This window comes from Notamacropus eugenii, chromosome 2 (assembly GCF_028372415.1).
Source record: "Notamacropus eugenii isolate mMacEug1 chromosome 2, mMacEug1.pri_v2, whole genome shotgun sequence".
NCBI classification, from domain to species: domain Eukaryota; kingdom Metazoa; phylum Chordata; class Mammalia; order Diprotodontia; family Macropodidae; genus Notamacropus; species Notamacropus eugenii.
In genome coordinates, this window is record NC_092873.1 from 88,268,642 (window position 1) to 88,340,730 (window position 72,089).

General features: G+C 39.2%; 1 protein-coding gene and 2 pseudogenes across 2 annotated transcripts; 1 reads left to right on the forward strand and 2 right to left on the reverse strand.

The window, feature by feature from the left end:
- Positions 1–14,555: 14,555 nt before the first annotated feature.
- Positions 14,556–32,219, reverse strand: LOC140525908 (antigen peptide transporter 1-like). 2 transcript variants are annotated; one of them, XM_072641681.1, is made up of 11 exons: positions 31,193–32,219; positions 30,584–30,698; positions 30,309–30,439; positions 26,761–26,966; positions 25,380–25,577; positions 24,689–24,817; positions 24,355–24,543; positions 23,667–23,840; positions 23,275–23,437; positions 21,808–21,944; positions 14,556–15,397 (listed from the first exon to the last, which is right to left on the reverse strand). In XM_072641681.1, the coding sequence occupies exons 1-11, from the start codon at positions 31,764–31,766 to the stop codon at positions 15,182–15,184; spliced, it is 2,232 nt and encodes a 743-aa protein (XP_072497782.1). In that variant the 5' UTR covers positions 31,767–32,219; the 3' UTR covers positions 14,556–15,181. The 2 variants fall into 2 exon arrangements, with proteins under 2 accessions (XP_072497782.1, XP_072497783.1); XM_072641682.1 differs by lacking the exons at positions 24,689–24,817; positions 25,380–25,577.
- Positions 31,940–36,549, forward strand: LOC140522749 (proteasome subunit beta type-9-like; annotated as a pseudogene).
- A 16,068-nt stretch (positions 36,550–52,617) lies between these two features.
- Positions 52,618–55,271, reverse strand: LOC140522750 (antigen peptide transporter 2-like; annotated as a pseudogene).
- Positions 55,272–72,089: the final 16,818 nt, after the last annotated feature.

The following is a 72,089-nucleotide window of genomic DNA, read 5'->3' on the forward strand; positions in this document are numbered from 1 at the left end:
ACTTCCTTTTTAAATTTTGAGTTCTAAACTCCTCCATCCCATTCCCTCACCTTCCTACTGAGAATGCAGTTATATATGTGAAATTATGCAGAACATGTTTCTATATAAGTCATATTAGCTATATTTAGAAAACAAGTAAGAAAAAGAAAGTGAGATGCTTCAATTTGTGCTCAGAGATCATCAGTCCTCTCTCTGGAGATGGATAGCATGTTTTTCATAATGAGTCCTTTAGAATTATCTTGAATCATTGTATCAATCAAAGAAGTCAAACTGTTCTCACTTGACCATTGTTACAACATTGCTATTATTGTGTAAATCTTCTGGTTCTTCTAACTTTACTTTGCATCAGTTCCTATAGGTCTTGCTATACGTATTTTTTTCTGAAACTGCTGCACTATTTCTCACTTCACAACCATATCTCACAGATTCAGTCATTCTCCAATTGATGAGCATCGCTTTGATTTCCAGTTCTTTGTTAATACAAAAAGAGCTGCTATAAATGCTTTTATACATATAGCTCCTTTTCCTTTGACCTCTTTCAATAAAGACTGTGTAGTGGTTTTACTGGGTTAAGAGATATGCACAGGTTTGCAGTTGTATAACCTTTTGTATGTACTTACAAATTGTTTCCAGAGTGGTTGGGCCAGTTCCCTACTCCATAAACATTTCATAAGTATACATATTTTTTCCCCTTATCTCTTCCAATATTTGTTATTTATAATTGTGAGGTGGTAGCTCAGAGTTTTTATTTTTTAATTTGCCTTTTCTAATCAATAGCAATATAGAGCATATTTTCATATGATTATAGATAACTTTGGTTTCATTTTCTGAAAGCTGCCTATTTATATCTATATGTCAACTGGGGAATGGCTGTTTTTATATAAAATTAATTCATTTCTATGCTCCATATATATTTGAGAAATGAGTGTTTTATCAGAGAAAATTTCCATAATTTTTTTACAGTATTTCATTTTTATGGTATCTTTTAGCAAAATATAGCTTCTCTGATTATTCCTTTTAATTAGGTTTATTATTTTGCTTTTTCTTAGTCTGAAATCTTTAATTATGTCTATTTTTTTGCTTCTTCTTTGTCTGAAAACATGATTGTTAAGCCTGCCTTTTTTAAAATTCACCTGAAGCATATTGGATGCTGCTCTAGTTCTTTTTTTTTTAATTCTGTGCATCTTTCTGTTTCAGATGAGTCTCTTGTAGGCAAATTATTGTTGGGCTCTGGTTTCTGATCCTTCTCCTATCTGCCTGTATTTTACAGGTGAGCACCGTTCCATTCATATTCACACTTATGGTTTTTTAGTGTTTGCCTCCATTACATCTTCTGCTTCTTTTTCTCTCTCTGTTTTTGCTTTTACTCCTCAGAAGTCTATTTTGCTTCTAACTATTCCTTACCTTTTTATCACCCCACTTTTTCTCCTATCTTCTTCCCTTCCTATTTCACTATTGGGTAAGCCACATTTCTATACTGAATTGAATGTGTGTATGTATATGTAAAACCTTTCTCCTATCGATCAGGATTCATTTGATTTCCCCTGCAATTCCCTAGGGGCTGTTCCTCCTTCTGAGCTTTTGTTGCTAAGGTATTTAGGGACAGTCAAACTAGTATTTGTCTAAGACATGCCCCCTTTATCTTAACTCTTGTTGTTTTTACCTTGGCAAAAGGATCTAGAACTCCATAACTCACATGGATTTTCATTGAGATTACTCCTTCCTGAAAGATTCCTGCCACTGAAAACTTCAGGGGCATCTGAGATGGTCTTTACCTAGAGCATTTCTCCTAACTCTGGGATAGGTGCAGCTCATCAGAGGAGAGTCCCCCTCTCTTAATATTTCATGCTCTGTTTTTCATTTACCTAGGCTTATCTATCTCTGTATCTCCATTGGGATTACAAATATCCTTCAGAAGAGTCCATGGCTGCATGAAGTGGTAGAGGAGTCAACAGATGATACTTATTTCTTGTTAGACTGGTGTGTTTTTAAGTTCAATATGGATATTGGGATGGGGGAAGAAGGACAGGGGACCTAGATTCATCTGGGTCCTAGCAAGTTTCTGTCATTCCATCTTGTAACTAGATTATGCAGGCTATATATATGTGTGTGTCTGTGTATACATATAGACACACAGACACATACATATATGCATGTGTGTGCTTGTGTGTATATATATATATACACATACACATATACACACGCAACAGCCATTACTCAGTAGATAAATGTTCAAAGGATGTGAATGAACAAGTTCTCTGTCATAAAATTATCAAACATCACATGAAAAATAGTTCAGATCACTAATAATTAGATAAACGCGTATTAAAACAAGTCTAATATTCTACCACATACTGATCAGATCAGCAATGATGAAAAAAATGAAAAATGACCAGTGTTGGGAGGACTGTGGAAAGACACCCTAATTTCTGTGTCATGTTTTCTCACTCTTTTTACCCTCTACTCTAGTTTCCAAACGCATCATTCAACCAACCACTCTCTCCAAAGCTGCCAATGATATATTAGCCTAAAATCTAATGCTCTTTTCTCAGTCTTCACTCTTTATGACTTCTATGTAGCCTTTGACACTGTCAGTCACTGACTCTTTTCTTCTTGATATCTTCTCTTCTGTAGGTTTTTTGTGGCACTGTTGTCTTTTGATTCTCTTCTTGTATAAATAAATGTTCCTTCTCAGTATCTTTTGCTGGATCTTCATCATTTTCATGCCCACTATCTGTGGTATCCCACAAGACTGTTTTGGGCCCTTTTCTCTTTCTCTCTACTATTTCACTTGTCAATCTCATCAGCCTATATGGATTCAATTTTCATCTCTAAGCATATGATTTTCCATTTCTAATCTTTCTCTTGATATTTAGTTTTTCATCTCCAACTGCCCATCAGATATTTCAAACTGGATGCCCTGTAGATATCTTAAAGTCAGCATGTCCAAAATTAACCTCATTATTTCCTTCCCTAAATATTACCATCTTTCAAACTTCCCTACTATTGTTGAGGGTACAACCATCCTCCCAATCACCTAGGCTCACTACCTAGATGTCATGCTCAGCTGCTCTCTCCTTTTCACTCAACCCCCATATCCAATCAATGCCAAGTCTTGATGTTTCTATCTTCATAACATCTCTTATATGTGCCTCCTTCTCCCCTCTGACACTACCACCACCCTAGTACAGGCCTTCACATCAAGACTATTTCAAAGGCCTTCAGGTTGGTTTGCCTACCTCAGGTATAACTCTCTACTCCAGATCATCCTCCTCTCAGCTCTCATATGGATCTTCCTAAGGCATAGGTCAATACTGATCGTCACCTTGCCATTAAATAAACTCAAATGGCTCCCTTATAGCTCCAAAATTAAGTGTTCAATCCTCTGTTTTTCTAAACCTTTATAACCTGTCCCCTTCCTACTTTTCCAATCTTCTTGTGCCTTACTCCCCTTCATGTACTCTGTAATCCAGTGACACTAACCTTGCTATTCCTCAAATAAGAAACTCCATCTCTCTACTCCAGGAAGAAGTTTTTCCCAGTCTTCCTTAATCATAGTACCTTCCTCTGAGAGCACTCCCCAGTTGATTTCATACATAATTTATTTAAACATAATTATTTGCATATTATCTCCCTTACTAGAATATGGTAGTCTTGAAAGGGGTGGCTGGGTTTGTCTGTTTTTGTACACAATAGGTGCTTTTTAAACATCTTAGTGACTTGATTTGACTTGATTTATGATCTAATGGAAGGGACAGGAGCATACACAGATATCTGCATCATAAGATGACCTCCACTGCATATAGAGGAGGAAATTCAGTGCAGAAAAAGAAGAAATGGCTTGCCAAATATGTAATATGATTTTCAAAATGAGGGGGTTTTTTACTCCACAACCTCTAAATTTTTCTAATTGTTTTCTCTAAATAACTTCTCCTTTTCTACTTTCACATTTTCATCCTAATGTTATCCTCCTGGTATAGGTAAAGAGGCCATTCTCTGCCTCATTTTTTACCTAGCCTTAATCCCTGAATGAGAACTGACTCAGTCAAACTGAGACCTACTAGAAACCTTAGCCTCAAAAGGCCAAGGTCTCCTACTGCATCCATTACTATCTACAGTAGTCCTGATCTACATCTCACCACTGAATTCAGATGGCTCCAGAGGAGAAAGCAAGGCTAGTGACTTTGCACAGCCCTCCTTCACTTAAAACCAAATCATTCACATGTCATGGCATCCCCTCTCTGGTGCTATGGTCTTTAAGAACTAAGGACAATAGACAACAATCCTCCTAGTATAATGGCCAAGGTTCACATGACACACACATTACTCACTTCCATGTGCTTAGTTTAGTGTCAACATAGTATAAAGTATATTATAATGGACAGGATCTAGTCATAGATCTGTCATTGATTCATTATATATCCTTGAACAAGATACATCAGCTCACTGGACTGCATAGTTTTCTGATATGTAAATGAGCTAAAATCCAATAATCTCTATTTCCCTTTCTCAAAATTATATTGCCTGTGAGCTCCATCTCCTACCCAGTTCAACATTTCAAATAACTTCAGCATCATCCTCTGTTCTCTCCTCTGTTGCTCCATTCTTGGAACAAGAGGTAGCTTGTTTCCTTGCCAATTCTAATTCTTTCGTTTGTGCCTTTGATCATGGAAAGCTTGCCGAGTCAGTCATTCCTGTGCCCTCCCTAATTGTCGCCTCTCTTCATCTACTATTTTACTATATATACACATGTCCTTTCAAAGTCTTCATTTAACCTTACAATCCTGTTTCTCACCCTACCCCAACCCTTTCACGCTTTAATTCACAGGAAAAATTTGTCTCCAATTGATGGCCTCCATTTTCTCTCCTCTTTCATTTCTCATCCCTTTGAAATATTTTGTAGTATTACTCTCTTTAAGTATTCTCTTTATTGATAAATAGAATATCATTTCTCAGTCATCATCTTTGTTGATCTTTCTGCATCATATGACACTATTTACCACTCCATCCTTTTGGGGTGTTCTCTTTTCACTGAGTTTACACTACACTTTTTTCATTCCTTAGTCATAATTCTCTTCCCACCTGTGGAATTGGCCCCTTTCAATATCCTTTTTAAGTTCATCACACATATCCCAGAGTCTTTGCATAGCTTATCCAAGGGCTTGATACTTGGCCCTCTTCTCATCTTACTATACTTTCTTGGTCTCAACAGCTTCAATGAAATCATTTATTATCTTTATGCGTGTGACTTCCATATTTACATTTCCAGTTTTGCTGTGCTCCAGTCATGCATCTCTATTCACCTACTTTATATCTCTACTTGATTGCCCTATAGGCATCTCAAACTCAAAATAGCCAGAACAAAACCCATTATCTTTCCTTCTGAACCCTCTTCCTCCTCCTCTTGACTCTATGATTTCTATTAAAGCTAAAATCATTCTTCAAATTACTCAAGTTTGATGCCTAGGTGTAATCCTTGTTTCTTTTCAAGCATCTTTTCTCTCTTCTCACATCACAACCCTCCCAGTCCAAATCCTTATCCTCTCATTTCTGGATTACTTCAATAATCTTCTAATTAATTAGTCTCCCTGCATCCTGTCTGTTCCCTGTCCAAGTTCTCTATCATGTAGCTGCTAAAATGGCATTACTAAAATTCAGTATGACCATGGCAACTCCTGTATTGAAGAAGATTCAGTGGGTCCCCATTTGTTACAGGTTAAAAACTCCTCTGTTTTACATTTAAAGCAATTCACAATCAATACCCATCCTATTTATCTAGGGCAAGTACAAAGTACTTTGTCTCATGCATTGTATGGGAAAAACAAACTGGTCTTTTCAATTATTTTACACTAGAGATTGCTGTCCACAGCATATACATTATGTTCTACATATTGTCTGCATGTTTTTTCAAAGATTGTCTACCATATAGGGGATTCTCCCACTTCTCTCTTTGAACTTTTAGGATTCCTATTTTTCTTCAAGGCTCAGTTCGAGTGCCACCTCCTTCAAAAGACCTTTCCAATATCCCCAGTTGTTAGTGTTCTCGATGTATTGCAGTTCATTTTTGTATATATCCTATATTTACTTATCTGTGAAGATGTTATTAGAATATCATTCCCTATTACAATGTAAGTTCTTGAGAACAGGAACTGCTTCACTTTTGTATTTGTTACTTCAACATCTAGCATGATATGTGACACAAAGCAAGCATTTAATAAGTGCTTATTGGTTGATTAATTGGTTGGTTTATGTGCTTGATATTCAGGAAAAAAAGGTTGTTGAATGTGTTCATAAAGTTGCAGACAATTTGGAAAGAAACAAGGTATTTTCCAGAGGACACAAGAGGGCTAACAAGGCATAGTCTATTTTATGGGGATTTTCCTTTTCTTTTTTTTTCTTTATTTAGAATTTTATTTTCTCCAAGTTACATATTAAAACAATTTTAAACATTCATTTTTAAAACTTTGAGTTCCAAATTCTCTTTCTTCCTCCTTTCTCATCCCACTCACATTGACAAGGCAAACAGTTTGACATAGGTTATACATGTGTAGTCATGCAAAACATTTCCATAATAGCCATGTTACAGAAGAAAACATAGACAAACAATCCCCAAAATAAAGTAAAAAAACATAAGCTTCAACTCTCCAATCCAAAAGAAAAATAAAGTAAAAAAAAGGATATGCTTCCATCTGTTTTAATTCTGTTATATCTGTAAATGATATACCTAGTATTTCTTTCACTAGACAACATCAGCCCTTTCTCTGCAGATGGATAACATTTTTCATCATAAGTTCTTCAAAGTTGTCTTGTATTGCTGAGAATAATAATAATTCATAACTGATTATCTTACAAAATTGTTATTAATTTGTATGCAGTACATTTTACTTTGCATCTGCTCATGTAATCTTCTCCAGGTTTTTCTGAGAGCATTCTGCTCATCATTTCTTATAGCATAATAGCATTCTATCACAATCACATGCCACAATTTGTTCATTGATGGGCATCCCCTCAATTTCCAATTTTTGCCGCCATAAAAGACCTGTTATAAATATTTCTGTACATATAGGTAATTTTCCTTTTTCTTTTTTATCTTTGTTGGGATACAGACCTAGTGGTGATATTGCTAAGTCAAAGGGTTTCAGAGCTCTTTGGGCATAATTCCACATTGCACTACAGAATGGTTGAATCAGTTCACAACTTCACTAATAGCTCATTAATGTCTCATTTTTCCCACATCCCCTCCAACAATGCTCATTTTCCTTTTCTGTCCTATTAGACAATCTAATAGGTATGAGGTAGCACCTCAGAATTGTTTTAATTTGCATTTCTCCAATTACTAGTGGGTTAGAGAATTTTTCTCATATAGCTATAGATAACTTTGATTACTTCATCTGAAAATTGGTCATATCATTTCATTATTTAAAATTGGGAAATGGCTCTTATTTTTATAAATTTGATTCAATTCTCTATTTGCTTGAGTAATGAAACCTTTATCAGATAAAATTGCTTCAATATTTTTTCCACAGTTACTATTGTTAATGGCATTTCCTTCTATCCTTTCCCCCCCATTTTATGCTTTTCTTTCTCCTTTCTCCCTTTTCCTCTTCACCAGTGTTTTGCTTCTAACCACAACTTCCCCCAATCTATCCTCCCTTCTGTGACTTCCCCAATCTCTTTTCCTCTTCCTCTCCTACTTTGGTGTAGAGTGACATAGATTTCTACATCCAGTTGAGAGTGTATATTCTCTTTCTGGGCCAATTTTGATGACATTAAAGTTCACTCACTCCCCTTCACCTCTCCCCAAGTTTCTATGTATATCTGTGTCTTTTGTTTATGTTCTTTGGATTGTTTACTGTTTTAATTGTGTTGTAATTGCAAATGATATACCTAGTATTTCTTTCATTTTATATTCTTTTGCAAATTCTCCATGCAATTAAATATGGTCAATTTTTACAAAAGTGGCATGTAGTGCTGAGTAACATGTGTGTTCATTAGCTGTTCCTTTCAAAATGTTTCAAAAGTCTTTTAGCTATATTTCTCCAGCAATTTATTCAATTCAATTATGTCCTTTTTGTGTATTTTTTCAGTTTAATTTGTCCATCTCAGAGAGGAATGTTAAAAGGTACTCATTTCATCACCTCCTGTCCGAACCATTACTATGCCCTGCTGATGGGTATGCCTGTCTTGTACACATTCCAATCTATCTTTCATTCAACTCTGTGTGAATCTGGGCAAGTCATTTAACATTCTTTCCTTATCAGCAAAAGGAGCTATAGAAGGAAATGGCAAACCACTCCAGAATCTTTCCCAAGAAAATCTCAAATGGGGTCACAAAAAGTTGCAAATGACTGAAATGACTGCACAACAACAACTTTGCCAAATATTGGGCTGGGGATGCAAAAAAGGCAAATGATATTCCCAGACCTTAAAGATCTCATGGTCTAATTGGGTAGAAAACAAGTAAATACATACTAACAACCTACGTATAGCAAAAATAGGAAATAATAAGAGGAAAAGGACTAGAATTAAAAGGAATTGGGAAAAGTTTACTGTAGAAGACAGGATTTTAGTGAGAATTTAAAAGAAGCTAAGAAAACCAGTAGGTGGAGATGAAGAGAGAGAGCATACCAAGCAAGGAAGACAGCCAGAGAAAATGACTGGAGCTAAAAGATGGAGTGTCTTGTTTCAAGCAATAGCAAGAATACTATTATTACTGGTTTGAAGAAGCAAAACAAAAATGTGTTGTGGAGTAAGGTGTAAGAAAACTAGAAATATAGGAAGTGGTCTGCTAGAGCTTTGAATGCTAATAAAATATATTGTTTTTTATACTGTAGGAAATAAGAAGTCACTGGAATTTACTGAGTGGGGGCAGAGGCTTGGTATGTTTGGACCTTTGTTTTAGAAAAATTACATTGATCATTTGGCATGAAATGATGAGGGCCTGCACTGGGATTATAACAGTGTCAGAATTTAGAAGTGGTAGGGTATTTGAAAGATGTTACAAGAGTGAAATCAATAATCCTTGGCAATAAATTGGATAAGGAAGGTGAGAGATAATGAGGATTCAAATATGTTAGCCCGACAGATTGGAAGGGTGGTATTGCTCACCATAGTAATAGGGAACATAGAAGGAAGGATTAGGATTTAGAGGGAAAGATGAGTTCAGTTTTGGGCATTTTGTTTTTAAAATGTCTACTGGACATCTAGTTTGAAATGTCTGAAAAATGCCTGGAGATATGGGTAGAGGCAAGCAGAGAGATTAGGGTAACACAGGTAGATTTGGGAATCATCAGTATAGAAATTACAATTGAAATCATGGGAACTGATAAGATTTTCAAAGAAGTTTTAAGGAAGAAAAAGAGAAGTGGATCCAGGGCAGGGTCTTACGAAACACCCCTGGTTCCCCAAATCATGTGGATCCTGCCCTCTCCATGAATGTTCTCCTTCCCATTGGCCATAAAATCTCCGGTATAGATTCATGCCTTTCCTTTATTGATAGTGCTAGTGTTCACTAAAACCAGTCAGTTCTCCTTTCTATCACCTTGCTGTGTCCTTGGATAGCTCATTTCATGACCTCTACCCTCAATATGAAACTTAAGCAAAATTAAGTTGTAATAAGTAGTATCTAAGCTTCCCTTTAATTTTGTCATTTCTACCATATTTATAATATTCTATTACATTTTCCTTCTTTACTCCTACTGGCCTCAGGTACAGAAAGATATCTCTACCTTCCAGAGAAGCAAATCAGGCTTTAGGCACCCTGAGGACTGGGGGTAGAAAAAATAACTGTTTCCTCCTGGCATAAATCAAAGGACTGCTAATCTCTTTTCAATCCATCAGTGGCCCAGTAGTGAACAACACCTTTATCACCTGAGCATTAGGAGGAGAGGGAAGAATTGATTACCATCCCATCTTCCCCCAGCAGCACTCATGGTCCTATTCTCTCCCCATCTACTCATCTTTGAAAGCCTTTGCCACTCCTACCTCTAATTACTCTCACCCAATCTGGCTCCATCCAAGTTCTCCCTAGTTGCAATTTTTCAGGGCCCTCCTTTTCTTCTGTCTCCTCTAGAACCCAATATTATTCATTCTATTTTTCCCTAATAACAACTTTTTTCTCTCCTGTTCCTTCTCAAAAAGAAAAATATTCTTAGATCTCTTCTTCTCACACTCATTCCTTCCTATGGTACTCCCTGAAACTCAGCTTTTTACTAAAAGACATCAATTGTCACTCTCTTCAAGACTGATTACTGCTTCTATTATAGTTCTTAATACACAAAGCCTTTGCACATGCCACTCTCAAATTCACGCTGTGCTACTATCACTCAATAATCTTCACTCTACCCAGATTCTTGGTGCTGCCATCTTTGGCTCACTACAGCCCTATCCCTCCTCCCCAATAAGATTAATACATAGTTCATAGTCTTCTCCATCCTAACCCCTGTCTCCAGCTCTCAAGCTCCTTTACTGAAATAACCTCTGTAACCTGTCCAATTCAGTATCACACAGGATGTCACCTCAGAATGAGGCCCCAACCATGATAAATTTACCCCAATATAATACTCTGCCATTTGCTATTATAGTGACCTCCTCATAGCACCTTGACAATCTTTAGACAAAATGATTTATTGACTGGGATGCCCATATACATGTCTATGCAAAATTATGGATGGAAGCACTTAAAGAACATAGACTTTGGGAAGGGACAACCCTTTGGGTAATTCTTATGTAAAGTTGCGTTATCTCCACAGATATGGCAACTATTGTACAGAAACCTAGTCTTAGGAGTGGGAGGGGGGCCCACAATAAGATTCTGTATACTCGAGAACCTGAAACAAACCCAAACCTCATATAAAAGTTCCCTCCTTCTCCTGTGGATTCAGTCTTCAAGCTATTGATACACCAGATGGTGATAAAGGCCTCTCCAGGACAGGAGCTGAGCATGGGTCCCCTGCTCCACCAGCTTCCCCTGCTTCAGCACTAGGATGTGGTCAGCAGCCTGTACTGTCTGCAGGCAGTGTACAATCACCGACACTGTCCAATTCCCCTGCAGCATATATTTCTGAAACTGGGAGGTGATGAGACAGAGGGTATTAGAGATTCAACTACAGAAAGCTCCATGTCTACCCCAGCACTGCTTCTTGTACAAAAGTTGATGAGGGAAATGTGGCACAGCAGTGGCTAGGATGAGGTGTGAAAGGAAGAAGAAGGGATGGAACCACAGAGACCCGTCGGTAATGCCAGTCTCTGATATCATTCAGAAGACTCCTCTGTTCTTGGAAGTAGAACAATGAGAGGAAATACAAACAAAATTTCCCCATTATCCTTTCCACTCCCAGCGTGAATGCTCATCCCAGTTCCTGGAGATACCTGGACCAGGCATGCTTTCCCTCATCTCCTTGCCCCACAAACTCTTGGTCACCTTTGCTTACCCCTACCACCACTACTATATATGAATCAGGCTCTATCTGCATCTGCCTATAGAATTCTGTCTCTTTCATAACACCTTTCTCTTACCACCTGCTCACACTCCATATCCAAGGCACTGGTGGCCTCATCCAGGATGAGGACACAGGGATTCCACACCAGGGCTCAAATGATGGCCAGGCACTGCTTCTGTCCTGCAGACAACTGGCTCCCCTTCTCCCCAACAACTGAAAAAACATATCCTTTCTCACAGAAAATGCCCTGTGAATATTCCATATATAGGAAACACTATTCTCTATCCTCTCTTACCCTCCACCATGTCCCCTAAGATCAGATTAAGATTCATGAGGGTGAGTTCCCAGTGGTGTCAATCATGGAGAAGTGGCATCACTCCCATATTTCACACAGATGACAACCACCACCAAGTAAAAAGACTGGAGGATTAGGTCCAAAATATTTTTTTAAATATTGATGAGGAGATCCAAGGTAGAAAGAAAGGGAGCATTGTGCAAGGTCACTAGTCTTGCTTTGTCCTCCAGAGCCACTTGCTTCCAGTGCCCAGATATATTCTCAGGATAACTGGAGATGGCCAAGGATGCAATGATAGACCCTGGTCCTTGGACAGCAATAGGTCCCTGCCACCCCAGTTGAGAGTGAATGCAAATAGTAACTTTTTCTCCTTTAGCAAGCAATTCTGAGGGTCTTCACCTCCCAGTTTTATTTTTTTTATTAAAGGGAATATTCCTTGACTCAATTCTTAAAGAGGTCTATTCACTGGAGATGATATGTACTCCCTTTCTTGGCAGAGAGGTGATTGACTTAGAATGAAGAATGAGACATAGTTAATGTAGGAATTTCCTCTGATGAAGAGAGAGAGAGAGAGAGAGAGAGAGAGAGAGAGAGGTTGTTCACTGCTTTTTTGTGTGTGTCAGTCTGGTCAAGTCTATGAACTCTTCAGAATGATGTTTTCAAATGCACAAACTAAAATAAATAGGACCACAAAGGAAATCAATCATATTGATATATTGGAACAAAACTCCTACAATAGTTGCTGTTAAGTCTTTTAGTCACAACTCACTCTTTGTTACCTTCTATTTTTATGGAGGTTTCTTGGAACAGATACAAGAAAAGGTTCAGAGGTTAAATCATTTGCCCAGGGTCAGACAGTTAATGAATAGTCTGAGAGTGGATTTGAACTCAGGTCCTCCTGACTCTAGCTCCCTATCTACTGAACCATCTAGCTACCTAAAGCTATATGGGTACATATATATAGGGCACAGCACAGTCATTAGCAGTAAACATTTTACATCAGTCACTGCAAATATTTTGTATACCACTACACATATTTATCAAAGACCTTCTTGAATATTGTTTTAACCACTAAGCTAGGAAGTAGAGTGTAATGGTACAAAGTGATAAGTGTAGCTATTTGCTCCAAATTTTAGGTAGTAGTAATAAATAGGAACTTTTCCTATTTCTTTTATCTCTTTTGAGTATAGGCCTAACATGGTGTAGCTTCATGGAAGGCTCTTTAGAAACTTTTTCTTTATAATTCCAAATTCTTTTCCAAAATGGTTACACACATTCACAGGTCTGTGAATAGTATATCAGTCTGCTTGTTTTCCCACAGATCCTCCAAATTTGCATTTTTCTTTTTACTTCTCATCTATACATAGTTACATGATCCATTAGCTGAAGCCTAGAGCTCATCTTTTGTTTGTACAAGATATGAGTAACTGAGTAACTCTGAGTAACTGTACCAGCTCCTCTCTGTCTCCTTCCTTTCCAGGTGACACCTAAAGCACTCACTGATTCTGTGTGTGGGAGCAACTGCACTAAAGGACTAAAAGACTTGGAAGATGGAAGGGACCTTAGAAATCCTCTAGTCCCACCTCCACATTTTAAAGATGAGGAAAATGAAGCACAGAGCTTTTAGATGACTTGTCCTAGATCTCACAGATAATGAGGATCAGAATGCTAATTCTAAGCCAGGTCTTTGAATTATGAATCTAGTCAGTCAACAAGCATTTATTAAGCTCCTATTATAAATCAATCAGGAGCAGCTAGGTGTTGCAATGGATAGTGCCCTGGGCTTGGAATCAGGAAGATCTGAAGTCAAACCCAGCCTCAGACACTTACCACCTGTGTGACCTCAGGCAAGTCACAACTCCTGCTTTCCTCAGTTGCTAATCTGTAAAACTGGTACACACTGGAGAAGGAAATAGCAAACCACTCCAGTATCTTTGCCAAGCAATTTCCAGGAACATTGACTGTGGGATCATGAAGAGTTGGATATGATTGAACAACTAAGAAATAACTATATATTATATATATGTACATATATATATATATCAGGCAATGAACGATATTGAGGATATGGAGAAAAGCAAAAACAGATGAGAGTCACTGAGCCTACAAACAGAAAGAAAACGAGTCCAGAACATGCTTAGAGTCAAGAGAAGGTGGAGGACTTAGTAAAGGAAACTCAGAAAAAATGGTCAAATAGATACCAGGAAAAAGCAATGTTATGAAAAGAGAGATGAGTATGTATCTAGGAGGAACCAATCAACACTGTCAAAAACAGAAAATTCAAGAAGAATGAGAACTGAGAAAAATCTATCAGTGTTAGTCATTAAAAGATCTTCATTACCCTTGGAGAGAACAATTTCAGCTGAATGAGGGGGGACAGAAACCAAATGACATATAATTGAGAATGGAGTGGTAGGGGAGAAAATAGAGTCAGTGACTGTAAAAGAATTTTGATGCGAGTTTGGACATGAAATGGAGGAGAGATAGGGGATGACAGGATTTAAGGAATGGGGGAGATCTGGGTTCAAATCTAGATAGTAGCAAAGACATTGATAGTTATAGACTGAAAAAGAAAAAGAGGAATGGGATGTCTAAGTGACTTTCCCACAATTACACAACTGGCAAGTAACAAAAATTAGAACCCCCAGATCTTCTGACTCCAACTGTATTCTTCTAGCCATACTTTTCGAGTAGACCAAGAGTAAGAGGATGAGAAAAGCTGAGTTTGGGGGATTCCTGTACTTAGTTGACATGGCATTTAAAGAAAAAGCTGCAGAGATGCTGAGCTATTGCAAGTGGAAGAAAAAGAAACACAAAACTTAAGAAAATGCCAAGTTTATTCTCAACACCACGCATTTCCACAATAATTCTGTGTCATCTGAATAGAGAGCTGATCCTCCAATGCCCCTATCATTACTGTGTGTATGGAGACACTTCAGTCAACTTCTCTGATAACTTCAACTCACACACCTTGAACTCTGGCTCTAGAAAATATGACTATTAACTACATTGTTATCCATTCTTTACAAGCTCTAGAACTAGACAGTAATAATCTCCTTGGGGACAGGGGCTCTTTTGTTTCTATCTTCATATCTCTAGTATCTAGAACAGTGCTGGTACATAGTTGGTGCTTAATAAATGTTTGTGGAGGGAATGAATGAATGCTCATGAGTTTATTCCCATTAAGGGCTTCTTTGCCTTCTCCTCCACTAGTATTTGCAATTTAAAAGAAGAGCCTGCAGTAGAAAATCTTAAACCAAAGCAATTAATGTTGATGATGGGAATATAATTAGTAGGTATATAATCATGGTTTGGAAAACCTTTCTGGAACTGCCAAATCATATCATGTGGCAAAAGAGTCTGAAATTCTTTCTCTGTACTTCCAGTTTCAGAAGATGAGAGAGGAGCTGTAGTTTTCATTATAATGGAGATTTGAATGTGTTGCTCATTCTTGATGAGCCAAATTTCCTCTTTTGACCTCCACCATGGCCCAGTATCGGCCCCTTTGCTCCATGAGCTGCCTATGGGTCCCACTCTCCTGAATGACCCCCTCCTCTAGGAAGAGTATGTGGTCAGCCCTTTCCACAGAGCTGAGTCGCTGGGTGATGAGTAGCACTGCTTGAGAGACCCTCCTGCGGGCCTCATACAACAGTTGCTCTACCTGGAGGAAAAAGTCACAGATGCAGTTAGTAAGCCTCATGCACAAACCATAGCATCAGTACCATTGGCATTAGCTGTGTCACCTACAGTGACCCCTTCCATCCCAAAGAACTGGTGTAAGAATCCAATGAGTCCCAACAAGGAATATTGTAGTCAAATTCCAAAACTACCAGGTTCAAGAGAAAATACTACAAGCAGTCAGAAAGAAACAATTTAAACATCATGAAACAATGAGGAATATGCAGGACCTTGCAGCTTCTGCATTAAAAGAACAGAAGGTATAAAATACAATATCCCATAAGTCAAAGGATTTTGGATTACAAACAAGGTTCAGATACCCAGTGAAACTGAACGTAATTTCTGGGGAGGAGACAAACATTCAATGAAATGGGGGACTTCTAAACTTTCCTGATGAAAAGACCAGATCTCAACAGAAAATTTGATCTTCTAATGCAAGACTGAAGAGAAACATAAAAATGCAAACAAGAAAGAAAAAACAACAACATGGTATTTATAAGGGCAAACTGTTTACATCCCTACAAGGGAAGATGACACTTCAGACTCTTGGAACTGTATTGTTATTGCACCATTTAGAAGGGATATACATAGACGGAGGGTGTAGGTATAAGTTAGCTTTATATGATGACAAAAATAAAATTAAATGTTGAAAAATCATTGTACTTGTAGAAGAGGAAAGGAGGAGGGAGACAAGGGTAAATTACAGGCACAAAAACCTACTACAATAGAGGGAAAGATGGGAGGGAAATGAGCATTATTTGAACTTTACTCTCATCAGATTTGGCTCAAAGATGGATAACATAATCAGTTAGGTATAGAACTTTAACTTATCCTGCAGGAAGTAGGAGGGGAAAGGGGAAAAACAAGGGAGGAGGTTGATAGAAAGGAGGGCAGAAGGGAGATGGTGGTTGAAAGCAAAACTCTAGTGAGGAGGGAAAGGGAGTAAAGAGAGAGAAAACCATAAAGGGGGCATAGAAATTGGACGGAGAGAAAGACCCACATAATAATCATGATTATGAATGTGAATGGGATGAACACTCCCATAAAATGGAAGTAGAGAGCAGCATGGATTAAGAATCATAATCCTGGGTGAAGCCAGGATGGCAGAGTAGAAAGACACACGTATGCTAACTCTTACCCCACAGCCTATAAAATACCTATAAAAAAGAACTCTCAACAAATTCTAGAGCAGCAGAAGCCACAGAACAATGGAGTGGAGGAGATTTCTAGCCCAGAGTGACCTGAAAGACCAACAGGAAAGGCCTGTCCCACTGGACCCAGAGCAGAGCCAAGCCCAGCCATAGCCACATGGCACCAAAAGGAGAAGATCCAAGCAGGCTTCAGGGACAGGATCTCCAGTGGCATCACAGATCCCTCAACCCACAGATGCCAAAGGTCAGTGAGAGGGTCTTTTTGGTTGGCCAAGAAGGGAGCAAGGTGTCCCCATAACTCAGGCCTCCACAAGTGGCAGCAGTAGAGGCAGCAGGAGGACTGGGGCTCCTAAAGCAGGCAGTAGCCTGCATCCATTGTTGAAGATCTCATAGTAAACCCCCTGAGGGAACTGAGCCCTGTGTGGTGGCTCTGCCTCCACTTGAGCAGCTGATCTTCATCTCACACTAAATAGGAGCCCTGCCCCCATCTAAAGCCCCTGAGGCTTTGGAGCAGCTCATCTGAATCTCAGCCCCCAGTGCTGGCTTTGAAGAACTGGAGGCGAGGTGGTTGTGGAGAGGAAACTTAGAAGTCAAGTAACTGGCTGGGAAAATGTTCAAAAAAAGGGGAAAAAATAAGACCTTAGAAGGTTACTTTCTTGGACAACAAGTGTCTCCCCCCATCCTTTCAGATAAGGAAGAACAAGGCATACTGTCAGAGGAAGTCAAGGCCTCTGTCTCCAGGACCTCCTAAGGGAACTTAAACTGTGCTCAGGCAATAGAAGACCTTAAAAAACAGGTTAGCAGCTTACTAAAGGAGAACCAAAAAAATGATGAGGAAAGTAACAGCTTTAAAAAGAGGCTAACTCAATTGGAAAAAGAGGTCCAAAAAGCCAATGAGGAGAAGGAGGTTTTAAAAAGCAGAATTAGCCAAATGGAGAAGTTTGAAAAGCTCGCTGAACAAAATAATTTGCTGAAAGAGAGAATTGAGTTCAGGAAAATGAATGACTGTGAGTTAAACCAAGCAGTTAGCAAACAAAATCAAAAATTTGAAAAAATAGAAGATAATGTGAAACATCTCATTGGAAAAACAACTGACCTGGAAAATAGATCCAGAAGAAACAATTTAAAAATTATGGGACTGCTTGAAAGCCATGATCAAAAAAAGAGTCTGGACATTATCTTCCATGAAATTATCAAGGAAAACTGCCCTGATGTTCTAGAATCAGAAGGCAAAATAAATATTGAAAAAATCCACTGATCACCTCCTGAAAGAGACTTGAACAGAGAAACTGAGAAATATTGTGGTCAAATTTCAGAGTTCCTAGATCAAGGAGAAAATACTGTAAGCAGCTAGAAAGAAACAATTTGAGTATTGTGGAAATACTGTCAGGATAGCACAGGATCTGACAACTTCAACATTAAGAGATCAAAGGGCTTGGAATGGGATATTTCAGAGATCAAAGGAACTAGAATTGAAACCAAGAATCACCTACCCAGCAAATCTGAGTATAATACTTCAAGGGAATAAATGGTCATTCAATGATATGGAGGACTTTCAATCATTCATATTGAAGAAAAGACCAGATATGTATAGAAAATTTGACTTCCCAAGACAAAAATCAAGAGAAGCATAAAAAGGAAAACAGGAAAGAAAAATCATAAAAGACTCTCTAAAGCTGAACTGTTTATATTACTGCATGGAAAGAAAATATTTATAACTCTTGAACCTTTTCTCAGTATTTGGGTAGATGGAGAGACTGTACATACACACACACACATATATAGATAGAGAGTACAGGGTGTGTTGAATCACAACAGACGATATCCACAGAAAAAAATAAAAGTAAAAATTAAGGGATGAAGGAGGAAAATACTGGGAAGAGAAAGGGAGAAATGGAATGGGGCAGGCTATAACTCATAAAAGAGATAAGAAGAATCTTGTCCAATGGAGGAGAAAAGGGAGAAGGGGAGAGGGGAAAATTGAAGTTACTCTCTCCACATGTGGCTGAAGGAAGGAATAACATGCTCACTAAATTTGGGATGAAAATTTGCATCACACCACAGGAAAGTAGGAGAGGAGGCAACAAGTGGGGTGAGGGGAATGTTAGAAGGGAGGGTAAATGAGAGAAAGGAGTCACTAGAAATAAACACTTTCAACAAGAGACAAGGTCAATTGTGGGGGGAAAAATAAGCAGGTATAGAGTAGGACAGAGGGTAATATAACTAGTATTACACAACATGATTATTATGAAAGTCTTTTGCAAAACAACACATATTTAGTCTGTATTGAATTGTTTACCTTCTCAGTGGGACTGAGGAGGGAGGGGGGAGGGAGAGAAGTTGGAATTCAAAGTATTAGCAACGAATGTTGAGAATTTTTATTACATATAATCAGGAAATAAGAAATACAGGAAATGAGGTATAGAAATTAATCTTGCCCTATAAGAAAAGAGAGAAGATGGGGATAAGGTGGGGTGTGACAGAAGGGAGGGTACATTGAGGGAAGGAGTAATCAGAATGCAAGGTATTAGGAAGTAGGAGCAGGGGAGTGATGGGGAGAAAAATTGGACATGTTACAAAGTGAAGTAAAAGTAATTAGCATTAAAACAATTGACTGAATTAATTACTGAAAATAAATCAATGACATCTTTAGTTTGGGGAAAAGAATTTTAGTCTAAATTTCCCAGAGGAAGGTAACCTCAGATAAAATTTGGCATTTATGGAAAAGTTAAGATTTTAATGGTAAATTTGATTTTGCTATTGCTATTTAATCAGGAACTAGAACATGTGTAGAAAGGCATGTAAGCCACTTAACACTTGTCTCAAAAGATGTTCCTTAGCCAAAGTGAAATTATAATCATATTCGAAATCTGGTTGTTGAAACTTGCCATTTTTAGATGCCATGGGACTATTAAGTGACTGTTCTTCTGAGTCTGACTCCAGATATGGATGGCAAGAAAGGAGGTCTGAGCCTCCTAACCCTAACCCTCGACTATAAATTCATGATACCAGTAAGCCTGTGAGATGCTGGTATGAACTGCAAAAGGTGATTTCATGGGAAGGGTGGGAGAGAGGCTGTTCAGCCTGGGCTCAGATAGGATTCTCCTGACTCAGTTTCCCCACTGACACCTGGCACTTTAAGCCTGACTGAGTGCGAGTTGATAGTCTACTCCTGCCTGGAATTGACATGAAGTTGGGGAGATATTGTTTCCCTGCAATGTCCCTACTCTTGGTGGCAAAAGTCAAAAGGCGTTTAAACTTATTACCAGATCTATTAAATTATAGATTGTTGGCAGGGGAACATCTGAGGTTAAGTCTAAAATTAAGCTACTAAGCATAGGACTTTAGACCAACAACAATAAGTTAGGGTCCTTCATTCTTAGCAATACTGTGGAGATAATTAGGTCAAGAGCTTGTGAAGTTAGCAACATAAATATTATTTGTGTCTCAGTTGGTTAATGTTTAAAAAAAAATTCTTTTGTGGTCCATATTGTAAATTCTTTAAAAAGAAGTATCACCTGGCCAAAAGTTTGAATTGTTATATCTGTTTTTAACTGTGTTAAAAATGAAAAATAAAATTTACAAAAAAAAAAAGCAAAAACAAACAAAAGAATCATAATCCTACAATATGTTATTTATAAGAAACACATTTGAAGCAGAGCATTATACACAGAGTATAGGTAAAAGACTGGAACAGAATATGTTATGCATCAACTGAAGTTAAATAAAACAGGGGTAGCAATCCTAATATTAAACTGAAAAGCTTTTGTAAAAAACAAAGTCAATGCAACCAAGATTAGAAGGGAAGCAGAAAGCTGGGAAAGAAATTTTACAACTAGTGCCTCTGATAAAGATCTCATTTCTAAAATATATGAAGAACTAAGATGAATTTATAAAAATACAATCATTACACAATTGATAAATGGTCAAGGAATATGATGAGACAGTTTTCAGAGGAAGAAATTAAAGCTATCTATAGTCATATAAAAATGCTCTAAATCACTATTGATTAGAGAAATGCAAATCAAAATAATTGTGAAGTACCACATCACACCTATCAGATTGGCTAACATGGTAAAACAAGAAAATTATAAATTTTGGAGAAGGCATAGGAAAACAGGAACACTTATGTATTGTTGGTGCAGTTGTGAACTGATCCAACCGTTCTAGAACTTGAATTTGAAACTATGCCCAAAGGGGTAAAACTTGTGCATACCCTTTGACTCAGCAGTACTATTTCTATGTCTGTATTCCCAAGAGATCATAAAATGAGAAAAGGACACACATGTACAAAAATACTTAAAGTAGCTCTTTTCGCATTGACAAACAATTGGAAATTGAGGGGATATCCATCAATTAGAGAATGACTGAACAAGTTGTGTTATATGAATGCAATGGAATTCTACTGTGCCATAAGAAATATTAAGCAAGTGGATTTCAGAAATTCCTGGAAAGACTTATATGAACTGATGCTGAGTAAAATGCTGATGTTGAGTGAATCAGGAAAACATTGTACACAGCAAGAATCTCATTATGCCATGACCGACCTTGATAGACTTAGCCATTCTCAGCAATGCAAGGATCTAAGATAATTCCAAAAGACTCAAGATGGAGAATTCTATCCATATCCAGAGAAAGAACAGGGAGTGGAAAATGCTATCCACATCCAGAGAGAGAATTGGAGCAGCTGAATGTGTATGGGAGCATACAATTTGCTCTCCTTTTGTTGTTTTGTTTTGTTTCTTCTTTCTCGAGGTTCCTCCCATTACTTTTCATTCTTCTTTATATGACTAATGGGAATATATGCTTAATATGAATGTATATGTAGAGCCTATATCAGATTGCATGCTGTCTCGGGGAGCGGGAAGCAGAGGGTAAGGCACCAAATTCAAAACTCGAAATCTTATGGAAGTGAATGTTGAAAAGTAAATATAAATAAATAGCATATTTTTTAAATTAAAAAAAAAACATTATAAAAATGGGAAAAAAATAATTCAGTAAGCTCTAGGGATAGAAGAATAGACCCAGCATATCCCTAAGGATAATTCTGTGATTAATCAAGATGTTTTGGTGACGATAAAAAAAAAAAGGAAAAGAAGTCAAATTTAAGAATTTTATCTAAAAGATACTTTTTAGGCTTTCTCAAACAGGAAATTCTTTGGGTGTATTGGGAAGGAATTAAGATCACCTTCAAACTTTAAGGATTTGAGAATTAGGAGAATTGAAGAGGTTGCTGTCTCACCCATAACTGGTTGTCTGTGTCCAGGGCACTGGTGGCATCATCTAAGATGAGGACCCGGGGGTTCCGGATTAGAGCCCGAGCCAGAGCCACTGCCTGACGCTGACCACCTGACAGCTGGCTCCCAGACTCTCCTATCTCTGGAGAGAGAACCAGATGCATTGAGAGCAGGTATTATAGACACACAAAAACATACGCTTACTCTTTGGGACTAAAGTGAGTGTAGAAGGCTGAGACCAGTCTCTCAGCACAGTAATATGATGTCAAACATTCTCTGGGAGTCCATGGAAATTGAGAAATGAGATTCCAAAGGCCTTTATCTACCTATCTTTGCAACTCCTGTCCTGGAAGACAGGACTCATCTAGGTCAGGATATCTAATCAGCCCCAAGCCATGTTCCATATGCTATGCAGTCACCCATGTGGCCATGGCCCTGCCACTGCAAGTGTACACTTGCTTTCCCTTTCCACTTCTTGTTTTGCATCTGTAATGGCAATTTAAAAGGAAAGATCTTTCCCATTCATCAATAGGCCCATATGACCTACTTAAATAACCTGGAAGCCTAAGTCATATATGATGGAGGGAGCTTACTGAACATGTAGAACAGAATTAGAAGGAAATGACTGACACTGGTTGGAGTGGAAAAGAGAGGACAACACAGGACAACAGGTATAGCAAGGCTTGTGAGTGTTTGCTTGTGAGAAGGTGGGGGAGGGGCTTGGGAATGCCTGTGTCCCCAGGAGTGCTAATGTGTATTGACTTCTTGACTACTGTGACTGATTTGACTTTCTGGTATTGGGATGTGGCTTTCTGGTGTCTGAATAAATGCTTTTCTTCTGCCTGGAAAACATTTATACAGCACATACTATGTGCCAGGCACTATGCTAAGCTGTTTATATATTTTTCATTTGATCTCCCAGCAATCCTGGGAATGTGGGTGCTGTTATTATTCCCACTTTACAGATAAGGAAGCTGAGAAAAACAGAGGTTAGGTGACTTGCCTAGTGTCACACAGGTAGGATCTGAGACTGGATTTGAACATTTATATTTTTGAGGCAGCTAGGTAGCATAATGGATACAAGCTTGGAACGAAGCCAAAAAGACTCAAGTGCAAATAAGACCTCAAAACCTTAACCAGCTGTGTGACCCTGGAAATTTTACTTAGTTTCCTCAACAGCAAAAACAGACAAAAACAGCACCTACCTCCCACCGCTGTTGTAAAGATCAAATAAGATACAATTTGAAAAGCACGTAGCATAGTGCCTGGCACATACTAGGCACTTAAATGATTGTTCTCTTTTCTTTGTTCCCTTCCTCTAGTACTGATTAAATTATTTTTCACTGATTCATTCATTCTTTGGAATTTGGTATTCTGTCTCTGGTATAGGGTTCAGTTAAACATAAAATGGAATGAACCAGAAATAGGTGGTGGAGGGATGTGTCTACCTAGTGAGTGAATATTCACAGTACCTGTGTAGTAGCCCTGGGGCAACTGAGAGATGAAATTGTGAGCTCCAGCCTCTCTGGCAGCCCCCATGATCTCCTCCAGCTCTGGCTTCCAGACCAACCCATAGGCTATGTTTTCATATAGATTCCGACCAAACAGCTGTGGCTCTTGTGACACTGCAGCCACCTGGGATGAGTCAGGAGTAAGGGAAAGTAAAGGCAGGAAGAGGGAGTTCAGATCAAGGCTTGCACATTTTCATTCCTTGTGATAAACTCCTTATTTCTATCACATCCACCAACAAGGATGCTGCTGGGCTAGGACCAGGAACTCTGCCTGCTGTTCTTTCTCCTCTTCATTTCTTCATTGACCTATTTTCCCAAGGGTGCTCTGACCCAGGTGATCCTCCAATCCTCACCTGAGAGTGCAGGTATCGGTGCTGGTATTGGGCCAGTGGTTTTCCATCCAGCAGCACCTGGCCCTGTGTAGGTTGATACAGATTCTGCAACAATGCAGCCACTGAGCTCTTCCCAGATCCATTGGGCCCCACTAGGGCTGTCACCTTCCCAGGGCGCAGAGTGAATGTCACTCCCTAAAGGAACAAGAAAGAGGGAGTGTCAGGGGAGAGACAGAGAGAACCTATACCCTGATCAGGCACGTACACACACACCACCACACATACATACATACATACATACGTACATACATACATATATTCCTCACATCATGAGACAGGGCTAGTGTAATTCCTGCATAAAGGGGAGAAAAAAAGAGAAGGTAGAATAGAAAAAAGTTGAGAGGAAAAGCAGTATCTCAGCCTCCACTGCCAGAAAAGGGGGAAAGTGGAGACACCTCTGAAAGATTTGGGTTTTTTATACAGCTTCCTTGAGACACCCAAGCTGATTTGTGAGTTGTAGGTGGGTTCTCTTTGAACCTTTCTGTTATTTGTGTGGAGATACTGGGAGATGTTACTATGGTACCTGAAGCAAAAGCATATCATTCAGTCCAGGGAAGAGGAGAGATGGTTTGAGGGAGGTAGCATCCTAGAGAGCATCTGATAGGCTTGGAATTGGAAGGAGTGGAGTGTGAGAGGGAGGAGGTGATACCTGGAGGACCAAGACATCTGGCCGACTGGGGTAAGAAAAGAAGACATCTTGGAACTCTACAAGGCCATGCAAGGTAGGAGGTGCCAGGGGACCACTGGAAGGGCATTGGGGTATCCGATCTAAGTACTCAAAAATCTTCTCTGAGGATCCCACAGCCTTGTGTACATTGGTAATGGTGGAGAGCAATACCTGAAAGAAGAGGGATGAGCTATGAGGAAGGTGAGGGGACACCATGGGATATATGACAGAAGGGATGGAAAAAGGATATAGAAAATGGAAACTGGAAAGTGGAAAGAAAGAAGGAATAAGGAGCAATGGTCAGTGTGGGTCTCACCTCAACAATAGTGGTGAACTGGATCTGATAAAGGAAAAAGGTGACAAGGTCTCCTCTACTCACATCCCCATCAGTCACCATCTTTCCCCCCATGTACAGAATTCCCACCTTCAGCAGGAGTCCTAAGAACTGGGGAGAGATCAGAGAGCACATGTTGGGGGTAGGAGAGGCCTGTAAGCCTAAATATGTCACATTCATGGAAATAATGCCATTGGAGTCTCAAATATATCCAGGGTGACATCATTTGTTATCATACAAAAACAGGAGTGAGGTCTAGGGAAGGAACTAAGAACCCTCTCTGAATTCATGCTATCCATGCCCATTGAACAAAAATTATTTTCCCTTCTCCCCAAGTTCCCCCTCTCCAAGCAACCTGGTGCCTAAGAAGCCTCATGAAAGGGAGATATAAGATGTATGAACATTATGGCACCCCAAGGTGGCTGTGAAAAGGACCTCATAGTAGAAAGACAAGTTATTTCCCTGTAAAGAAGGTAATGCTCTGGATTCCCTTGATGAAGGCAAATATCTAGAACTCCATAAAAGAGAAAAAAAACTATGAGACCAATGATGATAATGGGACTTTTACCTCAGAGGTCTTAAAATCGAAAACTTGGCCCAGTAGTCCCTGGATGGAGACTAATGTCTTTAAGTTCTAGTCTAAGAGGTGGGTACTCTATCCCTAGATACTTACATTGGTAGTCCATATATTGAAAGTATAGATCAATGCCAACTTCTGGTTAAGTTTCTCTGTCTTCTGGAGCTTTTGGGCAAACCTCAGTGCCTCTCCTTCCTCATTGGCAAAGCTTCTGACTGTGGACATAGCAGACAATGCCTCCACAGCCACCTGGCTTGATTCTGCCAGCGATGTCCGCACTTGAACTATCTGGGACTATGGGGACAGAGGGCAGTAACATCGTGTTGCATAGAGAGAATTTTCTCAGTACATTTTCATGATTATATGAAATTGTTGGTGTGAAAGATCAGGGAAGGTGGTCCTGTGGTTCTGAGCACTCTCTGTGTCCCTAGTCCACAGCAAGGGACAATGTCAGGGAGTAATTGGACATTTCTCCAGGACCCTGCTGGAGAATGGAGGCAGTGTAAGAAGACAGTGCCAAGAGCACTGCTTGGGGAGTTAGGAAGTGTGAATTCCAGTGTAAACTTTGCTACCAGCTAATTAGTCATGAGATCTGACAAGTCATTTATTTTCCCTGGTCTTTACCTTATTTATCTGAAAATCAGAAATAGCACTTGCATTAGCTAACTCCTAGTTGGGTAATAAAAGAGCTTCGCAATCTGTAACGTACTCTGTGGATGTGTCATTAAAAATAGTATTACATGACCTGCTAGTTGGTACAGTAGAAAGAGCATTGAATTGGAGTCAAGGAGACCTTAGTTTAAATCATCCCTCAGATACTAGTTGTGTGGCACTGGGAAAATCATTTAACCTTTCCCACCATTCTCAGTTTCCTCATCTATAAATTGGAGATAAAAATAGCCCCTGTCTCTCAGGGATGTTGTGAGCATCAAATAGGATAATCTATGTATGCAAACGTTAGAAAATATTATTATCATTATATTCCTTTCCATTACTACTGTTGTTATTCTCTGATGTCAGGACCCTGAGACAACAGTACCAGAATCAAGAAATACAAAGACACAAGGAAAGAGTGAAAGCAGAAGGAAGGAATTATCAGTCCCCTTAGAAACTAGAGGAACATAGGGATTCCAGAATTTGGGTATCAAGAGAAGAGAGAAGAATAGAGGGAAAGAGAAAGTATCCTAGAAAGGACTGTAGAAAATTGGTATAATAAGGAGACATAGTGTAGAAAAATGGCTAGAGAATGAGCTGGGAACAGAGGCTATGATAGAAAAGGGTCAGAGTTCAGTCAAGACAACCATCAGGGCCACAGTGCAAAGATTATACATCTTATAGTCTTCTTCAGTAGAGGGGACAAAGGGGGGCCAGGAGAACTAAGCCTGTCAAAGCTAAGTGTAAAATACAGATTGCTACACATGAAAGTAAAGCCACAGTTGGGGAGAAATGCTGGAGAAGAGAGGTTTCCTGGACTTACCTGTTGCCACTTGCCCAGTTCCTTGGGCACAAAGAAGAGCACAGGCAAAGCAGTCAGTGTGACCACAGTGAGAGTTGGGGACCCCCAGAGCATAAGTCCCAGCAGACACAGTCCTCGAAACAAGTACCACAGGAGCAGGCTTAGCATAGAACTCAGGGAGTCACTCAGCATGGCTGTGTCATCTGACACCCGAGAAGTTATAGCACCTAAGGAGGAGGAAGGAAAGTTGAGGGTCTGGCAAGAGTTGGGCATCTGGAGCAGTTGCAAGGGGAAATAAGAATATGAAGAGAGTATGTGTCAGATAGGAAAGTGTCTGGAAAAATTTTGGAATGAGGGTAGGCGCACATGAGTTCAGCCACTGTCCTAGGGCTACTGAAGGGCTTATGGGAGACCAAGAAGATTGGAGAAGGGTGTGTGAGGTTGGCTGATGCAGCAGGATCACAGATACAAGTTCTCCTTGGGGATCTAGTGATACCTATTGTGTAGTCATGGAGTCAGAGGACCAAGCATTCAAATTCTAAATGCGGCAAATCATTGGGATTGCATGGGGTCAGATCAAGAGCAATAGGAGGCAATTCTCTCTGGTTCTGAGAATAAAGTGGTGTAGGATCTAAATTTTTTGTATAGAGGGAATGTACATATAGTAGTGTGTTTTTTCTGATCTGTGGATTGAAAGGCCAAAGAAAGTACGGTGATTACTATATTGAGTTATATAAAAGGTATAAGGAAAGAGAGGAGGGTGGGAGATGTATTCTATTTCCACTGTTATCACTCTGAGATAGATCTTACCCTATTTCCCCCCACTGGGACTATTTATTACAAGAGGCTTTTTCCCCTACTTTCTTCTCCCTGCTGCCTATCCTTAATACTGATGCCAAAAGAATCATTCATGTGCATAAATTTTATCATGTTAACTTCTCTGCACAAGTTTTCAGAAGTTTCCTATTGTCTACTACATAATATTCCTTTTCCTCCTGTTTGTCAAGATCCTCCCCAGTCCACCCTACTCTTTCACTCATTTCATAATACTCTCTTCTGTACAATGCTCCCTGTTCTCATAAGTTGTGTGCTCATGCTGACATGTCATTGTTCCTTATGCTTGGAATGTCCTCTTTCCCTATCTTTGCCTATGAATTCCTATACATTCTTTCAAGCTCAACTCCAGTGCTACCTCTCCTAAAAAGTCCACTCTGATTTCCTCTTATCCCTCAGACTATAAGGAGCATTTCTCTTCCCCATTACATTCCATCATTCTTATTGTTTTATTGATAGACTATGATTGACATGATTCATCTCAGTATCTACTATGTGATCTTTCTTACATTATGAATATGGATATACTTACTTCCTAAAGTCTTCTAACTTCAAGCAGCACCCTTACTCTCAGGAATAGAAATTAGTTGATATTGTTGCCAGAAAATGTATAAATGCTTATGCGTATTTATACATAGATTAGTAATAAAGGTTACACATACACACACACACACACACACACACGCACACACATACACACATTCTAGGAACTGGAACTGTATTCCCTCCTCTCCTAGAGAATATAAACTAACACTCATATGCAGAGTCTTTAAGAGAAAGGTTTCCTTCATCAGAAAACCTTTCATTTTCACTTGGTAAAATGATATAAAATCATCTTTCTCCTTCCATCCAGGTAATTTAGAGGCAAAACTTCATGGGTATAAGTGAGGAAAAGGAATACAATAGAATAGAATAGGAATGGGTTAGGACCTAATCCATAGTACCTCACTGCTCTTCCACCTGGATGCACTCCTCTGGACATCTCCATCAACAGGAACCTCTTGCAAAATCACTTCAGCCCTAGGACTCATACTGCATTGGCATCTGCTGCCTCTGGGGGCCCTTGTTCCATCTAATTGGAATGTGGAGAGCTTCTCCAAGAGCTTCCATTTAAGGAGGATGCAATCTCTTCATTTTCATCCCAACTGCATTTCTTTCTTCTAGATTTCCCATCATGCCCCTGAGTTGAGTGCCACCCCTCTCTTTCCATTGCTTTTCAGCTTCCTTTTGGATGCTGTCTTCCTTCATTAAATTATAAGCTCCTTCAGGGCGGGAGCTGTCCTTTCCCATGTTTGCATATATAGTGCAGAGTATAGTTCCTAGCACATCACTATTGTTGTTTTGTTGCTTAATGGTGTTGAACACTTTGTAAGCCCATTAGGGTTTTCTTGGTGAAGATACTGGGGTAGTATACTATTGTCTTCTCCAGCTCATTTTACAAATGAAGAAACTGAGGTAATCAGGTTGAGTCACTTTCAACATCACAGAGTTGGTAAATGTCTGAGATTGAATTTGAACTCAGATCTTCCTGACTCCAGGCCTGTCACTCCATCCACTGTCCCACTTAACTGCTCTACCTAGCATATAGTTGGTGCTTACTAATATTTATTGACAAACTATCCTGAATACCTAGGTAATCCTAGCTACTTCTTACATTTTTCTTTTACTTTTACCCTTCTAAGCAGCCACAAAGGTCCCCTCCATCTTTTGAAATACACTGGTAAATATACACCTGGGCTCAAAGATCCTTCCCTGTTGCAACTGGGATCATGGATCAGATCTCCCATTATCTCCCTTTGTTATCCAAGAGTAGATTGGGAAGAAATTCATTTCCATAGACTTCACAAATCCCCATCCTTCAAACAACTATTGCACTCAAAAACCTAAAAGCAGACATTTGGAAACAAAGTTATAGATTACAACTTGTACCATATCATTTCCCATATTAGAAGTCCTGCCCCCTAAAAGAGGCATTTTTAACATGCATGAGAGATGGGTATTTCTGTGTACAAAAAGAAGAAACTAGGATGCCATATCTGAAGCTGCCACAACATCAGCCCAATTTGGACACAGATGACAGCACTGAAATTTTATAACTAGAAGGTGCCTAAGAGGGCAGCAAGCCCAAGCCTCTCGTTTCACAGATGAAGAAACAAGTTAAAAGACTTGCCCAGAGTAATGCAGCCAGTAAGTACCTGATGCTGGATTGAAATCCAGGTCTTCCTGACTTCCAGTCCAGGACTATATTCACTACTCTATGTTGTCCTTCCTTTAGAGGACCACAGCACTGCTCCTGTCTCCAGTAATCTTAAGGCTTCCTTCAGCTCTATAGACTATTCTTTGATATATATCCCTTGGAGACAGAAATCTTGTATGTAGCTTTCTCTTTGCTCCTTGGTGTAGACCTCTGAATTCCCACATGATCATTAATTTGGGGAGGCCTTTGGGGTCAAATATTAGAGGCAACTCATCAAACCTCCTCCTTTTAAAGCTTCTTGAACTCACACATATCTTACATTCAAATTGCTATACTAAGTGGCTCCTCTTCATCCTATTAGACAATAAGTTCCAGAAGGGTAGATACTGGGTCTTTCCTAAATTTTTCTATCTCCTCTAGCACCCAACACAGTTCCCTGAATAAACCTGGTGTTTAACAAATGTGTGTTACTTTTTGTTATAAGGGAAGGAATAGAAAAGAGCATAAGAATGTGTTGTGTGAGTGTACAAAGACTCACCTGTTTGGTTCTGTTGAAAAAAGTCAGCCTCCTGGGACAGGACAGCCCGGAACACTTGTTCCTGAAGATTGCTGTGGGCTTTGCCCATTGTGTAATTATAAATTCCATTACCCAAGAACTCCAAGAAAGCACTGGGAAGCAATGAGAAAACGGGAGAAGGATTAGCAGGAGGCATAATAGGAGGGAATCTTCTGTTGTATCAAACTGCCTTAGCTTCCAACTTCCTCAATTCCCTAGTCCCCTAATCAATGAGTTTCCAAGTCCAGTTCCCAGACCTGGCTAGTGTGAGTGTCAACATGAAAGTGATGCTTCCCGTGAAGATAGCACCTGCATCATCCTGCAGAATCCAGTCTGTGAAGCGACCAGTAAAGAACGGGATAACCATCTCTCCTGGAAGTGATGAGGTGGGGGGGGGGGGGGGTGACAATTAATCAACTAATAGATGTTTATTGGAAATTTACTATATCAAGGCTAGGAACTTTCAGCTGGACTACATGCCCACCCTAGTACAGAAAGACAATCCCCTCACCTGAAGACTCCCCTTTACCACACAGTTACACCCCAATCCTCTCACTATTTCCACAAATCACAGGATGTTAGACCTCCTTTGTTAGGTCCCTGTGAGATTACTCAGTCTAACTCCAGATTAGAGACAGAAGCCCAGAGAGGTAAGAGGAATTTCCCAAAGTCATACAGCTTACACACAGCATTAGGAGGCAGGTCTCCTGACTCCTAAGTAGCTGTGGTGTAAAGGCAAGACCACTAGATTTGAAGTCAGACGTTCTGGGCATGAAGTTCTGACTCTGAATTTCTCTCATGTCCCCCTGACTCACCGCCCACAATTCCCAGATTTGCCCAGCTCCTTGCATTCCCCCTCTCCTCACCTAGACAGGACAACAGGAGGAAGAACATCACTAGTAGGAAGCGACGCAGTTCTGGGCCCAGGAAGTCCAGCAGTCGGTGCATGATGGATCCCCAGCCTGTGGGACCCACCTGCACCCAAAGATTCCCAAGTTTCTTCCACAGGACAAGCGCAGGCAATGCCACGGCGTAGCTAAGAGCGAAAGCATCGAATCTGCTCCCCCAGTGCTGCGGCCCAGCCCCGCCTCCACTCTTCAGAGTCTCCTTCCCTCGTAGAGCCCTGAAAGAGGCTAACCCAGGCAGCGCCAACCCCAGCGCTGCCGACAGGGGCCCCAATGCAGTCCTCCAGCTTTGAGCGCCAATCCCTTCCTGGCTAGTGCTCCAACGTATCCCCAACCACAACACCCCCCAACGGGCCAGGCCGGCCACCCAGAGCAGGAGCAGGGGAGGCACGGTGGGTAGGACCAAGGGCAGGAGCTGAGGCAGCGCGAGACGGAACAGCGCCCAGTCCATGAGCAACAACAGCAGAGGCGGCCACAGCCCCCTTGAAGGAGTTCTGGGGCTTTGAAGCGACGCAGGAGACCCAGAGCCAGCCATGCGCGGGGCGCTGTCTGGCCCTGAGCCGGATTCCTCCACTTCTCTCCACACTGGCTAACAGTCTGGGTCCAGGGAGTGCTGGTGTCTGTGTCCTGAGCGGGGTCCTGTACAGGGCTAGGAGTAGAGAAAGGGTCAGACCGCGGTCAGAGTCTCAGATAAGCTCAGGGAGGGAAATGTGCTGGACTGCTCAACAGCAAGATATGAAGCCTTTTCCAAGAAAAGAAATAAAAGCTACCGCGGTTTCTTGGATCCGTCCCGCCAAGACCCAGGAGATTCCTGGGTTTGAGACTTTAAATAAATGGGGAAAAGGAAACGCCTTGTCCCTTCCTTAAGCCCATCTCTCCTACCACAACCTCAACTCCCAGGTTCTCGGCTCAGTTTTCGGCTCAGAAGAATTATTCCCTCCAACCGGCGCTCTTGCGGGCTGTGTAGCTTTACCAGTCATAGAGCACACCAACCCTAAACAAGTTAGGAACTGGATTGGACCGCAGCCCAATACTACAGAGGCGCCCCCTGGAGGGAAGCGGAGGAAGGACGGCGGGGCTAGAGCGCTATTCCTGGTCAAAAGCAGTGCCCGGGGCGGAGAGGAGCAAGGCACAGCGCTGGCAGGATGCGGGAGAGCCTTCATTTTGAGGATAGAATGGATATCCTGGGGGTAGAAGAAATCCTTACTGGGGTAAGGACAACAAAGAAAGATGGGTATGACTTTGCAACCCCGGCGTCACGGACTGAGCGGAAGAATACAAGTGGAAACAACCCTTTACCACCCTTCCTCAGTCAGCACAAGATAGGAAGAAAAACTTCACTTTGGGAGAGGCAGTCTAGGAGTGCTGAGTGAGGATGAATTGTAAAGGCTGTCAGAGGATGTCGAAGAGGGGCGTCCAGAATCCGCCGCAGATGCGGGGGGGAGAAGCGACTTCCAAGCCCTTTCTCTTTCACTTCCCTGGGGAAACTTGGCAGTGGCGAGGGGTGTGGGGAATGGAATTTGGGAGAAGAGAGAAGAAAAAGAAGGTAGACTCTAGGAAGGAATCCCGTACATGGGTGCTGGGTGAGTGAAATCTTGGAGTGATGGAAAAAGGCTCTTTTTTGTTTTGTTTTGTTTTGTAAGAACTATTAATTCATCACATAGACTGCTTCCAGTAGTACTCATGCGGGAGACAGATAACTACAGGGGCAAGTGAAGGAGTACCCCTGATCTGATGGTGCCCCAGGGAATCTTCATCCTTGGTTCAGGTGCCACCGTGCACACCACCCAATCCTTCTCTGGGGACTTAGCCCCTAAACTTATTGCCTAAGGAAGACGGGGAGGAGGAAATAGAGTGACAAAGCAGACCAACTCACTTGGACTACTAAAGGACTGAGATCGACACAGCTCTGTAGGACACCAGGGACTAAGGGATGTGGGACGGCCTCATGACTCTTCGTGATAAATTTAATTTAGCAGACATTTAATCAGCCCCCGTACAGACCCTGATGCACTGGGTCAAGTAAGGAAGAAAATCAAGCATCGTGGAGTGTGCAGTGTAATGGGGATAGCACTATACAACAACAACCTAAAAATTGAAGTTCAAAGGAGAGAATGAGGAGATTCTTTGAGTTGGGTGAAGAAAACTGGGCATGATTTAAATGAAGGAAGAGAGAAAGCATTACAGAAATAGGGAAAGATATGAACAAAGGCATTGAGTAAGAAAATGCAGGACATAGGATCAGAAGGGACTTGAGAGAGGATTCCTTATTTATTGTTGGGGAGACTGAAGATCAAAGAGTTGAAATGATTAGCCCAAGATCACATAACTGTCTAGTAGCAGGTCTGAGATTAGACTCAGGTCCTCCAAATTATGATGGAAAACTGGTAAATATGTGGCTAAAGAATAAAGTACTTACGGGACAATAGTATGAGAAGGGGTCTTGGAAGGCAAAATGTAGCCAGCTTCTGGATAGTGAGTGGGGTTTGAGTAAGTCACAATAGGTAATTAAGACATCTTCTGGAATGCAGAGGTAGTGATTTTTACTTCAGGCAGCAAGGATAACAATAATGGGTATTCACAATCAATCAAGCATAAGTGTATAATGTTCTAACTAGGTTCAGACCATAGACTCCAGGTTTCTTGGAATTCAAGATTTGTCTTTTGGCTATAAGAGAAACCCATTTCCTCCTTATCCAAACCAGTTTAACTGTATCACTTCAGTTTTTTAAAAAATTGGCTCAGCTCCTAAATACACAACCTTCATTTCACCATGCTGAGACTTTACCATGAAAATCATCCAAACTTATTGGGGGGAGCCAAGCAACAATTCTTATTTAACAAATTCACAGTCCTCCCCTTAGCTAGTACTGGACCATATCTAGATAAAAAATATCACACATTTCAACTTTTTACACTGCGGTTCACTTCAATATGAAAATAACCAGGCCTACAAAGATACACAAAATCTTCCTTCCCCAAAAAGGTAACAGGTGTACCCTGGGTTTTTCCCGATATTCTTTTCCATATGATAGAGAAGAACATCGCTTGAGGAAGGTCCTGGTTGGTGGACAGAGTCTTACCCCCAACCAGGTTGAGATAACTCCTCCCTGCTATATAAAGGAGTGAGGCATCATAAGAAGAAGAGTATACTGGAAATCAGACTCCTTGGTTCCACTTATAACTTGGCCATTAGCCAAATTTGTAACAACTTTGAGGTGTCTGTTTCCTATAATCTATCTGTTTTCTGTTTTCTATAAAATGAGGGGGAGACTGCAAAGGTCTCTCTGAGCTCCAGTGCCCTAAAATTCTCTGCTTCTCCAGACAACTATAATGGCAGTGGAGTTTGATGGTGGTGTCGTGGTGGGTTCTGATTCCCGAGTTTCTGCAGGGAAAGTATCAGAGGAGGATCAGGGATGGGGGAGTCTCCCCAAAGGGGGATGTTACCTAGCCCAGGCAAAAGAAATTTTGTGGAGTTAGTTTTGGAATGGATGGAGGTCAACATAAATAAAAAGGTAGGAGCTGGTATAATAGGAAGTTGGAAGCAGAAAATGGAAAGAAATTAGGGTATACTTGAGGGAAATAGAGATACTGGAGTGGGGGATATATTTGCTAAGAGTGAGAATTCCAGGATAAATGAGAAGCATAACTGGAAAGGATGAGCAAATAAGGATCTATTCCTCATGTCGTTTTCTTAAAACCCTCTGTCTTATTATCTTCTTCTTCCACCACTCAGAGCAGCTATAGTGAACAAAGTGTTTTACAAGCTGGACCCTCTGCACTAATGAATCTATCATACACTGTCTGGTTCAGCTACTGATGCCCAGGCCATAGCTGACATGGTCACCTACCAGCTGGAGCTTCATGGGTATAAATCAATAATGGTCTTGGGATTTTTAATTCTCATATACTCCCCACCCAAACTACTGCAGCTAGATATCACTCTTTTCATTAAATTTCCCTATCTCAATTCTATTTAATATACACAGAATAGGGGGAGTGGGGTGGGTGGAGGGGTGACATGGTGGGGAGGATGTAGACCTCCTTAGACACAATGAAAAGTTCTCCACCACCCATCAAATGAAATTGTAGTTTGTGTTGGGGTGCAGAGGGGGAAGCAAATAAGAAAGGGATGATAGTGAAAAACCAGAAGTGTAATGAAGTTGGAGTCTGGAGTTTTAAAGCTGTAGATTTTTATTTTCGAATTATGAGGATTTGAGAGAGGTGCAGGAGTGTGGTACTTCAGGGAACAATGGCTATTAATGGATGGAGATATAAGAATCCCCCTTTCCCCCATTCTGTCCACAGTAAACATGGTAAGGAATATCACTTATAAATACCTGGGAGAGCATTCAGTCCTTCTGATGGTGACTGGCTGGAATTCATACCAAGGAGGCCAAGTGAAACCCTCCCAAAAGCATCACAACCCCTGTAATTAGCCGGGGGGGAGGGCACAAGTCATGCTGTCACTGAGGGCCAGAGCTACTGTTGCTGGAGGTTACTGTATGGTTTCAGTATGAGTCCTGAATTGCGGAATCTAAGGTCTAAGCTGAGGAATGAGCCTCTCTCCTATGGGACTCCATAGGAGGAGGACTGTAGTCAGGAAAACCTGAGTTTAAATCTGGCCTCAGACACTTACTAGCTGTGTGATCCTGAGTAACTTAACCTCTTTTTGCCTCAGTTACCTCATCTGTGAAATGGGGATAATGATACTATCTATTTCCCAAGGTTGTTATGAAGATTAAATTAAGAAAATAATTATAAAGTGTTTAGCACAGTGCCTGGAACATGTTAAGTGCTATATAAATGTTAGTTATCATCATCATCATCATCATCTTACTTTTTGATTATCTTATCTCAGGTGTATGGGATCTTAAAAGGGATGCTCACTTGACAGACTTATGCTATGGGAGCTCTGAGAGTACCTACATTTATGGCTATGTACATGTCACCTATAAACCACACATGTCCCCTGAGGAGAACTGACGGTTCACTACTAATAGTAACTAACCCATCAAGGCAAGGGGGGAAATTAGAACTAGAACAGTGGTCCTTGGGGAGAAATAAGGGGATAAACCTCCCAAAGGAATGAATATCCTGGGCTCTGAGAATATCCTGGAGAGATAGGCAGGAGGGTCTTTGACCAGGATAAACCTGCCTCTTCTCCTGCCTGTTCAAATCTCTCAATAGCTATTGCTCTGGCCAAGGGTAGGGATGGCTCCAGTGGAGGTGTCATCTATTTGATCACCATCACAGCTGCTGGCACCAAACAGGAAATCATTTTGGGAAAGGAGCTGTCCCAGTTCTATAATGAATGAGGCATCCTCACATGTTTCTCAGTCTCTGTTTTGTAATAAACTTCTTGTATTCAGAGTTTGATGTAGTCATTGGGATCAATTCAGAGGATTATGAAAGAGAATACAATGTGCTATAGAGAACAAAACCTCCGCTGAGACTCAAAAGAGTGTAGTTCTAATCCCTCCTCTTCCAAATTTTGCAGTATGACTTTGGGTAAGCTACTTCCTTTCTCTGGGACTCAGTTTTCCCATTATCATCTGAAGGAGTTGACCTTTATGATCTCTAAGTTCTATAGGATTCCTAAGATTCATTCCTGCTTAACAGTCTATGAATCTTAGTAGTCAGGGAGATGAAGAAGGTGGCGCATCTCTCTCTCTCTCTCTCTCTCTCTCTCTCTCTCTCTCTCTCTCTCTCTCTCTCTCTCTCTCTCTCTCTCTCTCTCTCTCTCATATATAGCCATACCTCTGATAGGTTTGAAGTCTAATAGTGCTTTGGAAGAGACAAAATATGCACAATGAACGTAAGTCTGGCTTCAAAATTATTTTTTTCTGAAATAATCATCAAACTTTATCTGTGGAAGAGACTTTAGAGATTAGCTTAATATTCTAACCCTCAGTCTTTAGCACAGGAACTGACACATATTGATGATTCTGCAGTGAAACAGAGGTACAAAGAAGGATAGCAACTTGCCCAAAATTATACAGCTAGTATTACCAACCTCACATTATGAAATATATGAGTGTTGTATATTGAGACACAGTAATGAGGGTCTAAGAGACAGTGTGAGCTACTGAAGAGGTCAGCATTAGCAATAGTATAACATTCATTCAGACCTCACTTCTAAACACGTACTTGTTATGATTTCCTTGGCAAATCACTTAACCTTTCAGTTCCCTAGGAAACTTTCTAAATCTTTACAGATTCTCTATGTAAACAGAGGGAGCATTCTTATATTAAAATCACAGGTTTGAGTAATGATAACAATAATAACTTCTGTAATAATGTAACATTTGAGGAAATAAGAACTATGGGGAGAATTAAGAAGCAATATGTAGAAAACATTTGGATTAATTTCTTATACCATATACCTTTATAAACTCCAGTCAATCAGTAAAAAAAGAAGAAAAATAGATGACTTTCACAACTATGTCTAAAAAGGAGAAATCATAACCAAACAGAGGTGACCTTAAAAGATAGTGTAAAATTTGTAAGAGTTTGCATGGCCAAAAAAAATTTTGCTACAAAACGAAATAGAAGGTAATGAATAGAGGATAAATTGATTGTCACATATATGATAGAAGTTGCATATTCAAGATATATAAGGAATTTTCTCGCAAATTACATATATATGTCTTATATATCCAATATATAAAGAGAATTGTCTTAGTCTTACACCAAATATGTATATTTGGTATGTGGCCAAGATATGTAACAATTTTCATAGATGAAATTAAATCTATCAACAGCCAAATGAAGGAAGTGCATGTCAAAACAATGAGTGTCAAAGTATTAGAAAAGAACAGTCAATATTGGAAATAATCAATATGTGTGTTAACAGGATTTTGCTGAGCCACATTCTAATTTCAGAATACTTGGAGCCACACAAAGCACAACTAGAGACAGGAGTGCCATTACTCAAGTAGTGGTTTAATTAATCTTTTTCTTTATTTTTCCATAGGAACAACAATATTGTTTTGGAGTTGTTTTACATCATTGCATTGATGAGAACACTTAAGTCTATCAAAGCTGCTCATTAGGCAGGATTGCTTTTACTGTGAACTATGTTCTCCTGGTTCTGCTCACTTCAGTCAGCATCAGTTCATGTAACTGTTTCCAGTTCTTTCTGAAATCCACCAGCTCATCATTTCCAATAGAACAATAGTATTCCATAGCATTCATATACCACATCTTGTTCAGTCATTTCCCAATTGATGGGCAGCCGTTCAATTTCCATTTATTTGCCACCACAAGAAGAGCTGCTAGAAGTATTTTTATACATGTGAGTCCTTTTTCCATTTTTATGATCTTTTAATGATACAGACTTAGTAGTGTTATTGTTTGTTTTGCACAGATTTAGCCCTTTGGATACACTTCCAAATTTTTCTCCAGAACCATTGAATCAGTTCACAACTCGACCAGCAATGTATCAGTGTTCCAATTTTCCCACATCTTCTGCAGCATTCATCATTTTCTTGTTTTGTCATGTTAGCAAATCTGAGAGTTGTGAGGTGATACCTCAAAGTTGTTCCAGTGTCCATCTCTCTAATCAGTAGTGATTTAGATTATTATTATATGAATATAGATAACTTTAATTTCTTCATCTGAGATATGTTCATATCCTTTGATCATTTTTCAGTTATGGTATGCCTCCTTTTCTTATAAATTTAGCTCATTTCTCTATATATTTTAGAGATTGAGGACAGGAGATATAATAATTGTTTCCCAACTTTTTGCCTCCCATTTCACCTTCATTACATTGGTTTTGTTTGTACAAAAACGTTTTAATGTAATGTTATCAAAATTATCCACTTTGTGTTTCATAATGTTCCCTATCACTTTTTTCATTATAATTTCTTCTGTTCTCCAAAGAACTAACAGGTAAAAGAATCCTTGCTCTCCTAATTTGCTTAGAGTATCACCCTTTATGTTTAAATCATGTACCCATTTTGACCTTATCTTGGTATAGGGTATAAGATGTTGGTCTATGCCTAGTTTCTGCCATATTATTTTTGAGTTTTTCCGGCAGTTTTTGTCAAATAGTGATTTCTTATCCCAGAAACTGCAGTCTTTGGGTTTATCAAACAGTAGATTACTGCAGTCATTGAATACTATGTCTTGTGTACCTACTCTATTCTACTGATCCACTACTCTATTTCTGAGCCAATACTAAGCAGCTTTGATGATTGCTGCTTTATAATACAGTTTTAGATCTGGGCTACATTTCTTGAATTTTTTTTTCATTAATCCCTTTTATATTCTGGACCTTTTCTTCTTCCAGATGAATTTTGCTATTTTTTTAGCTCTACAAAAGAATTTTTTGGTGTTTGATTGGTATGGCACCAAATAACTAAATTAATTTAGGTAGAGTTGTCATTTTAATTTTTCCCCAAATTTATTAATTTACATTTTTTTTATTTTCAACAATCACTTCCATAAGTTTTTAATTTTCTCCCCTTTCTCTCTTCTCCCTCCCCAAGAGAGCATGTAATCTTATATGGGCTCTACAAATACATTTTTATTAAACACATTTTCACATTAGTCATGCTGCATAGAAGAATTAAAATGAACAGGAGAAAACATGAAAAAACTAAACAAAGCGTAACAATAGAGAAAATAGTCTACTTCATTCTGCATTCTGATTTCATAGTTCTTTCTTTGGATGTGGATGGTATTTTGCATCATGAGTCCTTTGGAAATGTTTTAGATTCTGGTATTGCTGTGAAGGGTTAAGTCTATCAAAAACAGTACTCAAACACTGTGGCTGTTACTGTGTATAATGTTTTCCTGGTTCTGCTCATTTTACTCAGCATCAGTTGATATAAGTCCTTCCAGGTTTTACTGAAGTCTGCCTGTTTTTCATTTCTAGTAGCACAAAAAATATTCCATTACATTCATATACCACAACTTGTTCAGCCATTCCCCAACTGATGGACATCCCCTTGATTTCCAGTTTTGGGCCACCACAAAAAAGAGCTATAAATATTTTTGTACATATGGGTTCATTTCCCATTTTTATGATCTCTTGGAGAGACCGCCTTAGAAGCATTATGCACATATTTATAGACTTTTGGGCATAGTTCAAAACTGCTCTCCAGAATGATTGGATTAGCTAGCAGCCCCACCAACAGTGTATTAGTGTTGCAACTCTCCCACATTTTCTCCAACATTAAGCATTTTCCTGTTCTGTAACGTAAGCCAATCTGGGAGCTATGATGTGGTACCGCAGAGTTGTTTTGATTTTCATCTTTCTAATCAATAGTGATTTAGAGCATTTTTTATGTGACTATAGAGAGCTTTAATTTCTTCTTCTGAAAATCACCTGTTCAAAGTTCTCATTTTTATTACATAAACTAAGCCTATGCATGAGCAATGGATATTTTTTCAATTATTTAGATCTGACTTGATTCATGTAAAAAGTGTTTTGTAATTGTGTTCATATAGTTTCTTGGTTTGTCATGGAAGGTAGACTGCCAAATATTTTATATTATCCACAATTACTTTAAATTGAATTTCCCTTTCTATACCTTGCTGCTGGGCTTTGTTAGAGACATATAGAAGTGCTGATGATTTATGTGGGTTTATTTCATATACTGCAACTTTGTTAACATTGTTAATTATTTCAAGTAGTTTTTTTTTTACTTGATTCTCTTTATCTAAGTAGATCATCATATTTGTAAAGAGTGATAGCTTTCTTTCTTCGTTGCCTATTCTAATTCTTTCAATTTATTTTTTTTATCTTATGGTCAAATCTAACATTTCTGGAACAAGATTAAATAACAGTAGTGATAATGGACATCTTTGTTTGGCTTCTGATCTTTTTGGAAATGCTTCTAACTTATCTCCATTACATATAATGCAAGCTGATGGTTTAGATAGATGCTGCTTATCATTTTAAGGAAAACTCCATTGATTGCTATGCTCTCTGGTACTACTGTATTTTGTAAAAAGCTTTTTATACATCTATTAGGATCACGATACAATTTTTGTTAATTTTGTTATTGATATGGTCAATTATGCTGATATTTTATTTAAAATTTTTGCATCCATATTCATTAGGGAAATTGGTCTATAATTTTCTTTCTCTGTTTTGATTCTACCTGGCTTATGTATCAGCACCATATTTGTATCATAAAAAGAATTTGGAAGAATTCCTTTGCCTTATTTCCAAATAGTTTACATAGGATTGGAATTAATTTTTCTTTAAATGTTTGATAGAATTTCCTTGTAAATCCATCTGGCCTTGGAGATTTTTTTCTTAGGGAGTCCATTAATGGCTTCTTCAATTTCTTTTGTTTCTGAAATGAGATTATTTAAATTTTTTCTTTCCTCTTCTGTTAACTGACAATTTATATTTTTGTGAATATTCATCCACTTCACTTAGATTGTTATATTTATTGGCATACAGTTAGACAAAATAGTTCCTAATTATTGTTGTAATGTTCTCTTCATTGGTGGTTGATTCACCTTTTTCATTTTTCATACAGGTAATTTGGTTTTCCTCTTTCTTTTAATCAAATTAACTAAAGATTTATCAATTTTTTTCACAAAGTCAGATCTTAGTTTTATTTATTAGTTTGATCGTTTTCTTAATTTCAGTTTTATTAATCTCTTCTTTGATTTTCAGAATTTCTAATTTTGCATTTAATTGTTGTTTATTTTTAATTTGTTCTCTTTATGTTTTTTTTAATTGCATACCCAATACATTAATCACTCTTTCTCTATTTTATTCATGTAAGCAATAAAGATATAAAATTTTCCCTAAGAATTGCTTTGGCTACATTCCATAAGTTTAATATGTTATCTCATTATTGTCATTTTCTTGGATGAAAATATTGTTTCTATGATTTGTTGTTTCACCCACTCATTCTTTAGGATCATATTAAATAGTTTCCAATTCATTTTAGTCTGTCTTTCCATGGCCCTTTATTACATGTAATTTTTATTGTATCATGATCTGAAAAGGATGCATTTAATATTTCTGTCTTTCTGCATTGGATTGTGAGGTTTTTATGCCCTAGTACGTGTTCCGTTGTACAGTTTTTGTCTAGCTTCCATAAACTGAGAAAAAGGTGTATTCCTTTCTGTCCCCTTCAGTTTTCTCCAGAGATCTACCATATCTAATTTTTAAAAAATTATATTTATCTTCTTAACTTCTTTCTTGTTTATTTTGTGGTTAAATTGATCTAGTTCTGAGAGGGGAAGGTTGGAGTCTCCCACTAGTATAGTTTTGCTGTCTATTTCTTCCTGTAATTCACTTAACTTCTCCTCCAAGACTCTGGATGCTATACCACTTGGTGCATGTGTTTAGTATTGATATTACTTCATTGTCTATGGTACCTTTTAACCAGATGTAATTTTCTTCCTTATCTCTTTTAATTAGATCTATTCTTTACTTTCACTTTGTCTACAGTCAGAATTGATATCCCTGCTTTTTTTTTTTTTACTTCAGCTGAAGCATAATATATTCTGCTCCAATCTTTTACTTTTATTCTCTGTGTATCTTTCTACTTCAAATGTCTTTCTTGTAAACAACTTATTGGAAGATTCTGGTTTTTAATCCATTCTGCTATCTGCTTCTGTTTTATGAGAAAGTTCCTCCCATTCACATTCACAGTTATGGTTACTGTCTCTTTCTCTCCATCCTATTACCACCCCCACCCCACCCCCCATTTTATGCTTTTCTCTCTCCTTTGATCCTTTCCCTTCTCAATAGTGTTTTGCTTCTAACCATGACCTCCCTCAATCTGACTTCCCTTCTATCATCCCCTCCCAGTTCTTTCCCTTACTACTTCCTACAGGGTAAGGTAGATTTCTACACCCAACTGAGTGTGTATGTTATTCTGTATTTGAGACAAATCTGATGAAAGTAACTTCAAACAATGTTCACTTCTATCCTTTCCTTCCCTTTACTGTAATAGGTCTCTGCATCTATTCATGTGATGTAATTTACCCTTTTGTACTCCCTCCTTACCTCTTCTCCTAGTATAATCCTTTTATTGACCTCTCAAATTTTCTTATTGTCATATAAAAGTCAATGTAAACTCACACCCTTTTAAATGTTGCAATTAAAACCATCCTCAAGAGATACAAGTATTGTCTTCCCATATAGGGATGCAAACAGTTAAACTTTATTGGATAATATATTTTTATTTCCTTCTTGTTTTTTCTTTGTTTCTCTTGAGTGTTGTATTTGAAGAATTTGAAAATGACATTTTCTATTTAAACCTGATTTTGTCATCAGGAAAATTTGAAATCCCCTGTTCCACTGAATGTCCTTCTCCTCTCCTGAAAGACTATCCTTAATTTTACTGGGTAGTTTATCCTTGGCTGTAATCCGAGCTACTTTGCCTTACAGAATATTATATTCCAAGTCCTCTGATCTATTAATGTAGAACCTGCTATGTCCTTTGCAAATCTGACTGTGGTTCCACAGTTTTTTATTTAAATTGTTTTTTTCTGGTTGCTTGAAGTATTTTCTCCTTAAATTGATGATTCTGGAGTGTGACTACAATATTCCTTGGAGTTTTCATTTTGGGATCCCTTTCAGGAAGTGATTGGTGGATTCTTTCAATGACTATTTTACCTCTGATTATACGACCTCAGGGAAGTTTGCCTTGAAAATTTCTTAAAAGATGTTTTCCAGACTCTTTTCTTGGATCATTGATGTCAGGTAGACCAGTAATTCTTTTTTTTTCATGTAATAAGTAATTTTCTCCAGTTACATATAAAAGTAATTTTAAACCAATAATTCTTAAGTTGTCTCTCCTAGATCTATTTGTTTGACTGATATTAAAACATGGATGCATTGGCTTCCACTTGCACAATTCTAATTATAAAGGAATGATTTTCTTCAGTTAACTTTTGTACCTCCTTTTCCCTTTGCTCAATTCTACTTTTTTTTTTTACATTTTTATTCATTCATTCATTCATTCATTCATTCATTTATTTTTAGCACAGTTTATAACAGATAAAGCAATTCAGACTTTTGGTCGGGTGATACATCTATTTTAAAGCATTTACAATATGGACCACAAAAGACTTTTTTTTTTAAACATAAACCAACTGAGACAGATAATATTTATGTTGCTAACTTCACAAGCTCTTGACCTAATTGTCTCCACAGTATTACTAAGAATTAAAGGACCCTAACTTAATGTAGTTGGTCTAAAGTTCTATGCCTAATAGCTTAATTTTAGACAACCTCGGATGTTTCCCTATCCATAATCTGTAATTGAATAGATCTAGTATTAAGCTTATAAACCTTTTGACTATAGGAAATTGCCATCCATAGTAAGGACATTGAAGGGATACAATATCTCCCCCACTTCATGTCAATTCCAGGCAGGATTAGATTATCCACTTGCATTCAGTCAGGCTTGAAGTCCACCAGGTGTCAGTGGGGAAACTGAGTCAGGAGAATCCCACCTCAGCCCATGCTGAACAGTCGCTCTCCCACCCTTCCCTTGAGATCACCTATGCAGTTCATACCAGCATCTCATCAGCTTACTGCCATCATGTATTGGAGGCTCAGATCGCCTTTCTTGCTACCCATACCTGGAGTTACACTCAGAAGAACATTTACTTAATAGTCCCATAGTATCTAAAAATGGCAAGTTTCAATCACCAGGTTTCAAATATGATTATAGTTTCACTTTGGCTAAGAAACATCTTTTGAGGCAAGTCTTAAGTGGCTTACATATCTTTCTATACATGTTCTAGTTCCCGGTTAAATGGCAATCATAAAATCAAATTTACCATTAAAAACTTGACTTTTCCATCAATGCCAAATTTTACCCAAAGTTATCTTCCTCTAGGAAATTTAGACTGAAATTCTTTGCTCCAAATTAAAGATGTCATTGATTTATTCTCAGTAATTAATTCAGTCTATTGTTTCAGTACTAATTGCTTTTACCTCACTATGTAACGTGTCCAATTTTTCTCTCCATCACTCCTCTCCCCTCGTTTCCTAATACCTTGCATTCTGATTACTCTTCCCCTCAATGTATCCTCCCTTCCAACACACCCCACCCCTCTCCTATGCCCATCTTCTCTCTTTTCTTACAGGGCAAGATGAATTTCCATACCCCTATCCCTGTAGTTCTTGTTTCCTGATTACATTCAATAAAAATTCTCAACATTCGTTTCTAATACTTTGAATTCCAACTTCTCTCCCTCCTCCCCTTCCTCCCCAGCCGCACTGAGAAGGGAAACAATTCAATACAGACTAAATTTCTCTTGTTTTGCGAAAGACTTCCATAGTAATCATGTTGTGTAATACTAATTATAATGCCCTCTGACCTACCCTATCCCCCCTTATTTTTCCCCCACAATTGACCTTCTCCCTTCTTGAAAGTGTTTATTTCTAGTGATTCCCTTCTCCCATTTGCCCTCCGTTCTAACATTCCCTTACCCCACTTGTTGCCTCCTCTCTTACTTTCCTGTGGTGCATATAAATTTTCATATCAAATTTAGTGAGCATGTTATTCCCTCCTTCAGCCACATATGGGGAGAGTAGCTCCCCCCCCATCTCCCTTATCTCCTCCATTGAATAAGATTTTTCTAATCTCTTTTATGGGTTATAGCCTACCCCATTCCATTACTCCCTTTCTCTTCCCAGTATTTTCCTCCTTCACCCCTTAATTTTTATTTTATTTTAGTGTGTGTGTGTGTGTGTGTGTGTGTGTGTGTGGATATCATCTCTTCTGATATAACTCACCCTATACTCTCTATCTATCTATGTGTATGTGTGTGTGTATGTATGTACAATCTCTCCAACTACCCAAATACTGAGAAAAGATTCAAGAGTTAAAAATATTTTCTTTCCATTTAGTAATGCAAACAGTTCAGCTTTAGAGAGTCTTTTATGATTCTTCTTTTCTGTTTACCTTTTTATGCTTCTCTTGGTTCTTGTCTTGGAAAGTCAAATTTTTAAATACAGATCTGGTCTTTTCCTCAGCATAAAATCTTGAAACTTGTCTATATCACTGAATGACCATTTTTTCCCTTGAAGTATTATATTCAGATTTGTTGGGCAGGTGATTCTTAGCTTCAATCCCAGTTACTTTGACTTCTGAAATATCCCACTCCAAGCCCTTTGATCAGTTAATGTTGAAGCTGCCAGATCCTGTGTTATCCTGATTGTATTTCCACAGTACTCAAATTGTTTCTTTCTAGCTGCTTGCAGTATTTTCTCCTTGACCTGAGAACTCTGAAATTTAGCCACAATATTCCTAGGAGTTTCCCTGTTTGAGTTTCTTTCAGGAGGTGAATGATGAATTCTTTCAATATCCATTCTGCCCTCTGATTATATAACATCAGGGCAGTTTTCCTTGATAATTTCATGGAAGATAATGTCTAGCCTCTTTTTTTATCATGGCTTTCTGGTAGTCCCATAATTTTTAAATTGTTTCTCCTGGATCTGTTTTTCCAGGTTAGTTGTTTTTGCAATGAGTTGTTTCATCTTATCTTCTATTTTTTCAAATTTTTGGTTTTGTTTACCAACTTCTTGGTTTAACTCATAGTCATTCGTTTTCCTGGACTCAATTCTTTCTTTCAATGAATTATTTTGTTCATTGAGCTTTTGAACTTTCTCCTCCATTTGGCTAATTCTGCTTTTTAAAACCTCCTTCTCCTCATTGGCTTTTTGGACCTCTTTTTCCAACTGAGTTAGTCTCTTTTTAAAGCTGTTATTTTCCTCAGCATTTTTTTTGGTTCTCTTTTGGTAAGCTGCTAACTTGTTTTTTAAAGTCTTCTATTGCCTGAGCCAAGTTTGAGTCCCCTTTGGAGGCAGAGGTCTTGATTCCTCTGACAGTATGCCTTGTTCTTCCTCATCTGAAAGGATGGGCGGAGACACCTGTTCCCCAAGAAAGTAACCTTCAATGGTCTAATTTTTTTTCCCTTTTCTGGGCATTTTCCCAGCCAGTTACTTGACTTCTGAGTTTCCTCTCCACAACCACCTTGCCTCCAGTTCCACCTAGCCAGTGCTTGGGGGCTGAGATTCAAATGCTGCTCCCAAGCCTAAGGGGTTATCAGAGGGGGTGAGGCTGCTATTCAGTGTGAGATTAAGTTCAGCTGCTCTGGTGGGGACAGGGCCACCACATGGGGCTTGGTTCCCTCAGGGGCTTTATGAGGAGACCTTCAACAATGGGCCACTGCCTGCTTTGGGAGCCCCTCTCTGCTTTTGCCTCCGCTGCTGCCTCCCAAAGAGACTTGAGTTATGGGGACACCCTACTCCCCTCTCAGTCAGCCGAAAAGACTCTCTCACGGGCTTTTGGCGCCTGTGGGTTGAGGGATTTGCACTGCTGCTGGAGATTTTGCCCCTGAAGCTTGCTCAGATCTGCTCCTCTTGGTGCTGCATGGTCAAGGCAGGGCTGGGCTCTGCTCTGCATCCAGTGCACAACAGACCTTTCCCATTAGTTTTTCAGATCTCTATGGAACAGAAATCTCCTCCAGTCTGTTGTTCTGTGGCTTCTGCTTATCTAGAATTTGCTGAGAGTTCTTCTTTACAGATATTTTATGGGCTGTGGGGTAAGAGCTAAGCTTCTGTGTATCTTTCTACTCCACCATCTTGGCTCCTTCCAATTTTACTTTTTAAGAAGTTGTTTTCTTCAGTGGATTTTTCACACCAATTTGATCAATTGTATCTTTTAAGGAGTATTTTGTTCAGTCAATTGTTGTACTTCCTTTTACAAGCTGTTGACTCTGTCTTGGACACCTCTCATTTCTTCTAGCAATTTTTCTTCTACATCTCTCATTTGATTTTTGAAATCCTTCTTAAGTTCTTCTAAGAATGCTTTTTGGGCTTGGGACCAATCCATATTCCCCTTTGAGGTTTCACTTGTAGGTATATTGATTATGTTGTCTCTTCTGAGTTTGTGATTTGATCTTCCCTGTGCCCACATAAAGAATCTATGGTGAATGTTCATTTCTGCTTTTTTTTTTCCTCATCTTGTTTGGCTATTTTAAAGTTGAACTCTCCTGATGGAGCACAAGGGGTACCTGCTGAGGCAAAGGATACCTCTTCCACACACCCCAGCAACCTATCTCCCATATTGGAAACACCCTTCCTACATCTATCCCTACTGTCTCCTTCCCCAATATTTATCCCCATCCTGTCTCCCAAGCCTTCTCTAGCAGGCCACCAGCACCAGTCTATGTCTCTCTCTTAAGCTGTGCTCCTACCCACATGTACCTGATGTCAGGTACTGTAGACCTTGTTAGCAGCTGTTGAGATGAGCACTTCACACAGAGAGAGGGGGGTGAGTTGAGGAGAGATTGAATATGAAGCCATAAAGGCCTAAACCAGGTTCTTAAGGAACACATTGTCATTCAAAGGGAGCTAGTGGCTCATCAAGTTGGTGTCTGAAGATAGGCATGAGATTAACTCCCCTGGAGAAGAAAGACTGAGGTTCTGCTCCTAAGTGGGGCAGACAGACCCAGAAACCACAGTTAGGGCAGCTTGCCCTCAGGGTTATCAAAACTCAAAAAATGGCCTCTATGCCCCTGCATCCTCCCCTTGACTTGAAGGAGAAAGATGAGCTCACCACAACCCACTGACAGTGACCCAGCTCAATGCATATTCAAGTATGGAGTGAGAAGGAGTAGGGCATGAAAGGGATGCTGAGGTGTTAGGAAAGGCCAGAGGAACCAAAGATCCAGGCTCTGAACTCTACCTGTCTAAAAGAAGCTGAGATTCTGGTGTAGCAGAGAGGAAAAGAACATCTGCTGAATATGCAGGTTGATTCAGGAGTTGATGAAGTTGAAGAGACCTCCTCAGCAGCCAGCAGATAATGAGCAGGGGGGATAAAAAAGACAAAAGCATGAGGAGGAATGCAGGTGGGAAAGAGTGAGCCTGTGGAGTCATGGGAAGAGGGAGGGAAGACGAGGAATAGGGGAGAAAGTCAGTGAAGAAGAAGTGATGCAGGTGAGGGAGAAAAATATGAGGACCCAGGACTGGGAAAGAGAGTGGAAATGGCACCAGAAAGAATAGGTGGCAGAATGGATGGATGTAGATGGAGGAGAAACATGACAGGAGAAATCTAGGTGTAAGAAGGAGGGCAGTAGAATTCAATTCCACAGACATTCTGAGAACCTATTTTGCGCTCAGCTCTCCATTGCAGGCTATTAAGGATGTCAGAGAAGGAAAGGCATATTGTGATGAGGTAGCACCATCAGAAAAGGAATAGGGAATCTGCTTCTTCCCTAACTTCTCTGATTATCTTGTGTAGATCTTAACTCACTGCTGCAATTTTTCTGGTTCTTTTTGATTTCTAGATATGGTTGATTCACTGCCAGCATGTCCTTAAGGATTCTTCTCTATCTTCAAAAGGGAAACAAGGGGCAGAGCCAAGATGGTGGAGTAGAAACACACAAATACGCTAGCTCCAAACCCACAGCCCATGAAATATCTGTAGTAAAGAGCCGCCAATAAATTCGGGAGCAGGAGAAGCCACATAATAGTGGAGCGGATAAGATTTCTGCTCCAGAGGGACCTGCAAACCTCTTGCAAAAGGTCCGTCACACTGCGGACGCTGAGCCCAGCCCAGCCCTGCACCGGCCCAGCACCGAGAGGAACAGATCCGAGCGGACTTCAGGGATGGGATCTCCAGCGGCCATCCCTCCACCCACAGGTGACGGGGGTTGGTGAGAAGGTCTCTTTGGTGGGTCAAGAGGGGAGTGGGGTGCCCCCATACTCAGGCCCCCTCGGAAGGCAACAGCGGAGGCCCCTGAGGGAACTGAGCCCTTGAGGTGGCCCTGCCCCCACCTGAGCACCTGAACTTAATCTCACACTGAATAGCAGCCCTGCCCCCACCCAAAGCACTGAGGCTGGGAAGCAGCATTTGATACTCAGACCCCAAGCGCGGGCTGGGACGATCCGGAGGCGAGGTGGGTGTGAGGAGAATATTCAGAGCTCAAGTCACTGGGTGGGAAAATGCCCAGAAAAGGGAAAAAAACCAAGACTATTGAGGGTTACTTTCTTGGTGAGCAGGTTTCTACTCCCCTCCCTTCTGATGAGGAAGAGCAGTGCTCACCATCAGGGGAAGACACAGAAGTCAGTGCTTCTACATCCCAGCCCACTCAATGGGATCAGTTCTGGGAAAAGGTCTTAAAGAGCCCAAACAATTTTCAAAATCATAATAGACAGGTGGAGGAAAAACTGGGAAGAGTAATAAAAGACTTACAAGCAAAGTATGAACAACAAATCAGCACCCTGCTAAAGGAGACCCAAAAAAATGTGGAAGAAAATCACACCCTGAAAAATAGGCTAACTGAATTGGCAAAGGAGGTTCAAGAAGCCAATGAGGAGAAGAATGCTTTCAAAAGCAGAATTGGCCAAATGGAAAAGGAGATTCAAAAGCTCCTGAAGAAAATAGTTCTTTCAAAATTAGAATGGAGCAGATGGAGGCTAATGATTTTATGAGAAACCAAGAAATCACAAAACAAAACCAAAAGAATGAAAAAATGGAAGATAATGTGAAATATCTCATTGGAAAAACAACTGACCTGGAAAATAGATCCAGGAGAGACAATTTAAAAATTTTGGGCCTACCTGAAAGCCATGATCAAAAAAAGAGCCTAGACATCATCATTCATGAAATTATCAAGGAAAACTGCCCTGATACTCTAGAACCAGAAGGCAAAATAAATATTGAAAGAATCCACCGATCACCACCTGAAAAAGATCCAAAAAGAGAAACTCCTAGGAATATTGTGGCCAAATTCCAGAATTCCCAGGTCAAGGAGAAATATTGCAAGCAGCAAGAAAGAAACAATTCAAGTATTCTGGAAATACAATCAGGATAACACAAGATCTAGCAGCTTCTACATTAAGGGATTGAACGGCATGGAATAGGATATTCCAGAAGTCAAAGGAATTAGGACTAAAACCAAGAATCACCTACCCAGCAAAACTGAGTATAATACTTCAGGGGAAAAAAATGGTCTTTCAGTGAAATAGAGGACTTTCAAGCATTCTTGACGGAAAGACCAGAGATGAAAAGAAAATTTGACTTTCAAAGACAAGAATGAAGAGAAGCATGAAAAGGTAAACAGCAAAGAGAAGTCATAAGGGACTTATAAAAGTTGAACTGTTTACATCCCTACATGGAAAGACAATATTAATAACTCTTGAAACTATTCATATCTGGGTACTTGGTGGGATTACACACACACACACATGCACGCGCACACACTCATAGAGACAGAGTGCGCAGAGTGAATTGAATAGGATGGGATCATATCTTAAAAAAAAAAAATGAAATCAAGCAGTGAGAGAGAAATATATGGGAGGAGAAAGGGAGAAATGGAATGGGGCAAATTATCTCTCATAAAAGAGGCAAGCAAAAGATTTTTTTTTAGTTTGGGGAAAAAGAGGGGAGGTGAGAGAAAAACATGAAGCTTACTCTCATCACATTCCACTAAAGGAAGGAATAAAATGCACACTCATTTTGGTATGAAAACCTATCTTACAATACAGGAAGGTGGGGGACAAGGGGATAAACAGGGTGGGGGGGACGATGGAAGGGAGGGCATGGGGAGGAGGGTACAATTTGAGGTTGACACTCACAGGGAGGGACAGGATCAAAAGAGAGAATAGAAGTAATTGGAAGCAGGATAGGATGGAGGGAAATATAGTTAGTCTTATACAACACGACTATTATGGAAGTCATTTGCAAAACTACACAGATTTGGCCGATATTGAATTGCTTGCCCTCCAAAGGGAGGGGGAGGGGAGGGAGGGAGGAAAAAAAGTTGCAACTCAAAGTTTTAGGAATAACTGTCAAGTACTGTTCTTGCCGCTAAGAAATAAGAAATACAGGTAAAGGGGTATAGAAAGTTATTTGGCCCAACAGGACAGAGGAGAAGATGGAGACAAGGGCAGAGAGGAATGATGGAGAAGAGAGCGGAGTGGAGATGGGGGCAATTAGAATGCTCAGTGTTTTGGGGTGGGGGGAGGGGACAAGGGGGGAGAAAATTTGGAGCCCAAAAATTCTGTGAAAATGAATGTTAAAAGTGAAATAAAAAAAGAAGGGAAACAAACCCCTTTTCATATTAATTCAGCAAAGATAAGGAAAACTTTCACAGGAAGTAATGACAATAAAAACTAGTATTTCTATAACACTTACTTTGTGTCAGGAACTGTGTTAAGTACTTTAACAATATTATTCATGTGATTCTCAACACAATGCTAGGTGGGAGATGTTCCTATTGTCTCTATTTTACAGCTAAAGAAACAGAGCCAAACAAAAGTTAAGTGACTTGCCCAGGGTCCCACTGCTAATAAGTATATGAGGATGCAATTGAACTCAGATTTTCTGACTCTGGGCTCATTTTTCTGTTGACTGCACCACCTAACTGTCTCTCAGTCTTTACTTAAACGCTAAAAAAAAAAAAAAAAAAAAGAACTAAATTCCAAAAAAAAATGAAAGAAAGCACAGAATGGGATGAGTTCTACAAAATGAAGCTCTTATGAACTAATCTCAATTCAAGTCCCACCAAGAAGCTAGTCTAGTTGATAGAGCTGTTGATAGAGGACATGCTTCTCCAACTGCTATTCTTTAACCTCAATCCTGTTTGAGAGATTGGAACCCTAAGCAGAGCCCACTTGTGCAGAGTGTAGGCTTTTTCCCCTCTTATGAGCAGGAACATACAAGTGACAGAATTAGACTATTTTCTAGCTAATGGATCAGCCTCTTATCAATATAGAAACTTCCACAAACCAAAAGCTACACACTTTCATGAATAATTCCCCATGAATAATGCCTATACCAAATAGGAACAGTTTCTGTGTCTTCTGAAAGGCAAAGAGTCATGCTATCACCAGAGAGAAGTTGTTCCTACCTTCAAAGACCTATCAATTTTTTTATGAACTTGACAAACAATTATGATACAGTACAAATCATATAAAAATATTACAAAGAATAATGGAATGGATGAGAAATGATGTAGGATTTAAGAGAAGAGGGTGGTCAGGATAGTCAGGAACCATTTTATAGAAAACATGACTAATATGGAAATATGTTTTCATTACTACACACTATATATAATTGATATCAAATTGTTCGACTTCTGATGGAGGGGAAGGCTTGGAAGGGAGAGAGAGAATTCAGAACTTAAAATTTCTTAAATGTAATTTGACAAATATTTAACGAAATAAAAATAAGTTGCTTTCTTTTAAAAAGAAATTGATTTGGTATATATTGAGTTGAGGATACACAGGGACATCCAATGGAGATGTCTAAATGGCATTTTAAGATGTAGACCTGGAAATCAAGTAAGGCATGAGGACTAGAAACATATCTTTGGAAATCATCAGAATAGTGGTAAATGTGAAACCATGTGAGGATAAATCAACCCAGAAAGTTCAGGATAAGAAAACATGGAGGTCTGAACATGAAAGTTGAACTTTAGGGAATTCCCACATTAAAAGATCTGGACATCATGCCCATAATAAAGGAAATAGTTTAGTCAGAAATGTAAAAGGAATACCAGTGTAGTGCAGTGAAAAAGAAGTTAAAGGAGGTGGGGATGATCAATCATGTCAAATACTACAGAAAGTAAAGCATTAAACTTTAGAAATTAACTTGGATTTGGAAATAGTGAATCATTAATGAACTTTGAGAATAGTGTTTCAGTAGAGTAATGTGAATAGAGACAGAATTCAAAGAATTAAGGAAAATAAGGAAATGGAGACAGTTGATGTAGGTCATCCTAGAAGATTAACAATAGAAAGTCAATAACTAGCAGGAAGCTTATAAACAAACATGAGTTTCTTTTGACTTGGGAAGGCCAGAGCATGTTTGGAAGTGGAGAAGGTGGAAAACAACTCACCAAGATGACGTAAAATAAGAATGGCAAAATGTTGGAGGGCCTGTGGGTAGCAAGCACACCTTGTAGGTGAGGCTATAAATTGGTCCAAGAGTTCTGAATCCTGAAAGTAAAGTAAATATACTATTCAAACCTTTTGACTCTGTGATCCTATGATTGAGCTTATACCCTAAGCAAATCAAGAATAGAAAGAATGGTCCAAAATATACCAAAATGATCATATCAACACTTGTGACAATAACAAGTAACTATAAATATGAGGATCAATTGGTTGGACAATGATTGAAAAACAAAGTTATATGAATATAATGGAAGATGATTGTGTGGTAAGAAATACAAGGGATTCTGAAAACCATGGGAAGATTTTTTTTGTAACCTGACACAAGATGAAATAAACAGAATCAAGAGAACACTATATACAATGACAGCCACAACATACATGAAAATGTCACTAAGGGAAATGAAACTGCATATCTAAAAATCCAGGAAGGTCCCTGAGAGCAGATAATGCACCACACCTCCCCTCTTCTGGTAGAAAAGGCAGGAGACTACTAGGACACAATAAGCTTCTTATTGTCTGACTCTAAATAAATACTTCTGAATGAGTAACATTAACATTACTGCAGGGAGTAACATCAAGGACCCTTTTCTATGTTCATTTAAATTCATGCTCTCCCACACACATTCCCACCTTGTCAGTTTACCTATAATTTCAGCAGGCAAGAAGAAGAAAGCAGCAAGAAGGGGAAGACAGGCCAGGGCAGTCTCAGCAGCCTCACACCATAGTTTTGATCTCCTGGAACTGCTCCTTCTCCTGTGCTGAGGGAGGGGCTTCTGAGAGACTCAGCACCTTCCATACAACCCAGCCCAGTCCCACTGTTCCATAAGCTACCAGCAGCCAGGCCCGTGGGGTTGAGGCTGGGAACATAGGTGGGGCCCTCAAGGTCCCTGGAACCATGGCCCTCAGGGACAGGAACAGGGGCTTGCACAAGCAAAATACAGGCCATAGTTCCCACACCTTCCCAAACACCCGCAATAAACATCCCACAGAATCCCCACCAGATAAGACCCTTCCAGTCAGAGGATAAGGAACCCTGGGGGGAATAAAATTTCCCAACAGCTTCTGCAACAACCAAAACAGGATCAAGTCAGTTAGGAGGAAGGGAGGCCAGGGCCTCAGGGCAGGGAAATGCATTTTGGGGCCTGTGAAAGAATGACAGATATTATTATACTATTTTATATTTTATATTATACTATATTATAATACTATTATTATTAATATAACATTATATAATTTGAATGTAACAATGGGCGATATTACTCTAAAAAGCAACATCTCCAATCAAGTCTAACATTTATCCCTTATCCAAGACTACTTCCCTCAGCAGGTTCCAGTCATAGCTTGATTTATGGACTTTTCTTCTTGTTTGGGGCCATAGGGACCACCCCTAGCATTTCTACAGATGTAGAAACTGGGGCTCACAGAAATGAAATGACTTGCCAAGAGTCACATGGAGAGTATGTGGCAGAGTCAGGGCTCAGGTCCGAGCTTCCCAGTGCCAGAACTCTTTCTGCTTCTGCAGAGCTCAGGGGTTGGTGTTGCTTCTTGGGAGGGAGGGATAGAGAATTCCCTTAACATTTGGTGAAGATGGAAAGGAGGGGGGGCACTTCTTTAAACCTCTAGATATGATTCTCTTCTTCACTTTCTCAATTCCTTACTTCACCAGGGTGCCCCAGCAAGGACTTGTCTACTAGCAGCACAAACTCTGGTGCTGCAGTTGGAGTAGAGCTTGACTCATGATCTGGATGCTGAGCAGCATCCTGGCATGTCTCCAGTATCTGCTCTGGATCCCTAGTCTCTTTTATCCATTTTCTTTCTGCTTCATTTACAAACTCAGTCTAGGGTTTCTCTTTTGCTCACCTGAGTCCCCAAAAAGGGATTCCCCGACCTGAGTTGTTCACAAGAGGGTGCCCAAAATCTTTAAGTCAAAAAATCAAAAATTCTTTTACTAAAAATCTAACCTTATATGTTGGTCTTGTCTGTCTTTCCTACCCCAGAAAGACTTTGATGTCAGCTACTGTGAAGTTTTAACCTCATGCTGTTAAATTATAATTATCAAGCTTAGCGCCCAAGAAGACATGAAAGACACCATTTGCTTTTTTGCAAAAGTGAACAACTGTGGCCATGAAACATTGTGTTTGTCCTTCATACTTGAAGAGGTCCATGACATCAAGACAATGAAATGACTTGCAGTCGACTTTGATTGGAGTGAGGGGCCGCTGTGCAATGTCACCAACCTCACTTACTTCTCCTGAGTCATCTGGGTCCAGTGACATGATATTCATCAGAATGACTGGAGATGGCCCAGGATACAATGTGAGACCCTGGCCCTCTCAGGCTTAGGTCTTATCACAATCTTAACCTTGAGAGAGATACACCCATTCAATGAATAGACTTCTTTAAGTTACTCAAAGGATGGTCCCTTTCATAAAAAAAAAAATAAAACTGGGAGGGGAATTAAATATTATCAGATTTGTTCAATTTGGTGATTAAATTTGTTTTTCCTTTTTTATTCTCTATTATCAAGGATGGCTTTCTGGGAAAGGGGAGGAGAAGGCATACAATGGGAAATGTACATGATATTAAAAAACAAATTATTTTTTCAAAAAAAAAATAGTGAATTGATGGGGAGTATCTAAAGGAGACCAAAAGGCTAGGGTATAGTCAAACCCAGAGAAACTGACACTGTGGGGTGAAAGACTGAGGTGTGAGAATACTACATAATTTAAGGAGTTCTGGAAAGGAGGTGAAAATAAGAAATGAGGGCATCACCCTTTGAATGGAGGTACAGAGAATATGGACTGGAACAGTGATGAATTGGGAGCACAGGGATAACACTGAATCCTGAGATCAGGCCTAGGGACAGCCACTACTAGGGCAGAGCATTAGGGAATGGAAAATCAGATGGGGAAAAGGAAGGAGAAGCTTGTAGTGAGGTACCCTTTTTCATTCATCAATCCTCCTACAAATCACCCTCAGTTGTGGACAGCTGATTTCTGATGTGTACAGTTTTCTAGGATTTATATCTGAAAGTTAAATTTGTCCTGATGTAAAAGCCAATCATTGGAGATCATTTTGATATATTTGCAAATTCTCAGCAAGTCAACCTCATTGTTCAGGTACTTCATGAGCCAAATAATCTTTCTGGGGAGTTTACAAAATATGGGGGGAAGTAACTCAGTATTGTGACTGTCTGACCTGAATGGCACCTGAGAACATCTGGCTTAAAAAGTGCCTCCAACCCTTCCTAGGCGAGTGGAGAGTGACCCTAATTGCAGTGAGAAAACAATAGAGAGAGGAGGCTTACATACCTTCTGGTCTTGGCTGAAGAAGGACTTGAGGGTGTTAGGGAATTCCCCATAAGAGGGAATTAAAATATTTACAGTCTTGGGGTGCTAAGAACCCCAAAATTCAGAGGTACAGGGTAGGGGTCTGCCAGGAAAGAATTCAACCAGCTTAGTCATCTTTCACTTTGAGAAAAAGTGTATTGTGTTGCCAATAGAAGCAGGCTAGATTTTAAAAATTTATTCATTTGATGAGGATAAAATCGGTACTTTGATACAGAAAGACTTGGAAAGATCTGGAAGGGATCTGGGGGTGGTAAGTTTCTTGGGGTGGTCTAGAGCTATCAGAGAAAGGGGCCTGAATGAGATTAGTGTCAAGTAAGTTAATTAGATAATCAAGGTGGGCTGAGGTGGATCATATGCCTCAGGCAAATGCCAAGGATTTGGGCTGAGTGGAATTGTCTAGCATCTTTTAGGCGTCCATCATTAGTGCCCCATTAGAAGGACAAATATTGAAGCTGAAGATCAATGCCTCAGCCCATAGGTCACATTACCAAGAAGAGATTCATCCCATGAGAATTCACATTAAGATCAAGTTCTACTGAGGTTAGAGTCAGGGTTCTTCTAGATAGTTCATAGTCACAAAAATGATCACTAGCAGGAGGTAGGGGAGAGACAGGTACTAACAATTACTCTCATCTCTGATACACATACCACCTAAGTCCTTAATTACTTTGTGTAATTGTTTTTGTGGTGAATAAAGTTACATGTACTTTTGATCTGGTGCCAGGAAGCAGTTTCTCATCAGAGTTCATGTGTTGGATTCAGGTGAAATACATCAAATCAGGCAACCCCCTCCCCCACAACAAATGCACAGCTCACAGTTTAGCATATGACAGAAGGTGTTTTAATCAGGAAAATATAGTTAAAGAAGAATTTATAAAGGAGGCTTTTTTATACTTCAAGGGGAAAAAAACACTAATCTTTGAAGCTTTTTACACTAGATCTTAAAATCATAGCAGGACAACTTACCTCTTGTGGTTAGTCCTGGGAAGGTGCAGGAGTAGAATGACTTGATTCTCTCTGTGATTAGTTCTGCAAGTAGATACAACTTATCTTCATAAGTCCAATATAGGGAAATGAGTGAGATTTACTCTTTTTACACAGAAATGGAAGCTGCTTCTAAGATGGAGTAATTCAGGTCAGTGGAAGTGAGATTAAGGCTCTTCTTGTTTGAGCCTCCACAGAAGGAACATTGTTTAGCAGTGATTGATATTCTCTTGCTCCAACTTCTCCTTCTCTCAGGTTCAGCTATGAACAAATAGAGATAGGTGGTTATATCTATGAGATTTTGCCTTTGATCTCTAAACCCTGGAAATTCTAAAGATGCGAAGAAAAACAACTGAAATGAGGAGGAAAAAAGGGAAACTTTTTAAAGAGATCATTATGGGGGTACAATTAACTAAGATTTTAAAAAAATACAAAATAAGCATCATTGTGGTTGGGAGCTGCTTGGATATTGCCCATTGCCCATAGTCTCATTTGTCCAACTAGAAAGGGGGAGGGACAGAATTCCCTCAGATCACACCTATCTCTTTTACTTGGGCAAGTACAAGGAGGGGCCTTCTCTCCTAGCTGCTGTCCTTTCCATTCTCCAGGATCAGTTTGGAAGAGGACTTAGCCTCATGGGGCTTATGTCATTCTTTCCTTGTGAACCACACACAGGATTGCAAGATATATGACAAATAAAGTCAGTCTCAGTAACAGGTGGAGTCGAATAGAAATAAAAGCCACAGGTACCTAAGGTTCTAGCTTTGGGGAGATTTATGAAGTTATTAATACAAAAGGAAAAAATAATCAATATATCTTGATTTGCCCCAGTGGTCCTTAACTACTAAGCGGAGAGCAAGCAACTCTCTGTGAATTACACATAGCTACTGCAAACCCTATCTCAACTTCATACCAGTAAAGATATACCCATGAGAAAATAGTCAAAAGTCTCAACTAAGAGATCTGGCTTATCAAAATAAAATATCATTGCAACAGTAACATATCAGTATCAAAGGAACAGGAAGCTTTGAGTTTAAATCTCCAACTGAAAGGAAAGAGTTTGGAGAGAGAAGTGAAAGAACAGGAAAAGACCCAACCACTGCCCAGATTGTTTGGTTAGCAATTTTTTAACACTCTGTCTTGCCTCCCAGTGCAGTCCCTGCTATCTGTTCTGCCACCAGTGGATGAAGACAAGTAAGGCTAGGATGCACATGATATCAGGTCACTATGGCTACATGATTGTCATTATTGTTCCTACTCTGCCCATGCCTTCCACCATCTCACTTGCTATTGATGCTATTGCTACTGAGATATCACTTTCCAATAGGAAAAGTAAAATAAAACAAAACTTATTAATAGTTCGATCTATCCTTAAGTGGAATGGGATCTCTTGGGAAGTAATAGATTACTCCTCATTGGAGATCTTCAAATCTAAATCACCATATTCATATAAGTTAGTGCACTGTTTCAAATTTAATAATTTTATTTGTGAAAATGGGTAGAAATATGGACAGTTCTTCTGAGAGTAGTCCTCCAGAGGAAGAAAACCTGGTGAGAATCAAGACTGGAAAGAAAGCAGCTCTGGGAGGGTGGGTGGGGGGAAGACTTACTGAAGATGAACACGGTGGAAGTGTCTTGTTTCCCATCCTATGATTTATTTGGAAATATGAGTGTTTTGAGGTTGATATCTGGGAAGTTTTTGATACTTGGTGCTCTTGTCACCATGGGACTATTGAAGACTGCTTATTTGTGGTAAATTTAACAGAAAAGAAACTTTGATTTCTTACCCAAAGATAGAAATGAGTCACCTCACCCAAAGAGATCCCACTTTGAGGCATCTTAAAAGATGTCTTAAAAGTTTTAAAGAGAAAGATAGAAGTAGAGGAAGAAAGGAGAAGAAAAAGCAGCAAAGGAAGATAATAGGAAAGAAACAAAACAAAAGACAGAATCAGTGTGGAGATTTTTTCCCCTGCTACTGTAAAGGACCTAAACCTGCCTTAATGATGTGGGTTAGTGACTCAGGAAAGCAGATTAAAAAAAGAACTGAGAGAAGAACTTAGAGCTTGCATTTCCCAACTTCTTTCCCATTGTGACTTAAAAGAGGAAGACAGGTTTTGCATGTCTTTCTGGAAGCTGAGGTGATTAGAGGAAACACTTCACTGCTAGGCACTAGGAGCTACTTGACAGAGTAGGCATGAAAAAGATGAGGTTTTCTGGGTTTCTGTTTTACTACCACCTATGGTTTGAGTGAACTGAAACCCCTCTGAGGTTTCTCTGTCTTGTTCTTTCCTGCCACTTACGGTTTTAAAGATGGAGGCTCCTCAGAGCTTTTCCAAGAGAGTAGTCCTGAATAGCTCTGGAGATTCGAAGCTTCATATAACTGCTTTTTTGGGAGGGAAAAAAGGATAATACTTCCTGGAAGTCCAATTCAGGAGTTGTTTGAGTGAAATAGCCAGTGGAGAAGTATCCTGGCCAGCAGATAAATTGTGATGCACACTATTCCCCAAAGACATGAAGGATATCAGGGACTAAAGTCCAGAATGGTGAGTTTTGATTAACGTGTCTCCTAAATGCCTTCTGTAGTTTTGTGCCTACTCTTTCCCATGGACATTGTGTAAATTGGTGGAAGAGTGTGACTTAAGTTTATTAGTGGTGTGTTCTTATAATTGTTCTTTTTTTGCATTCAATTTAGCAACTTTTTATGATTAAAAGTTAACTGTGTCATTTTGGCTGACTTATTTAAATGGAAAGAACCTATGGGAGAAATGGGGGAAAAAACCATTTAGTGCTTACTATGTTCCAGGTGAAGCGCTAAAGTACTTGATAAACAAATACAAGTAAAAGAAAGGCTTAACCCTCAGGAATAGGTGAAAACCTACAAAAACACTGAAGAACAAGGGAAGGTGATATGGTTTTGAAGTCCAGAAGCCAGGAACAGGGTCAGAAGGAGAAGGAAGGGAAGTCTGAATGGGAGTCCCAGCAGGAGCTCATCAAGGAGAGAAAGGAGTGGGTCTTACAGAGGAATATTCCGAGTAAAGAAAGTCACAGAGTTAACTGAATGTTCCAGAGTGGGAAGATGTTGAGGGAAGTTCCAGAATAAGACAGCTGCAGAGGCATGGTTTTGAAGATGAGAGTTCATGGACTTCATTTATGTATGGCAGATATAAAGCTTCAACGTATTCTAGTTATGCTATACTCTGCAAGTGAGATGTAGCTGTGTGTCTTTCCCTTCTGGGGAATGACTCTAACCTGCCAGTATTCCTGCCAGCATTGATACAGGTGAGATAAGTGAACCAATTCCAGCCCAGAGAGAGAGTTTAGAGAGAAGGATCAGACACAATGCCATGCTCATGCTACACTGTTGGATCACCTACAGTTTATTGGGATTCCATTTGCATTGGGAGAGATTCTCTGTCTGAGATTTCTTCTTACATGTCCTAGTTTTGCAGGAATCTATTTGAGGGGAAAAGACCCTGTATTTAAAAAATGCAAGTATGATGACAAGGAAAAGTCTCTTGCATAAATTGGTATTTGAGCTGAGGCTTGAAGGGTGCAAGGAAAACGAAGGGGAGAAAGTGAGGAATGGAGAGCCTTCCAGACATGGGGAGCAGCTAATGAAAAAGCATGGAAATGGGAGATGGAATATCTTGATCAAGCAATAGCAAACAGGCTGCTGTCACTGAATCATGTACATGGAGGGGAGTGAAATGTAAGAAGACTGGAAAGGTAGAAAGAGTTTAGGTTAGGAGGAGTTTTCAGTGCCAAACAGAGCACTTTCTATTTGACCCTGGAGGTAAAAGGGAGTCACTGGAATTCACTAAATGGGGGAGGGAGTGGATAGTCAGATACAAACTACAGAAAAATCAATTTGGCAGCTTAATAAAGGATGGATTCGAGTAGGGAGGGACTTGAGATAATGAGACCTCAAGCAAAAGGCTACTGCAATAGTCCAGTCAAGAGATAATAGAATTCTGAACTAATATGATGGTTGAATGACTGGAGAGGAGAAGATAGATAGATAGATAGATAGATAGATAGATAGATAGATAGATAGATAGATAGATGATGGATGGATGGATGGATGGATGGATGGATGGATGGATAGATGGATGGATAGATAGATAGATGGGTATATAGAGATATGTGAAAGATGTTTTTAAGGTAGAAACAACAAGATTTTACATCTTATATGTGATGTGAATGATAATGAAGTGTAGTGGATGACATCAATGATTCAAGTCTGGGCAACTCTAAAGCTGACAATTCCTTTAATGGTAATAAAGAAATAAAGAAGATTTCAGGAGATGGAACAGATTTTCTCTTTTTCTCTTTTGTATATATTGCATTTAAGATACCTGTGGGCCAACCAATTCGAGCTATACATAAGGGACTTATTGATTTCAGACTGTACCTTTAGGGGGGCTGTAGTCATCTGCATAAAGGTATTAATTGAACTCAGGGAGTTATTAAGGTAACCAAGTGAGTTACTATGGAAGGAACAGAGATTTGGGGAAAATTCACAGTTAATGGATATGACATAGACAAAGAACCAACAAAGCAGACTGAGAATGATCATTCACTCAAGTAGAAGGAAAACTCAGAGAGTATTAAAAAGAAGGTAATCAACCCAAAAAGATCACGAAATGGGAAAAGAACCCACATATACAAAAATATTTATAGCAGCTCCTTTTGTGGTAGCCAAGAATTGGAAATTAGGGGGATGCCTATCAATTGGGGAATGACAGAACAAGTTGTTGCACATGAATGTAATGTAATACTATTGTTTCATAAGAAATGATGAGCAGGTGAACTTCAAAAAAACCTGGAAAATTTTGCATGAACTGGTGCTGAGCAAAGTGAGCAGAACCAGGAGAATATTACACACAGTAACAGCAACGTTGTGTGATGACCTACCTTGATAGACTTAGTTCTTCTCAGCAATGCAGTGAACTAAGACAATTCCGAAAGACTCATGATGAAAAATGCTATCCATAATCAGACAAAAAACTATGGAGTTTAAATGCAGATCAAAGCACAATATTTTCTCTTTTTCATTTTCCTCTGTTTTTTTCCCTTTCTCATGGTTTTTCTCTTTGGTTCTAATTCTTCTTTACAGCATTATCTATGTGGAAATATGTTTAATATGATTATACAAGTATAGTCCATATCAGATTACATGTCATCTTGGAGGGAGGGAATAAGGGGGAGCAAATTGAAAACTCAAAATCTTATTAAAGTGAATACAGAAATTAAAACCAACCAGAATATAAACATTTTAAAATATTTTTTAAAAAGTGATCAATAGTGTCAATGCTGCCAATCTGCTGTGGTGATTATAAAAGCTGATTGAAGGAAAAGTGTTGCTGCTGGGTGATGATTCAAGAAAGATGAATATTCTACTGAACAGAACTGACTGAAGAAAGAAAAAAATTCATCTCCCTTGACATTTACTAATATCTATGGCTTGAAAAGGAGGGAATTTGGGGAGCATGTATGCACAAGAAGTCAAATAACCACATAAAATGGTATGTACAAGTGTGTGAAAACATAAAGAGAGTGTATATAGAAGGTCAGAGAAGGGAAAGACTGGTGTAAACAAGAAAACCTTCAGAAATGGGGCTTGGTTTGCACTGGCCCTTAAAGAATGGATCTTCAAATTGTACACCATCTTGGGAAGGGGAGAGCAAAGGAAGTGGGAGAAAATGCAAAACTCAAAAGCTTCTAGAACTGAATGTTGTAAACTAAAAATAAATTTTAAAAAAAGAAAGAATAAAAGGATGGGTCAAATTTGGATAATTAAGGAACAATGAAGTTACAAAGTCTGGAAAGTCATTGAGTGCAGGTATTGTGTGTAATCCTACTTTTTATCTGCTTCAGCACTAAGCTTTAACAAAATAGGAGTTAAAATATTGTTACTTGATTCAGTGTTATGTTGTGGAACAATGAGACTACCAGATAGATAAATAGATTGATGGATAGATGGATAGATAGATAGATAGATAGATAGATAGATAGATAGATAGATAGATAGATAGGTAGGTAGGTAGGTAGGTAGGTAGGTAGGTAGGTAGGTAGGTAGGTAGGTAGGTAGGTAGGTAGGTAGATAGGTAGGTAGGTAGGTAGGTAGGTAGGTAGGTAGGTAGGTAGGTAGGTAGGTAGGTAGGTAGGTAGATAGAAATTTTAAAGAGAAGCAATATGGTTACCATCTAATAGTACTTAGTTTAGCGTAAAGAAAACTACCTGTCTCATAGAGCTGAGGGAAAAGTGCTTTGTGCACCATAAAAACTAATACACAAACATAAATTCTTGTTATTATTGGTGGAAAATGTTAAACATTATTCACTAACATAAGCCTTGTCAATCACTTCTCAGTTTCCACTCAGCCCTTGCTGCCCCCATCTCCTGAAGCCCTAGAGGTTTTTTGTCACCATTGCCTGGACTTTGGACCATTGCTCCCTTATGAGAATATGTCATAGAAGGTAGGATAAAATTAAGTGGTAACCTGGAGATGTTAGGAGTCATAAAAGAAATCAAGCAGAAATGTTAATACTAAGAACAGGGTGTAAGCCTAAGCTAAGTGGATTTTTGTTAGTGTTATTTGGAGTTTGGTTTTCCAGGATCCATGACCATCACAATCTCTTATCCCCAGGTGTTAGATTTTAGTTCTATGGTTCAAAACATCTCTACCATGCCCCATGTAGATTGTAAGGGCCAGGTGTCACCTGTTTAGATTGTAAAGATCAGGATCTTGGAGAAGTTGAGTGTAAGTATAAAGTAGGTGGGCACTGGTCAATGAGTGGGAAACCTTTAGGGTTGAAATGAACAAGTTAGGATGCTGTGTGTGCCTTCATTGGCTCCCATCAAAGCTTAGGAGGGATCTGTGTTTGCCTCAAGTGGCCTCCATTCAGGCTTGAGGGCATTTAGGGGAATGCACAAGTTGTGCCTGTCTTGATTATGCCCATGGAGACACAGGGGGAGTTGCCCCTCCCTTCTCTCCAGGTTCTGTAAGAAGGGTGATTAGGGAATGTTGCAGGACTTGGTGCTCAGCAACCCTTGTCAGAAGGTTAAATGGAATGAAGTTTGCATTATTTAACTAAAGTAGGATTGTTAACCCCTTTGGAGTTGTCTTTCCTTTATAAAGGCAGATCAAAGAACCTGTGCTAGCAGGCCATCCTGGTTGTGCTAGCTAATACAAAGGGGAAAAGAGTAATTTGGTATAAAAATTTCTGCATATAACTTAGCTGTTGCTATTATTTTCATTTACCATGATGCCAAAAGCCAAGGGATAAAAAATAGTGCAAAAGGAGAACCCAAACTATTCAAGAACATGAATTGCAACATAGGGACTGTATGAGGAGCATATTAATTCAAAGGGGTAGAATCTCAAACACTGCTGCACCTAAAGTGGTCTAGGATTTCCCTTCTTGCCTGTCCATCTCTATAACCTTTATCTGTGCCACTTTGGCCTGGATCCAGAGAAGATTGTCCTGTATGAGTATGCCCATCAGAGGACCTACATTCATCTTAAGCCAAGGGAATAAGAATCAAAGAAAGGACCAGAGCTGGTCAAACCTTGTCAAGGATCAACTGAAGATGAAATCTGGCCCCATATTCTTCTGGCGCCATATTCTTATGTCTAATTGTGTGCTTCTAGAAATTTCCCTAGCCACACTTTGAAAAATTCTTCCCCAGAGAAGTAAACATTTCCCCTTACATGAGCTGTCAAAACATCTACCTCTACACAACTGACTCAAAGTCCTTAAAATGTCATTTTACTAAGAAACAAAAGTAGCCATAACTAAGTAAACAGATACATAAAAAAAAAGATTACTTATACTTACTTAAAAGATGAATGGAGCTGCAACTATTTTATTCATTCCTTATTGAGAGAAAGAAATACTTTTGTGCAAGTATCCAGAATACAATATAAAAAGGTAGTGATGAGCAAAGTAACAAGAGGAAGAGATAAACAGAAGAAACAAGGAGTTCCCACAGCTCCCCTACTCCCAGAGTAAGGCATAGTTTAAAAGCTCATTTAAGTCTTCACACAGCCCAGCCTCTGAGATGTGGACAGAGCATGAAGGAGATTAAGAGTATGCTTCACTGAACTTCCTTTACAATTTGGGGTGAGGAGAGGGGGAGTTGTGATGAGAAGTAAAAGATATTTCTCAACATAATTCGTATGAATTCCCTCTGGGTTTGAACATACACCAAACCTTTCTCCTGTACCTCTTCTCTCTTTAAACACTCTCTTGGTGATTTCAGCAATTCCATAAATTTAATCTGTTTCATCATTATACAAATAAGTACCAGGCCTATATATCCAGCCCTAGTCACTCCAAATTGCCATCTGTTTACTAGATGAATTAGATAACTGATAGGCATCTTAAACTCAACATTACAACATATAATAACTAATGCAATTTTTAGAATCTCGTCATAACAACTCTTTGACTTCCCTACATAATTGCTACAATTGTTCTGGAAATTGTTCTAAAATTCTCTAGAGAATTATTAAAATCTATTTTCCATTACTTGTGTCAATAAATAATATACATGACTGGGAGAGAGAAAAAGGAAGATGAGAAGGAAGAGGAGGTGTATTATAGAACAGCTATATTGTAGGTTTAGTGATCTGGTGAATAGAATGTGAGGTAAATATCATCGGAGATATTAAGAGTATTTGAAAGCAAAATATTTATCCTTCAGTCTGTAAGCCATGAGGAAATCAATAAGAAGAGGAGAGGAGTGGTACAGCACTTACTCTTTTAAGTCAGGTTAATAGCCAAGATGAGTTAGGAATGAGTTTACAGCTTCCTTCCCAGGTGGGATCACCCACCTATTTACTCTTACTTATCATATTAAACTCTGTATCATCTATTTGGGATAAAGCCTTAAAGAGATTTCTTTATCCCTTGCTGGCAAACAATATGTTCTAGCCATGGGACATTTGTCATAAGGGACAAATGAATGAAATAAAAATGTATTTATTAATTGTTTGCTATGTTTCAAGCATTGTTCTAAGTACTATAAATACAAATAGAAAAAATGAGAGAGTTATTTTTCTTAAGGAGCTGGTATTCTTTATAGGAAGGAAGGAACAGAGGAAAGGATGGAGAAAGGGCAAGAGGGAAGGAGGAAAGAACAGCAAAAGTGAGGACGGAAGGAAGGACGGAAGGACGGAAGGAAGGAAGGAAGGAAGGAAGGAAGGAAGGAAGGAAGAAAGGAAGGAAGGAAGGAAGGAAAAGAAAGGAAACAAGTATTTATTAAGTGCCAACTATGTGGTAAGCACATAACAACCCAGAAAGATAAGTACTATTTTGATGTCCATTTTACAGTTTGGGAAACTGAGGCAAAAAGGCATTAAGTAGAGGGATAGGACTTAAAATTCAAAAACCTTATGGAAGGGAATGTTGAAAACTAAAAACAAATATATTTTTAAAAAAGACATTAAGTGCCTTGGTCACATAGTGTCAGAGGCCAAATATATACTCAAGTATTCCTAACTCCAGATCCAGCACTCTATCCACCTTGCCATCTAATCCCAGGGTGTGAAACAAATGTCACCCACCTAATGTGTGAGTCAGCTCAGATTTTTAACTAAAAATTTTCCTCTAGTTCATTTGCACACATAAAGAATAAGGCCTAAACTTTAGTCTGCTCCCACCATAATGCAACTGTCCACCTTGAAGGAATTATCAGTTATAATAAAAGCTGATTATATCATATAAATCATAATTAGGATAATGCAACTCACACACATGGATTTCTAATCAAGGGAAAAACTTGTGTGTGCACCTGAAATAGGGGAAGGACAACTGTCAGAGGTCAGAGCCAAGATGGCAGAATAAAAACAGGGACTTCTCTGAGCTCTCCCCCAAAGTCCTCCAAATACCTGCTAAAATATGACTCTAAACAAATTCTGGAGCTACAGAACTCAAAAAATGACAGAGTGGAACAAATAACCAGCCAAAGAGAACCTAGAAAGTCGACAGGAAGAGTCTATCACACACAGGCAGGGAGTGGAGCACAGTCTGGCATGGGCAACACAGGCACAGATGGGTCAGTGCAGTCCTAAGGGGACTGAATCATTGGCAGCTGTGACAGTTTCCAGACTTGTAACCCACAAACACCAAAAAAGTCAGTGGGAAAACTCTGTGGGACCTGGGTGAAAGATGTGCTTGATCTGATTAGGGTACAGCCCCAAACCCAGGGTGGTAGGGGTAGTGGTGGCTATGACTGGTGGTGGCAGTGGCAGCAGCAGCAGCAGAGGCTACATCTGGAGCTCTGATCTCAGATATTGTGGGGAACTGATCAGCTGATAAAAAATCCCTGAAGCCTAGGACAGTACACCAAACCCACCCCCACCCACACTGAAAGCAGAGTCCTACCTTGACAAAGAGTTAGAAAGTCAAGTATTTGAGTGGGAAGATGAGTAAATATCATAAAAGAACTGAGACTATAGAATCTTACTTGGTGACAAAGAAGATCAAAACATAAAACCAGAAGTCAAAGTCAAAGCTCCTACATCAAAAAGCCTCCAAGAAAAATAAGCCATAGAATAGCTCAAAAAATTTTGAAAATTAAGGAAGAGAAATAGAAGAAAAATTAGGAAGAGAAATGAGAGTGATGCAAGAAAATCATGAAAATCAAGTCAAACAGCTTGCTAAAGGAGACCCAAAAAAATACTGAATAAAGTAACACCTTAAAAAAACAGACTAACACAAGTGGCAAAAGAAGTCCAAAAAGCCAATGAGGAGAAGAATGTCTTAAAAAGTGGAAATGGCCAAAGAGACAAGGAGATCCAAAAGCTCACTGAAAAAAAATCATTCCTTCAAAAGTAGAATGGAACAAAAGGAAGCAAATGATGTTAAGAGAAATCAAGAATGGAAAAAATAGAAGACAATGTAAAATATCTCATTGGAAGAAAAAAAACAGTGATCTAGAAAATAGATCCAGGAGAGAGAATTCAAAAATAATTGGCCTACCTGAAAGCAACGATCAAAAAAAAAGAACTTAAACATCATCTTTCAAGAAAATAATAAAGGAACACTGTCCCAATGTTCTAGAAGCAGAAGGTAAAATAGGAGTTGAAAGAATCCACCAACCACCTCTGAAATGAGATCCTAAAAGAAAAATTCCTAGGAATACTGTAGTCAAGTTTCCAAGTTCCCAGGTCAGGGAGAAAATATTGTAAGCATCCAGAAAGAAACAATTTGAGTATTGTGGAAATACAATCAAGATAACACAAGATTTAGCAGCCTCCACATTAAGGGATTGAAGGACTAGAAATATGATATTCCAGAGGTCAGAGGAGATAGGATTAAAACCAAGAATCATCTACCCAGCAAAACAGTATAATCCTTCAGAGGGAAAACAAATGGATATTCAATGAAATAAAGGACTTTCAAGCATTCTTGGTGAAAAAATCAGAGCTGAATAGAAATTTTGACTTTCAAATAAAATAATGAAGAGAAGCATAAAAAGGTAAACAGGAAAAAGAAATCATAAAAGACTTATTAAAGTTGAACTTTCTGCATTCCTACATGGAAAGATGATATATGTAACTCATGAGATCTTTCTCAGTATTAGGGTAGTTGGAGGAGATAGATAGATAGATAGATAGATAGATAGATAGATAGATAGATAGATAGATAGATAGATGATAGATAGATAGATACATACATACATACATACATACATAGATGGATACATAGATACGTAGATGAATACATAGATACATAGATGGCACAATATGAAGGAATGATATAAAAAATAAAATTAAGAGGTGAGAGGGGAATATATTGGGAGAAGGAGAAAGAGAAAGATAGAATGGGGTAAATTATTCCACATAAAAGAGGCAAGAAAAAAGTTTCACAGTGAATGGGAAGAGGGAACGAGTGAACCTTACTCTCATGGGATTTGGCTTAAGGAGGGAATAACACACACTCAATTGGGTATCTTACCCCACAGAAAAGTAGGGCAGAAGGAGATAGGAGTAGGGATGATAGAAGAGAGGGGAGATTCATGAAGGGCATAATCAGAAGCAAACCCTTTTGAAAAAGGACATGATCAAAGAAGAAAATAGAATATTTTAGGAACAGGATAATATGGTGGGAAATACAGTTAGTCTTTCACAATGTGACTATTATGGAAGTGTTTTGCATAACTACACATGTATAATCTATATTGAATTGCTTGCCTTCTCAATGAGGGTGTGTGGGAAGTGAAGAAGGGAGAGAATTTGGAACTCAGAGTTTTAAAAAAATGTTCAAAAATTGTTCTTACATGTCACTATGAAACAAGATATGCAGGCAATAAGATATAGAAATCTATCTTGTCTTCTAAAAATTAAAGGAGAAGGGGATAAAAGAAGAAATGATAAAAGGGAAGGCAGACTAGGGGAAGGGGTAATCAGAATTCATGTCATCTTGGGGTGGAGGGAAGGGGATGGATGGGGAAAAATTGGAATTCAAAATCTTGTGGAAATGAATGTTGAAAACTAAAAATAGATTTTTTTTTTAAAAAAGAATTACTGTCTAATGCCAACTCTCACAGATACTAAGTCAGTCCTCAAAGGAAACAAAAAACAGACATGTAAGTTATTTAAATGTATTTCTATTTGAAAAATATGGAGAGCAGTATAAAAAGTAGGAAGCACTTTTTTCCCTCCCACAAGACTGCTTGCACAACAGGGGCTTCTTTATGCTTAGAATCCAGTAGGCCCCTCTTTACTGATTCTAAATTCAGACCACTAGCAGAAAATTGTGGAATAAATAAAAAGAACCATCAACCCTAAAACAGCCTGAAATGTTGACAAGAAGCAGTAGATAGAGTATTTGACTTGATAGGAAGACCTGAGTTCAAATTTTGCCTTTTACTACACTCATATATACACATACTATATATCTGATCCTCAGCAAGTTACTTAATCTCTTAGTACCTCAATATCCTCATCTGTAAAATGGGGGTGATAATAATAGCACCTCCCTCACAAGTTTGTTGTGATGATACAATGAGATAACATTATAAAGTACCTTGAAAATATTAAAATATTGACTATAGAGCATGAATTATTATTAATATTATCTGTATTATTTCATTACTATCATCATCATCATTATCATCCCCCAAGAACTGAATCCTGTACTGTAATGGTCTATGCATGGAGGACACTGAAACCCTGAAGTTTCCTGGGCCTAGGAGTAAAGCCAGAACACACACACACACACTCAAACACACAAGAACATGAAAAAATAGTATTGATGATAGGACTGCAGGTTAAAAACTTGGGATAGCAGAAAGAGGACTAGCTCTTGAGTCAAAGTACCTGGATTCGAAACCTACCTGACTTTTATTACATTCACAAAAGTGACTTCTCTGGGCCTCATTTTCCTTGCCTATAAAATGCTAGTAGCTACAATTTATATAGCACTCTTGCGTTTGCAAAGCATTGACATATATTATTTAATTTGATCCTCACAACTACTCTATGAAGTTGGTGTTATTACTATACCTGTTTTATAGGTGATGAAACTGAGGCCAAGGCGGGTTAAGCGATTTGCCTAGGGTCATACAGGTAGTAAGAGTCTGAGCTGACTTTTCTACTCCAGTTTCT

Coding starts and splice junctions, on each gene's coding strand:
- LOC140525908 (XM_072641681.1), bottom strand. CDS start 31,766: ATGGCTGGCTCTGGGTCTCCTGCGTCGCTTCAAAGCCCCAGAACTCCT. Junction 26,967..30,308: donor TTTTCAACAGAACCAAACAG/GTGAGTCTTTGT, acceptor CCTCCTCCTTAG/GTGCTATAACTTCTCGGGTG. Junction 15,398..21,807: donor ACACAGACAACCAGTTATGG/GTGAGACAGCAA, acceptor TTTTTCCTCCAG/GTAGAGCAACTGTTGTATGA.